We start from the raw sequence: 72,089 nt of genomic DNA, 5'->3' as shown, positions 1-72,089 counted from the left end.
ACAAGGCCTCCCGTTTGTCTCGATCCGGTCTGAAAGTGGGGAAACTCTTTTGTAAATCGTTGGTAAACATACATTTGTGCCTTTGCATGTTGTTGGCGTACTGACAGCCACGCTATCTATATTCTGATTAAGAACAGGGCTGCCCGCACTGGCACGGCTCAGGGGTGATGTCACACGCAGCGTCGTGCGCAGTGCCCTAGCGTCTGTAAATTTAATGCTCCAATGAAGGTAATTTTAAAAAACAGGACATTTCCTCACTTTCTAAAAAAAACCCGGGACGCCCAGGACAGGACGTGAAATACGAACATGTCCTGGGAAATACGGACGTTTGGTCACCCTAGTTTAAATCAAGAGGTGTCCAGGTCACAGCCAAAGCAAATAGCCCAAGAGCATGCACACACAGCTGCTTATATCACATGTTTTGTCAGAGTTCAGGATTTTATCTTTGACTGAACAGCAAGAAGCCCTTTGTGCATTTTTTAATGACAGAGATTATTGTATCTTTTTACCTATCAAATCTGGCAACAGTCTTATACAGGTGCTGGTCATAAAATTAGAATATCATGAAAAAGTAGATTGATTTCAGTAATTCCATTTAAAAAGTGAAACTTGTATATTATATTCATACATTACATACAAACTCATATATTTCAGATGTTTATTTTGTTTAATTTTGATGATTACAAATGACAACAAATGAAAATCTCAAATTCATCATATCAGAAAATTAGAATATTGTGAAAAGGTTCAAAATTGATGGCCCCTGGTGCCACACTCTAATCAGCTAATTAACTCAAACCACCTGCAAAAGCCTTTAAATGGTCTTTCAGTCTAGTTCTATAGGCTACACAATCATGGGGAAGACTGCTGACTTGACAGTTGTCCAAAAGACGACCATCGACACCTTGCACAAGGAGGGCAAGACACAAAAGGTCATCGCTAAAGAGGCTGGCTGTTCACAGAGCTCAGTGTCCAAGCACATTAATAGAGAGGCGAAGGGAAGGAAAAGATGTGGTCGAAAAAAGTGTACAAGCAAGAGAGATAACCGCACCCTGGAGAGGATTGTGAAACAAAACCCATTCAAAAATGTGGGGGAGATTCACAAAGAGTGGACTGCAGCTGGAGTGAGTGCTTCAAGAACCACCACACACAGACGTATGAAAGACATGGGTTTCTGCTGTCGCATTCCTTGTGTCAAGCCACTCTTGAACCACAGACAGCGTCAGAAGCGTCTTGCCTGGGCTAAAGAGAAACAGGACTGGACTGCTGGTGAGTGGTCCAAAGTCATGTTCTCTGATGAAAGTAAATTTTGCATTTCCTTTGGAAATCAAGGTCCCAGAGTCTGGAGGAAAAGAAGAGAGGCACTTCATCCACGTTGCTTGAAGTCCAGTGTAAAGTTTCCACAGTCAGTGATGGTTTGGGGTGCCATGTCATCTGCTGGTGTTGGTCCATTGTATTTTCTGAGGTCCAGGGTCAACGCAGCCACATACCAGGAAGTTTTAGAGCACTTCATGCTTCCTGCAGCTGACCAACTTTTTGGAGATGCAGATTTCATTTTCCAACAGGACTTGGCACCTGCACACAGTGCCAAAGCTACCAGTACCTGGTTGAAGGACCATGGTATCCCTGTTCTTAATTGGCCAGCAAACTCTCCTGACCTTAACCCCATAGAAAATCTATGGGGTATTGTGAAGAAGAAGATGCAATACACCAGACCCAACAATTCAGAAGAGCTAAAAGCCACTATTAGAGCAACCTGGGCTATCATAACACCTGAGCAGTGCCACAGACTGATCGACTCCATGCCACGCCGCATTGCTGCAGTAATACAGGCCAAAGGAGGCCCAACTAAATACTGAGTGCTGTACATGCTCATACTTTTCATGTTCATACTTTTCAGTTGGCCAACATTTCTATAAATCCTTTGTTTTTATTGGTCTTCAGTAATATTCTAATTTTCTGATATGATGAATTTGAGATTTTCATTTGTTGTCATTTGTAATCATCAAAATTAAACAAAATAAACATCTGAAATATATGAGTTTGTATGTAATGTATGAATATAATATACAAGTTTCACTTTTTAAATGGAATTACTGAAATCAATCTACTTTTTCATGATATTCTAATTTTATGACCAGCACCTGTATACCAACTACCTTTTATAAATTACTGTGTTCAGCTAAAAGCAGACTTTGCCACACTTGGTCGGCGCTTGGTGTTTCTTCTCCCTATCAGCTTGGAAAGTTTTGCCAAATGTCCCTCTATCTTACTGGGTACCATGGAAGCGAGCCAAGATCGATCCCCTCGAAACCTTTGATCTTCTAGTCTGGACTCCTGTTAACTTTTTTGACACCGGCAATGGGCTTTGTCTTCTGGATTCTCCTGCCTTCATTTGCCTATTTGTATCTGCTTGTCAGCTATTTTGGCAATCATCATATGTCAACTTCCGTCTCATTGTTTTTTGTTTTTTTTTCTAGTTCTTTCACTGCGCACCTGTTGCCACTCAGATCAGCATGGTAAGGCAGGCAGGGTAAAGCATACCTTAACAGGGTCGGGTTTTGCCCCCGGCTGGCTCCCTGCCACCATCTGCTGGTGGGTTTGAATACCCGGTCCGGTCAGTGACACCGCCCCCCCAACCCCCCCACCACCACCACCACTACCACCGAAAAAAGTTACCTCCCTTTCAGAAACCCAAATCCACCTTTTTATGGTAGAAGTTTAGAATTGTGAGATTTGCAGAGAAAGGAGGTGTTGATTGGGTTTGAACTTCTCTTTACCTCAATTTCACCCACTGAATTATTGGTATTCATCTATGACAATGTAAACTCGTTTCTGCATTCTATGACCCCTTTAAAAGTTCCAAGTGTTACTATCTCTATAAATTTAACAATGGAAAAGTCGAAAATGCACAGTCGCCATCCGCTAACCTCTGTGTCTACTTACATTTGTTAACTTAACATTCTGGCTTTGGACTTGGCCTTCAGTAAGTGACCAGAATACAGATGTCTCCAAGTGAATCTTTCGACCTCAGTTGTCATTACTGAAGCGGATGTCAGTCAGTTAAGATGTGGCATCACCATCAAACCTGTCCAATATTAATAATACATGCAATATGCAGGAGCACACAAGGCTAATCAGCTATGTTTTTCTGCCAGCCTCTTTAATGAAAACTCTAAGTCTGGTTGGCTGAGCTCATGGCCCCCCAAAGTGTTAGTCAGTTATTTCTGCATGTTCTCAATTTGGCTTAATTCAAAAGTCTCGTTTGAAGAGATGAGTGGTGCCCTGAAACCCATTGCCCTTCTACCACATCATTTGGCTCGCCACCAATCACATAAATTGCTCAGCAAAAAGTTTCATTTTGTCCTTGTGAAGTTAATCAACTCATTGGTGCACCCACAACCTAGGAAACAGCTCATTCATTGTCTCTGAAGGGAAGATTTTTCTTTCCATGGCCTCCATGGCAAATAGGCAGATTTGCACATTAGTTTCCCCACCCTTTAGTTGATGACCTGCTTTGTTGTGCTGTGGGTTGGAGCAAAGAGTGATTTAATAGCTGCCCAGGGAGAAGGCAATCTCACAATTCCAGTGTCTCACAACAGTGCAAGGAAGGATAGGAGCAACAGAAGAACTGTCAGAACAGTTTAGACTTACAGTGTTCATGTTTAATTGTTCACTATGAAAACCCTAAAAAGCAAGAGAGGAAAAAAAATCTGGATAAGATTTTTTTTTTTTTTTTCATTTTTTTTTTCCGGCCCTGACAGGCAAGTGCCAAATAATGTTTACAATTTCTTTTGTTTTTTAGTGCCCTGAATGGCAATTGAAAATCTTTCTTTTTTTCTCCCACTCTGAAAGGCAAGTGCAAAAAAAAATATTTTGTAATAATTTATTTTGCCACTGGAGGCAATGAAGTGAAATTACAGATCTTCATTGATTACTGTAATCTTAAAATGGATAGTCTGGGGCCTGGTTTCCAAGAATCAGTGTCCAAATCGCCACTAGTGATCCTGGATTTTTGTAGGTCAACATGAGTGCTCTTAGGATCAAGAACAAGACTCAATATGCATTCTTGTTGCATTCTCATGAGCCGACAGAGCTCAGAGTATTAAGTTAAAATTTAACTTTTCTGCTGTTGTTCTACAAAAGTATTTTTCAAAATCAATTGAGGCGAGAATATTATACTTTTAAGCTTCATTATGTGGCACATTTACTGATTTACTGCGTAATTAAAAACAAAGTTCAGATGTTGAGAGGACTATGGCAACCAGCGGAGCTCAGAGGATAACCGCAGCCAGGGCTAATGTTGCAGCAGCCCTCTCTCGGCATAGCCATGTCAAAACGTTCATTTGATTTGTGCTGATCATTATTCTCCCACTAAATGAAAAAAAAAGTTATAATTTATTATTATCTAGAGACTATTATATTGTCACAAGCACCTTTCTGTTCCAATTGAAATATATTTTTTGTGCATGCTCCCATTCTTCGGGAGTTCATACGTCCTGTGTTTTTGTCAAGAACATACTTGGCGAGAACATAGTCCATACTCTCATTCTTGTGTATTGGTAAACGGCACTAATTTCCCAAATAACCTGAAGCTTTCAGTCATTACATGCTTATCCTAGCATGTCACAATGTTTTAGATAAGGGTGTAAGTAATAAAGCTAGAGCAATTTAAATATGAATGCTCTAGTTACTATTATACAGTAGAAGCCATTTATAATTTCACCACTTTCCTTGATGGGTCCTTGGCTGGTTCGCTATAGTTCCTTTTTTAAAACATCAATTTTTGTACTAAAATATCCTTTCCTGCATGATTTATGGATATTAAGATTTAAAGAGAAGCAGTATCTCCTTGTCAAACCCCATTATTCAGTGAAAGGGTGGAGTCAGAGTAAAAAAAAATGGATACCCGGGAAAAGCAAATTATTGACTGATGATGTTCTTGTTTAACGGTTGGTGATGACTTTTGCTCAAAATTCACTTGGATAAAATATGGGCGATCCACTGGATATGTTGTCTGCCATAAAGTTAAATATGCAACTAAAGCCAGTCATGCAGAATATTTTATTTAATATTTTACATCTACGAAAGCATCAAAATCAATTGGTCTTAAAATATTTTAAGAAACCATGACGCGGTCCTGACCATGGCAACCTTTAAAACCCATTTAACACCATATTCATTGGTAAAGTGTTGAAGAGAGACTGATTTCTTGAACATTAAAGAAATCTATCTTAGCTTTTCATAATCTTACCATCTCTTCCATCTGGTCCCCTTGTGGGTTAGAGGCATGCTGTTTTCCCAGTGCTCCAGAGGCTCTCACCCTGCTCTGAAATCCATTTGAAAAAAGGGTTAGACATTTATATCAAGGCTGTTGGTGGAGAAAAAAAAGACTAAGGAATCTAAGCCAAGATGTTTTTTTGTAGTTGTTGTTTTTTCTGCATTGTATTAGTGAAGAGAAAAGGGATTAAGAAATGTAAACAATATATATCTTCTTTTACAGTTGCAGTTTATTTTAGATAATTTATTTAACAAGATTTTTCAGATTGTTTGGAAATAGGTTACTTTCCATGATATTCTATAACCTGCAATAGAAATATCTGTGTAAATATATACTGTAAGTTCAAACAGCCATAAATCATTACATAGGTAAAGAATAGTCGGATGGCCACTCCCTTTTAAATAACTATGTACTGCATATAACTCAGACTGAACATCTTGTGGATATGACTTAATATTAGTAAACCAATCACTTTATACTTGCCATGTCTTAAAAGACTTTGCATTGAAGGATATGTTACATCTAAGAAGTTCGACTCAGTAGATTGTAGAATGGTTATAAAATGTTCAGCTGAGAAACAGGTTAAAAATGTCAATGTGATTTCTTGTAAAATATGTAAAATTTCCTCAGCAGCAAAGAGTTGGAACCTTCAAAATGTATAGAGGATGCCTAAAAGGGGACACATTAACAAAACCCACATTATAAGCCCCTAAACAACATTTTGTTGAGTACTTGGTGTCTCTAAGAATGGATAAAATGTGATCTTAATCTCTCCAGTTTCTTTGTATAGTTGCATGAGCAACACAAAGGGTAGGATGTAGCATACTGCAGCTGGTTGATGGATTGAAGAGCAAAGAAATGGGCCTGGAGAGTTAAACTGAAAGACCAAAAGAGACAGGTGAGTGGAGCAAAGTTTCCAAGAGGAGCTACATAAGGAATAACTGTCAGCAAAGTAAACACTAATGCAGTGAAAGATAAAGAAATTTTCCCTGAGAATGTCTAACTTAGACTTAGCTCTAGACATGCAGAGCTGGGATGAAATGTCTTTTATGGAGGGAAGAGGAGCACCAATGACCTTTTCACTACTCTTTTCACCTTCTTCCAATCTGCATCCTCCACACCAAACAGAAAGTCGTGAGGATGGTTGGGGGCAGGTGGGCTCTCCTCATCCTCATTAGGAAGTACATGCGCTTTTATGCTCTTCTGAACAGTGACGTGGTGTTTTGTGTGTGGTTAGGCCGATTTTTCCTGAAGTCAACGATGATCTTTGTCTTCTCCACATTCAGGATCAGGCTGTTATCTGTGCACCAGTCCACCAGCTGCTCCACCTCCTCTCTATAGTCCTGGTCACTGTCGTCGCTGAAGAGGCCCACCACCGTAGTGTTGTCTGCAAACTTCATGATGTGATTGATGGTGAACCTGGGGACGCACTCATGTGTCATCAGGGTGAACAGCAGGGGGCTTAGGGCGCAGCCCTGAGGGAGCCTGTGCTTAGGGTGATGACATCAGAGGTGTTCTGTCAGACCCGGACTGACTGAGGTCTGTTTGTGTGTCAAGCAGCCAATTGTAGAGAGGTTTATTGAAGCCCAGCTGTTCCAGTTTTCCAATCAGATGCTGTGGGACTATGGTGTTGAAAGCTGAACTGCTGTCCAGGAAGTCTGGACTGATGAGCTGGACCAGACATTTAGCAGAGAAGGAGCAGAAAAACCACAGGCGCTTGCCTGTGTGGACTGGAGCCAGAAGGGAGATAAAATGGGAGTGTCATCCCTTAAAACATATGCAATCAAGAAAGAAAGAACAAAGAAATAAATGATGGGAAATACTGTGACACAAAGAAGGCACAGGCATAGATGAAAACACATAACTGATTGATTGCCATTATAATAAGTGAATTGGAAAAAGCCAAAGAAAATCTTGAATCTATTGTATTTAAAACACAAGTAGCATATTAGCTCAGGCTAATTTAACTGCCCACACCACCCAAACAGTGTTGGACAAATACTGACCAATGATTGTGACATTAAAAACAAAATGGAGATGAGAGCTGAGAGAAATGGGTGATAGTGAGAAGATTGGGTTGTAGTGAAAAAAGTAATCTGCCAGGTGTGTATGTGCATACTATATGGAAAATGGTTAATAAATTGATGTGAAGTTTAGAAACAGTACAGTCTTTTGTACTTGTTTCAGTTTACAAAGATTTTCTGAGGGACTGGGAGGGATACCTCCTTTTATTTTTAGACTGTGAATCTCTACTTTTAACCTTCCTGATGTACAATTGTGCAAAATGTTTAGAGATTCTGTTATGGAAATTTAGAACCCTGTTGCTCTTGTTAAATCTAATTGCCTGCAATGGCAACCATCCAGTGCCATCACTCATCCATTAGACGAACCACGGTCATAGTAAAAACATGCCTCCTGTCAAGAGCATCGATAGAATGGTACACAGAACTATTTTTGCAGCTATAAGTAAATAAAATGATGTCAAACTATAACGGCGGAGGACAAGAGCTTTGAATAATGTTGCTTCAAGTAGTAAGTTATGATAACTGACGTAAGAGGAGAAGCCAACAGTAAAGCTCTGTCAGACATGAGAGGGACATGGCCGTGCACAGTGAAACTTAAGTGCTCCTTCTTTTACCCAATAGTAAAACCGAACACTTTTTAAATACTATACTAAATACTACAATACTAAATACTCTCTCTTTTCGTCATCCCTCTGCTCCTCTTCCTTCTACTCCTCCTCCATCCTCCTTCTCCTCCTCTCTATTCTCCTCATCCTCCTGCTCTTCCTTACTGGTTATCTGTTGCTCCCCTGTCATCTCTTTCTCTGCTTCTGCTTTAATTCTCTTCTTAAAATAAGAAGAGATGTCTGTGGACTTTCTTTTCATGACTGAAAATTGACAAGCCATACACAATCACCAACTCTTCCAGTTAGCTACATAACTATGTCAAGAACACACTAAAAGCTGCTTTAACAGTATAATGTTACAGTTCACATATCCCCCTTTTCTTTCACAAACAAATTATTTGACTTATTTACTTACTGTTAGTTTTATAAGCTTTCTCACCATTAAAGCGGGCACGGGCTGAGCCGTAGTTCTCCGAGCGCACAAGCACCATCTGTACCGGTAGCTCATTTGCGCATGCGCAACAAATATCGGGTAGGGGAGGGGGAGAGCAGGAGGACTACAGTGTGCGAGAAGGACAGGGAGAGCGGCTGCTTTGTTGGGTGCATAATGGGGTGAAATGCTAAACCGATGCTACTACAATTTACACTGGCCAGTGGTGGGGCCGCCTCTTGACAAAGCCTCTGGTGGCGCCCTTGCCTGATGGATAATCACATCTGTTTCAACTGGACTGATCCCTAAAAATAACACCTCCTCAGGGAGTAAACAGCTCTTTCGTCCTTTTCAGGAGTCTAATGAAAATAAAATATGCTCTGTGCATGTCTGCTGAAATTAAATATACACACCTTTTGGGTTCTTTCAAGTTTTTTTGCTTGTTGTCTTCTTTTTTTTTTTGATAAATGGGTAATGTAATATGACCACATGAACACTGAATAAAATTCAGGCTTAAATTATTCACAATTCTATATTTTGAAAATAGAGCAATGTATAAGGAGTGAGAAAATTATTGCATTTTCATTTTATTAGAATAGCATGTTTTCTGACATTTCTGACCCCTCCACGATTTCTAAGTGGGATAACTTGCAAAATAGCAGGGTGTTCAAATACATCACTGTACCTCACTGTACCAATGAACTAAGAAAATATGAACATGATCTAGAATTGATAATACAGTGATTTACGTTATAGAGTTTTCTCAGATTTAATCTGGAAATATTTTTATCTTTCTTTAGGAAATTTTTTTTTTTGTCTATAAATCACAATAGTGGTACTTTCTCTTTTTAATCTGGGCTGACTGACGGCTGCTCAAAAGTTGACCAATGGAAAATGAGTGCTTAAAACGTTTATCTGATTGACCACTTTGATCTAATTTAACCCTTTTGATTAATAACTAACTGAGGTTATTTGGTTCCTATTGTTCTTAGATTTAAGCCAGCAACAAGCCGTTGACTGTTTAGAAACCCTTTAATCTCGTTTGAAATACATTCTTGCATAGAGATAAAGCTGGGACACATCTCCCCCATGGCTATTTCCATTGCTATGCCCTCTACAAATAAAGAAAGTTGCACCTTTTATTTCGAATAGACCTTTCATTTCCAAAGAAATGATTCGCAAGGGACACAAGTAAACTTACCTTTGGCTTCTGTTTATATAAAGGAGGGCATGGTGTGCTGTTTTTGTTGCCTTTGCCCTGAACTCAAAAGCTTGTTTTTCTTTGTAATCTGACCTACAGCTTTTAGAAAAAAAAAAAAAGTTATTTTTATCTAATACTGTATCTAACAGGTCACACTACTTAAACACATATATATCCCCTCAGATGTATGTCTTTAAGACTGGTGAAAACAATAAAACATCAGCATTCATAGCTTAGGTAGTTAAGAGATTCTGAACTACTGTTATAAAAGCACCTACTAGGTCAAATCATGTTTTACAGTTGTGTTTCAGCCACCCTAGTGAGTCAGATTAAACTGACCCTTTTCACTGACTGTGTGGGGCTGTATAACTTGTGTTAAAAAAAATAAGACAAAACAGCCATGTAAATAATTGCAAATTATGAAGACAAATAAAATAGGATAGGGAAATCAAACACTTTTTTTCTGCTCTGATCTAAAAAATTGCTACTTTACACTATCTATAGTCCCATTTACACTACGCTCTGAAAACTGATCTGTGCCGAGTTTGGACCAAGCTTGGATCAGTTAACCGTGCCGAGCTCAGTTCCTTACGTCCATTTACACATCATACTAGCAGGGTCCCTTGCCTCCTAGTGACGATCTACGGTACTACTGCTCTCCAGAGGGATACAAGCAAATCCACATGGTGGCACCTATAACATTCAGGAAGTTTGGTTATAATTGTGATATTTTATTGTTTGCGGAAGCGTCAGGTGAAGAAAGGAGCCTTTGGTCTAATCAGGGCTTACAGATGCAGGAAAAAACCAAACACATTGAGGTTCATCACACTGCTAAGCAAAATCATCACTGGAAATCATGTGGCATTGTAGGGAAGCCAATATTTTTATGAATGTCTGAAATTTGATGATTACGGAGGCTGACTGTAAGGACATGACGCCGTCTGCATGCGCTCTTTGTTATCTGAGAACCGACCCAGAGCTGAACCGCATCAAGCCCTACTGATGAACTAGTACCAGTTTAGCGCAGTTCGGGTGTGTCTTGCACAGTTCGGTTAAGTTTTGCATGCCATTTACACTCAATACTTATCGGTGGTCCGAGTGCAGACCGATCTCGGCACGGTTTCTGAACAGGTTGTGTAAATAGGGCTTATGAGAGTGTGCAGACTATAAACTCTACAGGTATATTTAAAAATTTTGAATTTCTATGCGACCTGAAGTAGATCATTTATTTAAAAAAGTGTTTACAAAAACATAAACCCTTTGTGCCCATTTAGTTATTAAAAACACAAAAATAAAGACACTTTAAAATTATTTTGTCAAATTAATATCTTTTTGCTTATTTGCCCCAGAGACAAAGAATAGAAAAAATAATTTGAATAAAACATAATTACAAGCTAACAGATGAAAAGGGTGCCTTAGCCTAGTGCCTGAGCAGGTGCTACAGCAGTAGAAACCCAGTCCTTTCAGTCCCATTTATACCTGTTATAGGACATGGCAACCTGAAATTTCCTCAAAGCAATTGTATCATTCCCTTTGAAGTTTTTGATCTTTTGATAAATAGTTAATTTGGGTGCAATCTTACTAGCATCAATATCCTTGCCTGTTCTTTTGATGCTAAACAACGATGGCAGCACTTATTTTGTTGAAGATAACCATACCTGAAAAAAAAAGAATGTCAACCACTACTCATTCTGCTCTTTTAATTCAAACAGATGGATTACTCCCAGCTGAATAATGAACTGTGATTAACTGAAAATCAAGAGAAGAGGAGAAAAAGTGTCACGTCTGAAAAGCACTCGAAGACCTAAGGCTGTGGGACTCCAGCAAAAAGTGAGAGTTGATTTTATGAAGAAAACCTGAAAGAGTGTGAACAACGTTGTAACATTGAGCACCTTTAAGGGTGTCACATGCTTGTCAGGAGGCCAAGCAGTCTTGGAGTTGGGACCCAAACTGGTTGAAAGAAGAACATGTTTTGAAGAGTTTTCAGCTGACAAAACTTTAATTTCTTCTTGTGCAGGACATCAACCAAACCACACCAACCAAGAACAATGGCAGACATGTTTCTTAAATAGGGAAGGAACTAAATTGGAAGAAACCATTTTTAAAAGGCTGTTAAGCTTCACAATAAGAAGAAAAGGAAAATTTGGTTTAAACAAACAATTACATAAGAAATACTTTTACCAATCAATCCAAACAAATACTCAAACTCAATAAAGAAAACACCATGCATCAGATCAACCTCCCCCCCTTCAATTATCCAATGGTGCAGTCCTGTACACACCTGCTTGGAGAGTGAAACAGCAGATGTGAGTATTTCACAATATTTTCACTCCTTAATCCATGAAATGTCTTTTTATGAATAGTTAAACAAAAACAAAATATTGTAAAGAGAAATAAATTTACCTTTTTACAAAAATGAAAACAAGATGTGGTCAACCAAAGAACCACAACCTAAACAAATCCACTTCACCCAAAACAACAAAAATAAACCAATGTAGAAAACCAGATGCTGTGTTTAGCTGCTACTTTGGCCAATATACGGGTAACAATGGGTATTTCACACTTCATCCTTGACAGGATACAGTTTGAGATATCAAAAAAAAAACTCAACCCCAAAAAAGAACATGTAACACGAGACATACATTTCAGCAGAGGGTCACATCAGTGGCTGGGGTCACATGAAGTCATACGAAACATAAGTTGTGTATGTATGTTTATCAACGAGCGGGGGAACAGTTCTTGTGTGCCTTTTCGCCATAAAATCCAGGGGAGATTTGATTGGGGGGGAGGCCGAATCTAGAATAACACTTGTTTTGAGAAAAGGCTACACAGGAATTTTCCGTCAGCCTTAAGTCTTTTCTTGCTGGCTCTACGTGGCGAACCCAACATTTCAAATTTGTTGGACTTTTCCGCCTTGAAGCGAGCATGCACATCCAAGATATTATCCCATCTCACCTTTGAGTTCAACCACCACAGCCAGCCTGCATTCACTTGCACCCAGCATACGGCTCATCTCCCAATCATGCTCGTTCACAGCCTCTGTGAGGGCATCAACCGCTGTTGGCAGCCTGATCAATGCCCAAATTGCCGCCAAAATCCTCTGTAATTGTACATACATCAGGTGTCCTCCAAATCCAAACAGGATAAATCCCAGTATTGTAAAACCAAAAAACAAACATCTTCGATATGCTCTACTGACAGCATTGTAAAACACACCATCCTCCAAGCCTTCCAGGTGTCCATGGTGTACCCCACTAAGTATGTCCCTGCAGGACAGGAAGGGGTTTCCTTTTCCCCGTCTTCCAGTTGAGAAAATGATCAATTGCATTGAGAAACCAGCTGACCAGATCCATTGTTTGAGTTCAGGTGATATGAAGAGAGAACTCAGAAAAGACAAGACACAGCAAAGCAGGGACAGATCAGGGAGTTGCAGAGGAGCAGGAAAATGCGACAGCCTCCTTAGAGAGGCAGAAAACCACCTTGACAAAACAATTTTAAGAATGAATGACAGACAGAAATCTTACTTTTGCAAATTTCACAGAAAATTTCAGTGTAATTGCCCTTCCCTCGGGTTCTGTAAACCAGACGTTTCTCATAGTGGACAATTATGTAGATTCTTATACATAAAATTATTGATGATCACATCAGAGATAAAAAAAATTTTTTAGCGTCAAATCACCCTGACAACGTTACAATGTTTTTGTTTGATAAAATATATTATTTTATATATTTATTAACTATGAAAAGAATTGCAATCCATCTGTTTAGGATAAAACCCCAAACTGAAATTTTCTGTGAAATCTGCAAAAGAAAGATTTCTGTCTGTCAGTCATTCTTAAAATTGTTTTGCCAAGGTGGTATATCAAATCCAATAAATTAGGATAGAAGCAAGTTTGCATGAATTACAGCTAAGGGGAAACTCATGGGTCATTTATTTGGGTATATATAAAAAGAAACTTAGCTCTCTGCATACCAGGAGCCAAAAATGATGGAGAACCTTTTAGTTTGTATGCTCCACTTATCTGGAATCGTCTTAGACAACTGTAAAAGAGCTGAAACCCTAAGTTTCTGTTAACCAAGGTTAGAAACCTATTTGTGTAGTGTATTCTTTGAGTGTCCTTTTCAAATATAAGTAGCTTTACCTTATAAAAACAGCATAAAACTAAAACTGACCATTATGTTGAATTATTTGGAGCCCTGAGGTTGTTTCTCCAAAACAAGCCGGTCTCATCTAGGCGTAACCAGATACAATGACACGAAGTATGCTACTGATGTCCAGTCTGCTCCGTAGCTTTGTTTTGGGTGCTCTAACCGCAGGAAATAGGATGCGGGTTAGAGTTATAGATAGGATGCGTCTTGACCTGAATTAACATGTGTCAAGAGGCACGCGCCGACTGATGTAATTGGGAGAGAATACCCCAATTTTTTTATATTTTTTAAAATAAAACATCACTCAGACTCTGATCATCAATAAATTATAGAAATATTTTTTTCTGTGCGGCCCGGTACCAAATGACTGAAAGACCGGTACTGATCCGCGGCCCCGTGGTTGGGTACCGCTGATGTAAAGCACTTTGAATTTTCTTGGTACTAAAATGTGCTATATAAATAAACTTGCCCTGCCTTACAGTAAAAACCAAAAAAACAAAAGCAAGAGGGTTCAACGGTTATGTGAGAGACTGTTGATTCTTTTCCTTTGAAGCAATGTTTGGGATTATCTTCTCAACTGTAAATAAAACAAGCGACTCATTGCGTCTAATCAACAACTCTATAATAAATATTGTCACTGTGTGCTATGGTTTAGTAAAATCAACAGAAAAAAAACCTTGGATGACCAATATGGCCTTTTATTTTATTTTGTTCAGAAAGAGATGAACAAAAGGGTCAACAACACGCATGTTGCTGCCCTTTGCATCTTCTTCAGCTTGCATATGTCATCCTTCAAGCTCTGGGATTGTTCACAAGAGCGGTAGTTCAAAATCTGACACTGAAAGCTGTTTCTCTTTCCTTCACCCCCTTTTATCTGTGTCCCCTTCAGAGAACAGCAGCAGCAGTAGTACATAATTCTTCAGTAGCAACACAAAACCACACAAATTCCTGCTGCTGGTGTGTTTAAACACTAATTCGCCCTCTGTGGAATCTCTTAGTCTGTGGCAGACATAAAGATGCAACTGAGCTGTTCAGAAAATTATAATTGTGCAATTGATCCTTTTTTTCTTATGAGATACAAGAAGGGATTTGCAGGACAACACAAGGCAAATATGCATATATAATTTCTATTATTTTTATTTGATAACTGGCTTATTTCTCAACTATACATACACTCTCTTTATTAGCTTTCCATACCAAAACGTAGACAGATGAGTACAAATACCAAACACATAATTATAATAATTAATTAATTTCCTAATTTTTCCCTGACTTATTTCCTTTTAAAACTTCAATACACATTGTACATAAGAATATTTTTTACAATATACAGAACCCCTAAAATCCCTTTATATTTCTAACAGTATGGGGATAATTATGATATTAGATTTCTAAGCATCAATCAAGTAATAAAAAGCAAAATTTTTACTCATCAGGTCAATTCTCTGAGTAACATTTATAAACCTAAAATGACATAAAAAATCTATAAAAAAAAATTGTGAAACTGTTGCTTTTCAAGCTAAAATAACCCCAGTGCCTTTTCTGGGCTGTATTTTTTTATTTATTTTAATTTTTTTTTTTGTCCTTAGACATTGTAATGCTGATGAAGGTTCTCAGTCATCCAGGTCATAGTCATTCCGTAAAAATTCAAAAAATATCCACTGGACTTGGTTTTCAAGATTTTAAGACGTTTCGCCACCTCTCCAGGAAGCTTTAAGAAAGCTTTAAGAAAGCTTCCTGGAGAGGTGGCGAAACGTCTTCAAATCTCTTCAAATCGTCTTCAAACCTTGAAAACCAAGTCCAGTGGTTATTTTTTGAATTTTTACGGGATAGACATTGTAATCAAACTTAATAAGCATCCAAACTTCAAAAAAGTATGACCGTTGTTATAATTCAGCTTCAAACTGCTGTTATGTGCTTCGGGCACATTAGGATTTTTGTCTATTTCTTTTCTTTGTTTTCTTACAGACTTTAGTTGAAGGATCTTTTGTTAATATATTTTGGGATTCTTTTAGCGAGTTAATTACGTTAATTTGTGGTGCTGTCGTCCGCCTATAAATAGGCTGGCTTTCAGCATGTTGGGCGTTCCTTTTCCAACTTCGTTTGGACGCCGCTTTCCACCTGCTTCCATTTGTTCCATCGTGCGCGGTGCGCACTTGTCTTGTCGCTGCGGCCTGCAGCGGACGTTCCAGCCTGCCATGCGGTATTTTTGTTAACTGTTTCTTACTTTTTTCTTGAGGTTTTTGGCCTGGCGGGACCGGTTGTCCTGTTTTCGATTTTTCTTTTGCTTAGGTTATTTTTGGCCTTTAGTCCGGTACCAGTAGGGGCTTCGACGGCCCTGTATAGGGTTGGCCCCCTGCTGTACCGTTTTATTCTGTTTAATCGGCCTGCCAGGTCCAACTTTCTGTTGTTACTTTGGGTTTCTATTTTTACCTTTTGGGGCACGGGATTTGAGGGCCTTTAACTCTTTTTCTCTTCGCAGAAAATCTGAAGAAGCCGAACCAAGAAAAACTAATCGAAGAGAATTGATAAATAAAATAACTTTTTTGAACCCTCACCTTTTGTCTCGTGTCCTCAAATATGTTGTGTCCTTGGTGGACGTAACATATTTATGGGGGCTTGTCTAAACAACGTTTGCCTTTAGTGTCCCCGAAAATGTTGTGTCCTTGGTGGACGTAACATATTTATGGGGGCTTGTTTAAACAAAGTGTGCTTTTGGAGACAGGTCGTGTCCTACGGTTGGTTCTTGTTTGTTGGCGGTTGTGCTGGGTTTGTGTGTGTTTTTGCGCAGCTGACGCGCGTTGCGCGGATTAGTTAGAGCATTCGGTTCTGGTGGTGCTGTAGCTTTGTTTGTGCAGAGGTGTTCCTGATTTGGTGTGGCTTGATTCCAGGGGTAGACATGGAGTTTGACCTGGATGAGTTTGTTCGAGGGCCCACGTTGGATACTTTGCGTAACTGCACAAAGGATCAGTTGCTGTTAATAGCCGAGCATTTCAAGGTTACCGTAGATAAACGCGTTAAGAGGGGAACAGTTGAAGCTGAGTTGTTAGAAGCGCTGGTGCAGATAGGAATTTTTCCTGCTACAGTTTTACCGAAAACTCCTGTTGGATCGCCATCGAAGGCTTCGTTGAAAGATGACCCGGTGCGTTTGAAGGAACTGGAAGTTGAATTGGGTCGGCTTGCTTTGAGAGAAAAGGAGCTGCATCTTGAACAGCGACGATTAGAGATACAAGCCGAACTGCGTTTGAAGGAACTCGAGCTTGGTGCTGAGTCTTCACAACCCAAATCGAATGATTTTGACGTGAGTAGAAATGTTCGCCTGGTTCCTCCATTTAATGAGCGGGATGTTGATAAATACTTTACCTTATTTGAAAGAGTAGCACTCACTCTCAAGTGGCCCAAAAATGTGTGGACTTTGTTGTTACAGTGTGCATTAAGTGGCAAAGCGCAGGAGGCATATGCGTCTCTTTCTGTGGCTGATAGCCTTGATTTTGAAAAAGTTAAAAGTGCTGTTTTGAGGGCATATGAACTAGTACCGGAGGCTTATCGTCAGAAATTTCGTAAGTTAAAAAAACGCTACAATTAAACTTATGTGGATTTTGTTAGAGATAAGGAAATTCTCTTTGATCGTTGGTGCGCTTCTAAGAAGGTTGCCGATTTTGTGCAGCTTAAGCAACTTATTTTGTTGGAAGACTTTAAAAATAATTTGCCTGAGAAAGTTACCACCTACTTGAATGAAAATAAAGTCTCAAATGTGTCAGAAGCTGCAGTGCTCGTTGATGAGTACATGTTAACGCACAAAAGTAATTTTGAGCGCTCACACATCTTTAGTAAGTTTGACCACTCTGAAAATAATGGGAAGGAGTGTGCCAAAACTGCCCCGCTTGTTGAAACAGATATATCTGCTGTGCTCGGTGGCGTTGAGGGCAAATCAGATAACCGGTTGGAATTAAAAACTAATGGTACGTGTTTTTATTGTAAAAAGAGAGGACACATTGTGGCCAATTGCCCGGTTTTGCAAAGAAAGAACACTAAGCCCGTCGCTCTAATTAAAACTGTGGAAGGCGATGCTCATTCACTTTCAACACAGCCTTGTGAGTATGCTGATTTTAAGCCTTTCATTATGGATGGGTTTGTTTCTTTGTCTCTAACTGGTGAAAAGATCCCTGTAAAAATATTACGAGACACTGCTGCCTCTCAATCTTTTATTATGGAGGGAATCTTGCCGTTGAATAACGACACTGCGATTGGTTCTGATGTTCCAGTGCGTGGCTTCGGCATGCAAGACATCTGCGTTCCTCTGCATAAAATCATGATCCAGTCTGAGCTGTGGTCTGGTGACGCTGTGGTTGGGGTGCGTCCTAGTTTTCCAATAACGGGCGTCTCCATGATCATGGGCAACGACTTGGCTGGGGGTCGGGTATTGGTTACCCTAGATGTTACACCTGTTCCGGTGTTGAGCGACTGTCCAGATGCGCTCGCCCGTAAATTCCCAGATGTTTTCACGTCATGCGCAGTTACGCGTGCAGCACTTAAACGTCATCAAGAAGAGAGTAAAGATGAGTTTGACTTGAGTGAAAGTTTTTTGTTCAACGCTGAATCCGAACATGTTCCATTGAAGCAAACTGTGGAGGATGACATGTTGGATGTGAATACACTATCATGGTCTAGGAAGCAGTTGATCGAGCTCCAAAAAAATGATAAAAGTTTGGAGTCATTGTTCGGCGATGCATTAACTGATAAGCCTGACTCCATTTCTACTGGCTATTTTTTGGATGATGGTCTTCTGATGCGTAAATGGACCCCTTTGAATGTGTCTCCTGTTGAAGAGTGGAGTGTGGTGAAGCAGATTGTTGTTCCATCTCCATATCGTTCAGAAATTTTGCGGTTGGCATATGATAATCCGTTAGCGGGTCACCTTGGCATCAGAAAGACCTATGATCGCATTTTGCGTCATTTCTTTTGGCCAGGATTGAAGAGCGATGTCGTGCGCTACTGTAATTTGTGTCACTTTTGTCAAGTATCTGGAAAGCCGAATCAGACGATTTCTCCTGCTCCTTTGTATCCCATCCCAGCCATCACTGAACCATTTGAGAGAGTATTGGTTGACTGTGTGGGTCCGTTGCCTCGAACCAAAGCGGGGAATAAGTTCTTAGTAACGGTGATGTGCACCTCTACTCGTTTTCCAGAGGTTTTTCCGGTGCGTAAAATAACTACGCCCGTAGTGGTTAAAGCATTGACAAAGTTTTTTTCATTGTTTGGTTTACCTCGGGTTGTGCAGACTGACCAGGGGTTTAATTTCATGTCTAGAGTTTTTGCACAGGTTTTACGTCAATTGGACATAAAGCACCGTCATTCCAGCGCTTATCACCCAGAGAGTCAGGGCGCACTCGAGCGTTTCCATCAAACTTTAAAAACAATGCTTTGCACCTACTGTTTGGAGTTTGAAAAAGACTGGGATGAAGGTGTACATTTACAAATGTTTGCCATTCGGGAGGTGGTTCAGGAGTCTCTGGGGTTTAGCCCGTCGGACTTGGTTTTTGCTCACACTGTTCGCGGCCCTTTAAGGCTGTTGAAAGAGAAGTGGTTGTGTGACAAATCTGACCAGAATTTGTTAGACTATGTTAGTAATTTCCGGCTGAAGTTGAGCCGTGCGTGTGAGATTGCTAAAGAGAATCTTAAAACTGCACAGGCTAAAATGAAGTCCCTGTTTGACAGAAGGGCAGTTTTGAGAGTTTTTCAGCCTGGGGAGAAAGTGTTAGCGTTACTTCCGGTTCCTGGTTCCAGCTTGCAAGCGCGCTATAGTGGGCCTTATACAATCACAAGAAAGGTTGGTGATCGTGACTATCTGATCTCTACTCCTGATCGGAGGCGGACTTCACGCTTATGTCATGTGAACATGCTGAAGCCGTACGTCGAACGTGTGCCCACTCTGCATAAATCTATTAGTTGTGTTTCCAGTGAACGAGATGACGCAGGTGTCGGGGCAGCTGCAGATGCACGGGAGGAGCTGTCCGGTGCTGAACCTGCAGGTGACATTTTCTCCCCGGCTGTTACTGAAGGGAGGGTTCCAAATTCAGCGGTTTTGGGGAACTTGCCTCTCTTGTTGTCCCACCTTGACTTTTCCAAACAGGCTGATGTAGTTCATTTGATCCAGTCTCATAGGTCTCTGTTTGCAGATATTCCCACTCAGACTCGTGTGCTCAGCCATGACATTGACGTTGGTGATTCCAAGCCAATTAAACAACACCCGTACAGAGTGAACCCAGACAAACGGCGCCGTTTGCAGACGCAGGTGGAGTACATGGTGGAACATGGACTTGCTGTTGCCAGCAGTAGTGCGTGGAGTTCACCATGCCTCCTGACTGTTAAAGCCAATGGGGAGGACCGTTTTTGTACGGACTTCCGGAAGGTAAATGGGGTGACTAGGCCGGATTGTTATCCACTCCCTCGTATGGAGGATTGTGTGGACCATGTGGGGGCTGCCCAGTTCGTTACGAAGCTGGATCTGCTAAAGGGGTACTGGAAGGTGCCCTTAACGGCGAGAGCCCAGGAAATTTCCGGTTTTATCACACCGGATGATTTCCTTCAGTACACCGTGATGGCTTTTGGGATGCGTAACGCCCCCACGACGTTTCAACGGCTAATGAATGTTGTTTTGTTGGGTTTATCATTCTGTGAGGCTTATTTGGATGACGTGGTGATTTGTTCTGCTACCTGGACTGAGCACGTTGACCATTTAAAAACTGTTTTTATGCGTCTGAGTGAGGCTAATTTGACGGTTAATCTTTCTAAATGCCAATTCGGCCACGCGACGGTGACCTATCTTGGAAAAAGGGTGGGGGGAGGTCAAGTGCGCCCCGTTGAGGCTAAAGTAGAGGCCATTCTTTCTGTCCCAGTACCCACCACTCGTACTGAGCTACGCCGCTATCTGGCGATGGTTGGCTACTACAGGGGGTTTTGTAAAAACTTTTCCTCTGTGGCTGCCCCGTTAACAGACCTACTTAGCCCTAAATTAGCTTTTATTTGGTCTGATCGGTGTCAATCTGCTTTTGAGCAAACTAAGCATTTGCTGGTTAATGCTCCTGTGTTGTCTGCCCCTCGTTTTGATGTACCGTTTAAGTTGGCTGGAGACGCTTGTGATTCTGGTGTCGGAGCTGTCCTGCTCCAGGATGGTACTGATGGGGTGGAACATCCGGTTTCTTATTTTTCTAAAAAACTGGATAAGTATCAGAGATGGTATTCCACCATTGAGAAGGAGGCATTAGCGTTGATCCTTGCTTTGGAACATTTTGAGGTGTATGTTGGAGGTTCTAGCGGATCTGTGGTTGTTTTTACGGACCATAATCCGTTAGTTTTTCTGGCTCGCATGCGTAATAAAAACCGCCGCTTGATGAACTGGTCTTTGCGACTCCAATCCTTTAACATCTCTATACAGCATGTTCGTGGTAAAGACAACGTAGTGGCCGACGCACTCTCGCGACTCTAGTCCCGTTTTTTCTCTGAATAGGTTGAGTTTTTTTTTTTACTTCAGACCCCATTCAGAGTCTTTGGGTGGGGGTGTTATGTGCTTCGGGCACATTAGGATTTTTGTCTATTTCTTTTCTTTGTTTTCTTACAGACTTTAGTTGAAGGATCTTTTGTTAATATATTTTGGGATTCTTTTAGCGAGTTAATTACGTTAATTTGTGGTGCTGTCGTCCGCCTATAAATAGGCTGGCTTTCAGCATGTTGGGCGTTCCTTTTCCAACTTCGTTTGGACGCCGCTTTCCACCTGCTTCCATTTGTTCCATCGTGCGCGGTGCGCACTTGTCTTGTCGCTGCGGCCTGCAGCGGACGTTCCAGCCTGCCATGCGGTATTTTTGTTAACTGTTTCTTACTTTTTTCTTGAGGTTTTTGGCCTGGCGGGACCGGTTGTCCTGTTTTCGATTTTTCTTTTGCTTAGGTTATTTTTGGCCTTTAGTCCGGTACCAGTAGGGGCTTCGACGGCCCTGTATAGGGTTGGCCCCCTGCTGTACCGTTTTATTCTGTTTGATCGGCCTGCCAGGTCCAACTTTCTGTTGTTACTTTGGGTTTCTATTTTTACCTTTTGGGGCACGGGATTTGAGGGCCTTTAACTCTTTTTCTCTTCGCAGAAAATCTGAAGAAGCCGAACCAAGAAAAACTAATCGAAGAGAATTGATAAATAAAATAACTTTTTTGAACCCTCACCTTTTGTCTCGTGTCCTCAAATATGTTGTGTCCTTGGTGGACGTAACACTGCACAAATTGATACACTCTCAGCTGTGTGTTTCGCTCATACGCAGGCTGGTAACACGCCTTAAGCCTTTTATAAAACCTTATTTAATTGGCTACAAAGCCAACAGCCCACGTGGTCTTAACCAATAACAGCAGGACTCTATGAAGCGTAATATCGCTCTGCTCGGTGTGCCATTGGCTAACAGGCAATAAGCACTTCAGCGACTGTTGTAGGTAAGAAGGCGATGTAAAAAAACATACCAAACATCAAGGGTTAAAATTGGAAAAAAGTATTAGGAAGCAAATATTAGCAAGATGCTAAGCATCAGCTATAACCAGCTAACTTTTCTGATGTCAAAAACCCAAAGTTATGAGGCAATTTTCTCTTCATGGAACATTTTTATTATGAATATTCTGGATTACTTATAATCTGTGGACCCTTATGGACAAATGGAATATAAAAAATTTATTGGATTTATAAAATGGCTTCAGGACGCCTTCAAAGGAATGTTGTTGTGGCTACTTTGTCATGTTTACATTTTGACATGCTTCTATATCTGTGTTAATTGTACTTCGGTTCTTGCTGTGTCCATAAAATGAACTTAGTGGTTGAATTGTGGGGAATCTAAGCTTTCCAACATGTCTATACTGGTAATAATTATACTGTTGTAATTTTCATGCACTCTGAGTTATCAGTTGTAAATGCTTTAAAACGGATTGCCTGTGACTGGGTGGATTTTGAGAGGATAAACAAAGTGTGTGATAAAAAGACAGCTCCTTTCTGGATGTAATTTCCTTTGTGTGAGCAGTAAGTAAAAAACACAGGAACGAAGGACAATAAACAGAGAAGAATCCCCACCCATTTATTTAAGCCTTTATCTTGGGGATTTATAGGAATTTTCGACTTGTAAAATTCTGGCTTGTTCAACAAGTTACTGGTATTCAGATGTCTGAAAAAGCAAAGATGGAACTTAACCAAGTTGTGTACATCCTGCTACATTTTGTAACCCACATGTATATGTGTGATACTGTTAGTAGTATTTTATTTCTGTAGGATTTTGTTTTGTTATTTAATGTTCCCAGCAATTCAGTTTATATTTTCATTTTGAGTTTTCTTGTCATACCAGAAACCACCAGCAGGTGGCTTGTGAGTTACACTCTGGTTTAGACAGCAGAAAATTATTAGAAGAAGAAGAAAACCGTAGCTGGTTGTAGCAGGTTGTGGGAATTACTGCATGCTATAAGATAAATTCTTGATCAATTCCGGTAACGGTTAAGAGAAAAGAAGATCCGTGACCTGATCCCTGGCAGTAAAACACATTTTTACTGTGATTTTCTCTGGTGAGTGTTGTAACGTGTTTTTGCAACCGAAATCAAGCTAATGCTAACTGGCGTCACAGGCATTACTGCTCATATATACCGACAAGGAAGAACAGAGAAACGTAAATAAAACCAATCAGAGAAATGTGTGAGATTAAAATGATGATTTTCACTGTATTGTATTTTTTGTTATGTACAAACTAAGAGGTCGGATACAGTGTGATACGTTTGTTTTGCAAGCTTGCCATTAGTTGAATATTATTTTTGTGATAAATGGAATTTATTGCTTCCTGCATACTTTTGAAACTTAATAGTTAATTAAGTTCTATATATATGCAGGTGGGTTTTTTTTAGAACCCCATTCAACTTTGAAGACTGTCCAGCTGCACATCATCGCAGTCCTGGATTGGATTGCTGAGCTCCAGGTTTCAACCCAAGACCTGGGACTGCTGGATCCGCTGCCTACTTTGCACTGGATAAGATAAGATTTTGAATCCAAAGAAACACATGGCCATTTAACAAAGACTTGACTGACTGACTTAAATTACTGAACTAAAAAAAAAAAGAAAAAACTTCCAAAGGACGAACTGAACTATAAGGAATCTTAACCAAAAGAAAATACACTGCCTGATATAAAAAAGGTGGACTCTTTATGTTGGGAAAAAGAACTGTACAGTAACATTCTGTTTCAAGTTGTATTAAATAATCTGTTCATTCTTGATAATATGGTTGTTTGTGCTTATTATCCTCCTTTTTGAACTTAGAAAGATAAACTAACTGTAACTTCAACATTGAAATCTAAGTTTCTCAACTTATCTATTCGTAAGTTACACTAGTGGTTACATAAGTGGCGAGCCAGCCAGGAGGATTTTGGGCTATAAACAACCAATATAAATAATTGATTAGTGATCAGTGTGTTATTTGATCACAGTGATCAAATAACAGCGTGATCAAATATTGTCTGATAATAACCAGACAAAATATGGCTTCTGTTGCTGACATTGGTAGCGAGCATGGTGTAAATGACAGAAAATCAATCCTTTTGAAGGGCATACTTGATGATGACACAGATGAAGACATTGTAGAGGCTGTATCATTATATGGTAGTGTCAGTAAAATAGTGAGACTCAAAGACTTTCAAGTGATCGTTGAGTTTGACTCAGAAGAGTCGCTAAAGCTCATCAGTTTCCCCTCTGTGATACAGTCTCCTAAGAACCCAGTCTCAAAATGGTGTTTGGACAGAGTTGAGGTTTTAACCACTCCCACACAATCACAGTCAGCCATTGATGAAAACCCTGAAGCCACATGTTCCTTTAAAACTGTGCAGAATGAACGGGGTAGCTCAGATAGTACTGGAAGTGAATCAGACAGCAGTGGATCATCTGTTATATTCAGTCCTCAAAAATCACAACCTCCACCCAGTAAGCCATTAAAATCTGTCTCCAAATCACAAGGTGGAACTGAGAAGCTTAAGAGGACAAGAAAGGGACAGGCAGTACGACCAAAAGAACAAGCCAAGGGCACTGCCACAACCCTAGACTCTGACATACTAAACCCACCAGATGTACAACGAATAATAGTGGAGCATGTCATTAAGAGTAAAGCTACGACAGCTCCAGGCTCCAAGAGACTGCGTTCCTTCTCAGGCAGAGTTCCTAAACCGCCTGGTGAAGTGGATTTTGAAACATGGTGTTTACATGTTGAACTTATGTTTCAGGATGGTTATACAATGGATGTGCAGCGACGACTGATTCTGGAGAGCTTACTGTCGCCCGCAGCAGACATTGTAAGACAACTAGGCTCTCAGTCACCTCCTCAAGACTATGTAAAACTCCTCCAGTCAGCCTATGGCCTTGTTGACGACGGGGAGGAGATCTTTGCCAGGTTCCTCAGTACTCATCAGGACGCAGGTGAGAAAGCATCTGAATACATTCAGAGACTGCAGACACTTCTCAGCACTGCGATCAGACGGGGTGGTGTAAGTGAGGCCAATGCTAATAGACAACTTTACAAACAGTTTGTGCGTGGTTGCTGGGACCAGACTTTACTGTTGACCCTGCAACAGAAACTGAGAAATGATCCTGCCCCAAATTTTTCAGAGCTTCTTCTTGAATTAAGAACTGAAGAAGAAAGAAGATCTCTAAAAGTAGACAGAATGCAACGTCACCTTGGAGGGTTTAAAGCAAAACCTCTTGCCCAGTTTCATGGCATTCCAGATCCCACCCCCACAACTAATCAAGACACAGATTTAATGCAGAAATATATAACAGAGACTGAGAACTTAAGGAAACAAGTGGCTGAACTTAAATTACAGCTAACTGAAAAAAGAGCCCAAAGACGGAAGAAACATGAACAGAAACATGCCAGTGCTTCAGAACCTCAACCACCACATTTTACAGAACTGCAAGCACATCAATCTGTACACAGATCGGCTCCAAAAGCGTGGTTTTGTTTTAAATGTGGTGAAAATAACCACATTGCCCGAGAATGCATCAATGTTCCAAACAAAGACCTTGTTGATAAAAAGAACAAAGAATTAAAGGCGAAACAGCAAGAGTGGCAAGCTAAATATGCCCCAGCTTTAAACTGGACAGGGTTTCAGTAGAGGGACGCACTGAGACCTTACCAGAGTTTAGTCCCAATTTGGAGCAAAGTCCAAAGCCAGCACAAGATAACCAAAAGAACAAAAGACTGAAACAAATAGATGACATTACCAACTCCTGTTCAGCATTATCGGAGGAGGCTCTTTTGAGTGCCCTGGTTGGGTCAAAACGTACTGCTAGCTTGACTATTGATGGGGTTCACAGCGTGTGTCTTCTAGATTCTGGCTCCCAGGTAACCACAGTATCAGAGACATTTCACAAACTACACCTACCTGCACGCCCGATTCAGTCTGTGGCCAAATTGCTTGACATAGAGGGCGCAGGGGGTCAGCAAGTACCCTACTTGGGTTACATAGAACTCAATTTGTGTTTTCCAAAAGAGGTTACTGGGAGACCTGAGGAAGTGAATACCCTAGCACTCACTGTACCAGACTGCAGATCAAACCAAGAGATTCCAGTTCTCATTGGGACAAATGTTTTAGATGTGCTTTATGAGACATTCACATCCTACAAAGAGTCAGACACAAGTGTCAGACATTGTGACAGCATTCCAGTGATCCAAACCATATTCAACAAAATCAAAGTTGATAAGAGAAGTGGTAAAACAGGAAAAGTTAAGCTGTTGAGCAGAAAATGTGTCGCAGTACCAGCTGGTGAAAAAGCTGTATTGACAGGCTATGCCAGACATGTTGATATAAACCCAGGTAGTCCTCTGCTAGTAGAATCCACAGCATCATGCTTGCCTGGGGGTTTCCTATTTTGCAACTACATTATGACAGCTCCCTCAAAGGCTTCCTTTAAGCTTACTATTCTGGTCAAGAACGAGAGTGCTCATACAATCAGAATCCCTGCTGGTCAAACAGTGGCTGAACTGTATGCCCCCTTGTCAGTGTGCTCTTTAGCTTCAGGCTTGAGTAGTAACGCAAGGACTAGCTCTCAGTCTCCAAAGTCTGTTGCCGAGTTTGATAACATCAAAACCACCACAGACAGCCCACTTAAGTTTGACTTAACTGATACTCCTCTCTCCGAAGAATGGAGGCAGAGAATTATGGAAAAGCTCAACTCAATGTCAGATGTTTTTGCCATGCATGATTTGGATTATGGACACACAACTGCTGTGAAGCATCACATTCGACTTTCGGATGCAACTCCATTCAAACAACGACCCAGACCTGGAGAGGATTGTGAAACAAAACCCATTCAAAAATGTGGGGGAGATTCACAAAGAGTGGACTGCAGCTGGAGTGAGTGCTTCAAGAACCACCACACACAGACGTATGAAAGACATGGGTTTCTGCTGTTGCATTCCTTGTGTCAAGCCACTCTTGAACCACAGACAGCGTCAGAAGCGTCTTGCCTGGGCTAAAGAGAAACAGGACTGGACTGCTGGTGAGTGGTCCAAAGTCATGTTCTCTGATGAAAGTAAATTTTGCATTTCCTTTGGAAATCAAGGTCCCAGAGTCTGGAGGAAAAGAAGAGAGGCACTTCATCCACGTTGCTTGAAGTCCAGTGTAAAGTTTCCACAGTCAGTGATGGTTTGGGGTGCCATGTCATCTGCTGGTGTTGGTCCATTGTGTTTTCTGAGGTCCAGGGTCAACGCAGCCACATACCAGGAAGTTTTAGAGCACTTCATGCTTCCTGCAGCTGACCAACTTTTTGGAGATGCAGATTTCATTTTCCAACAGGACTTGGCACCTGCACACAGTGCCAAAGCTACCAGTACCTGGTTGAAGGACCATGGTATCCCTGTTCTTAATTGGCCAGCAAACTCTCCTGACCTTAACCCCATAGAAAATCTATGGGGTATTGTGAAGAAGAAGATGCAATACACCAGACCCAACAATTCAGAAGAGCTAAAAGCCACTATTAGAGCAACCTGGGCTATCATAACACCTGAGCAGTGCCACAGACTGATCGACTCCATGCCACGCCGCATTGCTGCAGTAATACAGGCCAAAGGAGGCCCAACTAAATACTGAGTGCTGTACATGCTCATACTTTTCATGTTCATACTTTTCAGTTGGCCAACATTTCTATAAATCCTTTGTTTTTATTGGTCTTCAGTAATATTCTAATTTTCTGATATGATGAATTTGAGATTTTCATTTGTTGTCATTTGTAATCATCAAAATTAAACAAAATAAACATCTGAAATATATGAGTTTGTATGTAATGTATGAATATAATATACAAGTTTCACTTTTTAAATGGAATTACTGAAATCAATCTACTTTTTCATGATATTCTAATTTTATGACCAGCACCTGTAGTTCATGTTCCCATCCCTGGAGGCCAGTGGGTTGAGAGGGTTTTTCGTGTTTGGCTTGTCATCTGATCATGTGGACCGGAACTCCTGACCAGGCTGCGGATTCTTGGATTCCTGAACTGTCCTGTCTGATACTGTATGTCTTCCCTGACCTGCATCAGATTCCTGTCTGCTCACTGAGGTTGCTGCATCTGGGACACTTTGGGCGGCTCTGTGCCGCAGCTCATTTGGGAGTGCATTGGTTGGATCCTGCCTTCCTCGGGGAGGATAGACTGAACTGTTAACCAGCTAAGTGACACACACAGATAATCATCTCCCGTCAGATGTTCATGGTCACTTACCTGTGTTTCTCCCTACAGAGTGTCAGTGATTGGGCCCCGCCCCCCCACTGCAGCAGCAGCGGTCCCTCTGCCTGTTTCGCCTTGTATACTGGGTCCATTTGTCCCATTAATGACAGCCCTGTTGTGTGACGGTGCTTCTTTGGAAGCTATCTGAAGCTGGCCATGCTGTCTGGGATTTCCTGCTGCTGTTTGTAGTGGCTGGAGGTGAATATGAAGTATTTTCTTTTTTTTTTGTAATTAAAGCTCGAGTACCAGAATTATTTTTTATATATTTTTCATTGACAAGTTTTGTGATTTTAAATCCATTTAGGTATTTAGAAACTGTTCACTGAAAAAATATATTTGGGGATTAATAATGATCAGAGTGCTCTCTTGTAAAGAAAATTCATTCTGCTTGCGTTTTGGGTAAAACCAGTGGAGATTAAGCCCTTTTATAAATATTTTTGTTTTGTTTTTGTCTGACAACTCTGCAGAAGCAGTGTGTGTCTCGAAGACCTGCTATTCTGATTAGTTGACGCTAATCCAGCTGCAAAACTCAACTCCACAGCATTGGACACTGGAAGCTGGACAGGTCAAAACATGCTGCTACCAGCTCGATAAGAACTAGCAAAGCTGTTTGAAAAAGCAAGATTAAGGAAGAACTATCAATACTGTGATTTGTCTCACTGGTAGAATTTTCACTATTACAGCAGTACTAGTAAGGGACAGGGATTAAGTCCTGGTACAGTAACAGAGAACATATTTCCCTCATTCATTTTCTTCTAAAAGACGAATACGTGTATCAGCATTATGTCCAATAATGCAACAGAGTTTTTTTTTGTATTTTTTTTCTAGGGAGGATGGAGGGCTATAGTAAATGGGATGCCTTTATTTGATGTTTTCAAATACAACTACAGCTAGAGATGGGGTGAGATGGGGGGTGAGAATCATTTTTGCAACAAGAGGGATCGCCCTCTAATGTAGATGCTTAATATCCACCAATATTGAAATATATTTTATGGATTAAAGAATGTTTATTTTGAGATATGTCTTCTATGCAGACGTATCTCAAAATATATATATTTTAAGTGCATAAATTCCAGTTTAACAGGGTTTAATCTGTAACCACTCTGGCTATTTGTTCACTTTTCTTCAAACTCACTGATGTAACATTTTTCCTCAACACTTCAGTAAACTATAAATTAGTATAAATTATAATAATAAATTAAATCAGACTCGTCTAAAGAAATTTAAACTTAAATTTTGAATAAATGCATTTGTATGATCTAAAAAGCATTGTTTTTTTAATCTTTGGTGAGTGGTCCTCTTTTCCATGTTTTTACCCTTAATGTCACCAGCATATTAGAAATCAGTTATGTGGATTTAAAATCAATTTCACTAAGATACTGGTGAAGTTACTTGCAAAAACGAGGCATTTCGCCTCAGCCTCCATCATTTACATGGTATTAATATGAGTTAAACATGTAAAGTTGATGTACGTTATTCTTTATCTCACAAATAACAGTTACGTCATAATGAGAATCCTACTTAGTTCAGCAATAAATTAGAGAATAAGAGCATCTTTTTTTTTATCTCATTTGATTTAGTGTAAGAAGCCATTTTAACTCAGAGAAGCTTAAGATGCCATTTCAAAGTCAATGGCGTAGCTAATTATGTCATCAAGACACTGAAAGACTGGATAAGTCTCTGCCAATCTTCTTGGTGTCAGTGGTGTCATAATCAGAAAGCAGCCAGTTCTATCATTGTGTTGCCCTTTGATAAACTATTTCTTCTCTTGCTCGAGACCTGCTGTACTGTTCACTCAGGTATGTATATATCCTGTCTTTCCTCCTGGTTGCCTGTCACAGATGAAAAAACATATTGGTAGATGCACTTACTGGATTCTCCTCAAAGCCAATGTTGGATATCTACTCAAACAAGTCTGTGGATAAATCCTCATTAACCTATTATTCTGTTCAGTTGTCTGCTTTAAGGTTGACTTTCTGGTGACTTTGTGACAGCTTTATGCTCATCCGTTTAGTCAGCTTTGTTAAAAGAAAGTTGAACAAGTAATACATGTTTGATGGTTTGGGATTTGTAAGAATTTGGGATTTTGAAAATGTTTAAAATTGCAGAGAACTCCTTCAGAGTTATGAAGCCTAAATGTAGTTCTCATCTTTTTTTTTTCATCTTAAATATGAGGCTTTTAAACTCTCAAGATGACTGGTTTCTTTAGTGACTGGCATTCTAATTTACCTCAGTTTATTCAATAAGTATTGTTTTTGCTTGTGGAGCACTTTTAATAAGGACTCAAAATACAAACACTTAAGTAAAAATCTGATCTAACATCTGTGACTTTGATACTGAAAAATGTTCTGACCTTTATTGAAACAGTTTGGTTTTGCCAATTTTGCAACCACTGTTCATCACGTGGTGAGTAGTGGCTCTCTATTCAACATTTGTTTAGGACAAAAACAGTGCCGTGGGAGCTCGTCATGTGATATAGTCAGACAGAAAACAGCAGCAGTCGATACAGTCTCATTATAAAGAATTAAAACATTTCAGTTTTCAGGAAAAAAATATTATAATTTAGATCTTGTAAAAGGAGATAAGAAGCCCTCATCTTGTAAAATGGGGGCTGCAGGGTGGTACGGTTTTTAGCACTGTTGTTTTTAGCTGTAAACAGGTTTAGGGTTCAGAGTCCTTCATGGAGTTTTCCCTGTGTACCTATGGGTTCTCTTTGAGTATTTCGGCATCCTCCCTATTTATTAATTAATTTAACTTTATTAATCTCACATTGGAGAAACACAAATGCATTTTTTTAAAACAGGAATGTGGTTAAGCTCTATAGCTTGTCAAAGATTTTAACCTCTTTACCATGGGGAGAGAGCTGTGTAAGGTCATTGCTGGCCATAGGGATGAGACATTCATGCTGTTGAAATGTATAATTGTATTGTTACAACTCCCCATATCCCTAACACTATCTTCAAGAAAAGCTGGATTTCATTTTTAAGTTGTAAGGCTAATAAATACAATATTAACCCCTTGAACCCTACGGACCCACCGGCGGGTCCAGCTGCTACATGACCTCGTAATTTTACCAAACCCCCAGTATTGATGTAAAAAACATATTTGGCACAGTTTGGTGACATTTATGGATAAATGTGCCAAAATGGCCTCTCCGCCTAAGAAATGTCTCACTAATACCATTCTAAAATAAATATGATTCATCTGATTGAGTCCACATTTTGTATATTTTTACACAACATTTAGATTTGAAAGTCTGTACTACTTTTTTGTGCTATAAATAATATTTTGGTAGTGTTTTGCAATGTTTATTTCAAAGAAAATTTTGGCGAGGTTCAAAAAATGCAAAATATTTTGTATTTTGTCCCTAATATTTCAGGCAGGGTCAAAGCTACAATGGTGCTGACACCAGAAAACCATTCTATGACATCTTACCTTTACAGATTCTTAAATCTAATAGCTTTGAGGCTATAAGTTATTTACTTTTGTGTGTTTTTGTCAGGCAGAAATTTATTTATACCCCCTTAGGGTGTAAGAGGTTAAAGTTTTTTTTTTTTTAGTCAGACTCGCCGTTGTGTAATTTTGTACCAAACACTATAAAAATCTACTCTGGTTTCACATTCCAAATGGTTTTCTAAATGGGACTACAAAGTACTCTGTCTTGTACAAAATGTTTTCAATCAGCGCAACTATTTGCCAATAAAACCAGCAAATTTCCCTGAATTACCCCCTCAAATGAAGTGGTATATAATGACAGTTGTCGCCGAGAGCCCGTGGCTAGGAACACAGTGTGCATTTTTACAGATGTATAATAGTGTCTTATTCTCAGTGAGAGAGAACAGTAAAATAAAAGAATGCCAGCCATTAACACAGTGTTAGTTAACAGAACAACACTCCAGTTAGTCAACAGACTGGAAAAAGCCAAGTACCCCTTACCAAGCTGAATTACTTTATCACACACTCACAGCAGCTAAGTAGATTAATTTAGAACAGCACTAACATACAATGCAGAGAATAAGTCTTCACAAAAAAGCATGAATTAAAGGGATAGATTACTCACCGAGAAACAAATAATTTATATACTGCCACTCAGAATTCAAAAATACAGTGTCGTCCTGCTGTGTTGCTTCAGCCTTAAAACAAATAAACATGTTTCTCACCAAGTCAGTTAACAATATCACAGTGGTATGATTGTAGGGCAATTACAAAATTAAAGTACATTGTTAAAGAAAAATCTCCCAGTAAGTCGTGCTGATGTTTATTAGTCTCTATTCTCACTGTAAACAAATACCACAACATTTTCTAAACTGTGTTTAGAAGCACTAATGTTTGCAGTGTATTAACAGAACATTTTAAAGAAAAATAATTTATTTTTCATGAATTGAAAAAGGGTGACTTATTAGTACTTAAAGTTGTCAGGATCCCAGTTTTTGTGTTCGTCTGTTTGTCTTGTCTTTTGTGTTTCTCCCTTCCACCACAAAGAGGCGCCTGGCTCCGGTTCGCCTGCTCACACACCTGCAAGCTGTTGCCTCATCACCGGACTACTCTTAAGCTGCTGGTTGCCACTACTTCGACGCCAGAGTGTTTGCCAGTTTGGGGTACTCTAGCCAAGCCTTGTTTATGCTGAGTCTAATCTGAGTTTTTGCATTTTGAGTTTTGTTCTCTAGCCAAGCTGAGATCACATTGAGTTTTGCTGAGCGCTTGTTTCTCCCTGATTCTCAAATTTGTTTGTTCTTTGCCTTTCGGCAGGAAGCCTTCCTGCAAACTGGACCTTTTCGGACCGCCTTCTCCCAAGTGGGATCAACTGAGTCTTACATTGAGCAACGGATTCCAAACAGGAGGTTTGGATCCAGCCACATTTGAGCACGCTGAGATCTCTCTCTGAGAAAGGAAGTCATCTTCACCATGACCCATTCAAGTACCACAGGAAAACTGAGTTGCAACCAGTGGCTGCATATTCCACTCCGTCCGAGTTCTGGGTAAACCCTGTTCCGCCCTCCACCGAACCAATCAAACCCTGGAAGACCCACACAAAGACTGGAGTCTACGTGTCTCTTCTTCTCTGGAAACGTGAGTGGCAACAAATCCTCTCCTTCAAGATTGACAACTCCAATTTCCTACTGAGCCTGAACCTAACAGCCTCTCTCCCCTTCGTCTTCCAGTTTCTGGCTGAGCAGAATTCTGAGGAACTCTGCGCCAAACTCAATATACCCTTCAATAAAACCCGTTGAACTTTTATATTGTGTCTCTCTGGCTTCATTGCATGCGGATCTGAGCCTTAGAAAGAATCATGACAACAGTATGTTGACAAAAACAAACTCTCTTAAAATAAAAATAGCTGTTCAAAGAAAGAAAATTATTTGATTTTCTGGATGGGTAACAACTCCAATTTCATTGTCTGTAATCCATTATTTAACATATTTTACAAATCTGATTTTTAAATAGGTTAATATAAGTGTCACAGTTTGGTTGTGGTTTGAGGACCTGAATGCAGAGGCAGGGAGGCAGAGGTGAGTTTCTCTTGGATTTAATTAAAGGTAAACAGACAGCTGAGGCAGGAATCCAAATATCCAAAAAATCAAACATGAAAAAAGTCAAGCAAACCAGAAACCATGGAGACATCAGGGGGAAACAACCACAACGAGGAAGACACAGTGAGATGGAGTTGGAGGAAGTTAGATGAGGAACCAGCACTGAGGAACTGCACAAGGAGTGTATTTATGGGAGACTGAAACAAAGAGAGAACTAACGAGCAGGTTTGAACAGAGCAGACTGGAAAGGAGCTAGGGAAAAAGGAGAACACAAGATGGCAACAAATAAAAACCTGAAAACTGAAATATAACCAGAAAATACACCAAAATAAGAATTAAACCAGTAAAACTAGAAAACTTGGAGCAAAGTAAAACTGAATACTCAAAAGAAAACATAACATAACCAATACTGTGACAATTAGTATCATAAAACAGGACAGATGGACCCAGTATTCAAGATGCAACAGACAGTGGGAAAGTTCAAAGAGTTTATTAAAAACAAAATGTATCAGACGTGCAATTGTGGACCTGCGGACTGCAGCGTCTGTAGTGGGGGGGTTGGGAACCGCCCATCACTGACACTCTGGAGGGAGAAACATAGGTAAGTGACCACAGTCATCTGATGGGAGATGATTATCCGACTGTCCGATTATCCGACTGACTGTCTCTCCCTGAATACTGCGTCCTTCTATCCTCCCTTCATGACAGACAGAAATAAAAATGTATACAATAGTTAAAAAGGACAAGAGAACGGGGAAAATAATAAGCAGTGTAATGGGTAAGATTAAGAGGCTCCAACAAAGCGCAATAACAATCAGCAATCATTAAGACCAATGGAAGTGTGATGCTTGACCAGGAAGTAAGTCTATTACTCAGAGGATTGTGTGAAACAGCAGAGGCAGGTGTAAAAACAGGAAGACTTAGGGAAACAGACAAATAAAGATAAAAGTGATTGAACTAAGAAAAGAATAAGATATTTAACCAATGGGAAACTTAAAACAGAGATGTAATATAAGTAAATCCAAATGTGTAAAGAACAGAACACAAAAATAAACTTAGAAACTAAGCACATAGAAATGGCTAAGTAAACAACCTCTTGTTTTCCGTTTGGAACAGTAAAGTATTTTTTTAATGGATAAGAAGCAATAATGAACACACAGAAAAAACAATAGAAGGTAAGACCTGTACAACATAAAGAAGAAAATTATTTAAAAAAAAGATAAACAAAATAAGGACTGACCCCAAACACCTAAGTGTCATAGCATTTTGCATTTTAAAGGCGAATTTGCACTAAATCAAAAAGATTTATCATGTGGTTTGCATAGTGTTGGTCACTCCACATCCTGCTCTCTCTCCTAATCAACCTGTGCAGAAAGTGTGGACACCAATGTGACATTCTGCATAGCTTCTGTCAGCTTCTGAGACAGCTTTTGTCTCCATTCCTCTATTCGATCCATCCATCCATCCATCCATCCATCCATTTTCTTACACGCTTAACCCAAGTGGGGTCGCGAGGGGTGCTGGTGCCTATCTCCAGCTGTCTACGGGTGAGAGGTGGGGTACAAGACACTTTATAGCTCACCAGATCATACAGTCAAATTGATTCAAAGTTTTCTAACTAAGGAAAAGCAGTTGATTGCATCAACTTGCTGACTCTAAGGCAATCAATCACACTAGGCATGCTTGTAGAGGAAAATTTCCCTTTTAACAGGAAGAAACCTCCAACAGAACCAGGCTCAGTTTGAGCGGCCATCTGCCGAGGCCAGCTCTTCAACCTTTACACCTCTGACTTCACTTACAACATGAACAGCTGCCATCTACAGAAGTTCTCAGACCAATCGGCCATTGTAGGCTGTGTTTCTGAGGGGAACAAGCTGGAGTATTGATCGGTCATCATGAACTTGGTAGACTGGTGTGAGAAGAACCACCTGTGTCTTAACACCAGTAAGACCAAGGAGATGGTGATCAGCTTCAGGAGAAAACCCCTACAATACTCACCTGTGATCATCCAGGGGCAGGATATAGAAACTGTGGAGAGCTTCAAATACCTCAGTGTTTACGTCAACAATAAACTGGACTGGACTCATAACACTGACGCCCTGTATAAGAAGGGCTAGAGCCGCCTCCAGATCCTGAGGATGCTGAGGTCTTTTGGAGTGAGCAGTCCCCTGCTTAAAACCCTCTATGACTCTGTGGTGGCATTAGCCCTCCTCCTGTTGTCTGCTGGGCCCCTGGCAGCACAGAGCGGGACAGAAGAACACTGAACAAACTAGTGAGAAAGGCCGTTTCTGTCCCAGGCTGCGCTCTGGAATTAGTGGAAGAAGTGGCTGAGAGGAGGGTGCTGTCCAAGCTTACATCCATCATGGATAACACCTTTCACCCTCTAAAGCAGAATGTAGAGGAGCTGAGCAGCACCTTTAGTGAAAGACTTTCGCACCCTGTTTGTAAAAAGGAGCACTACTAAAGGAGCAGGCCATTCATCCCTGCTGCCACCAGACTCTACAATGCTGTTGCATTCTAGAGCGGCAATAAGTTGTGCAATGTATAATGTGCAATTACTATTTAATACCCTGTGCAATAACCTGTTTCTTTATATTTTAGTGCAATGTCTATATATATAAAAATATGTCTATATAAATACCCATGTAAATACCCTGTGCGATAACCCTGTATAATAATCCTGTAATAAAAAAAAAAGGTTTCACATGTGGACGTACTGTAAATACACTGCATATATATATCCCATGCAACTTTTTCTTCCTTTGGCACCTTCTTCTTCCCTTTTTGTCAATTTGAGCTGAATTAATGGGTAAATTTCTCCACTGTTAGATCAATAAAGTTAGTCATTCAATCAGTCAATCAATCGATCTTGCTTCACTTTGTTAACAAAAGGAGGATTGTCTATCCACTTGCCGGTTGATGTTGTCTTTACCCCTGAATGTGGCAGACCACAAATTTACTGAGGGAGTCATGGCGTTATATGCAATGTGCAAAATTATTTTAGCAGAAAATAATGTATATTGTGTGGAAAATTTTCCACATATCTACAGATCACTTATTGTTACTTAGTAACATTTACTGTGCTATAAAAATTCCACATTTTGCCACATAGTTTCAGTTATATCCTCTGAAAACCTCCAACCTATAGCTGCACCCATCCTTGTCTAACCCTGACAAGGGTTGCCTTTCCAAATTCTTTCAAAATCTCACTCCAAGGTTTAGTGAAAAGTTGGCAGGCATGTAGGAGGTTAAGGGGGCACTACCAAACACCCCCCCGGTGGCGGAGCCAGTGGGTTAGTTGGGGTGACAACTGCCACCCCAGAAGAAATCCTTGCCACCCCTGTTGCCACCCCACTGAAAAGATTACACTGTTTGAATATTAAGGGCATTTGCAAAGAAAACAGTCAAACTTCCTTGTCGACTTGAAGGCACCCTCACACAGCTTGCCTCTGCTCCAATTTTTATTGGCTAAGCTGACATGCAGTTCCTTCATGTTCAAAACGGCTCCAAAACAGAACGGCGCAGCAGCACACAGGATCCATGAAAAGCATTTTGTTTGCTGGTATGTACTTTAATTGCTATTACATTAAACAAAGTTCTGTCTTATAGAGAAGTAAGGGAGATGTTGCAACACAGTGCTTGTGCTTAGTATCATCTATGAGTATTACTCATATGAAGTAGCTGAAGTTCAAAAAGAAATGTACCCACATGAAAGCTTAGGAAACTTCAGCAACTTTCAGATGTTAGGTGGGCTTGCAGGTATGGCATGTAGAACTATGAGAGACAGGTTTCCAGCAATTTGAGTATCTGGCAAGACATTTCACCAGCTCAAATTGACCTACAGTTTAAAGGACTTCTGTTTACCTTTTGTAAAGTGTTATGACATGCTCCAATCCAGAAGTCTTGATCTGGTTAAAACACCAGATATGGTTGGTTTCCTTACAGACACGTTAAAAGCTAAAGAAGTGCTACGACATTTGGTGAATTATGGAAGGAGACTGAATAACTTGTGCACCACTGCAACATTGTCACTGAAGTGCAAAAGAAGACGACCAAACACCAAATTTCTGGACTCACTTGTAATGGGCACTGTTGGACAGAGGTACTGTGAGTTTGAAAATTCTGAAGAGTTCAATGAAATTATCTTCTATGAGGTATTTGATTGTCTTGAAGCAGAAGTAGATAGGTGATTTTCCAAAAAGAACTGTGAGAAAATGGAAGGAGTGTAGTCCCTTGACCCCATAAGCCCATAATTCCTAAAAGAGAAGCCTCTGCTTGCTATGGAGAAAACAGTCAAGTCAGACTTAGAAGACCTTAGGCATGAGCTTCATGAAAGAAGACTGCTTCTTTTAAGAAGGGAGAAAAGTGGAAAGAGAGCAGCTTCTCTACTTGAGTTTGTTGTGTTTTTGGTACATTACCGAGATATATTGGTACATTATAAGAGGTTTTCCATGAAGGATTTTTTGGATTAGTAAAATTTGGCTTTTGATTCCAGTTAGCACTGCATCCTCTGAAAGAAGTTTCTCTGCCCTTAGAGTAACGAAAACCCAACTTAGGACAACAATGCCCGATTAAGTCACCTGGGCATACTCAGTGTTGAGTCAAGGAGGGCATATTCCCTAAATATGGACAACTTTGTAAAACATTTTGCTTCATCTCACTAGAACCACAGAATTTTGCTGCTCTGATTGTTTTTGTGAACTTGTTGTCATATCACTGGGCAGTGATCAACTACAGTCAGTTTTTTTTTACTTTTTGTTTTGGTTGTTCTATTATTCTTCTTGTGATTCCAGAAAAGTTAAAAAAAAAAAACAATACACTGTACACTTGTTTCTGAGTTTGAAGATGTTTTGCTTCCCATCCAGGAAGCTTTTTCAATTTAAAATGTCAGAAATAGCGTTGAGTTCAAGGCTTTATAGAGTGGACCAAAGCAGAGCCTTACATGCAAATTGAACTGGCAAAAGAGGCGAGGTGCTCTTGTCTCAAGAAATGGGGTGGAAGTTGAGATAATAGCGGAAAGGAATCGCAACTCCTACCCCATTACAGGGGAACAGAGCACCTAACCTCTTCAGCCAGGTGAAGAATTCCGTTTAACGACCCCCCTTTCAGAAACATAGACAGGTTTTGTGTATTACAGGCTAAAAAAGAAACAAAACGACCCCCATGTCAAGGAGGTGGACCCGCTCGTCAAGTTCAATTTGCATGTGTCTAAGCCAAAACAAGGCTTTGCTTTGGTCCACTCTATAAAGCCTTGAACTCTTTCTGACATTTTGAATTAAAAAAACTACCTGGATGGGAAGCAAAAGGTCTTCAAACTTGGAAAAAAAAAAGTCCAGTGCATTGTTTTTTTTTTTTTTAGTTTTTGGGATAACTATGACCTGGATGACTGAGAATCTTTACCAGCTTATTCTTCTTGCGGCACACATTAAATTTGCACCGCTGCTTGTCCTGTCTTGTTTTGACTGTTTTGGAGGATTTGATTAGTCAAAGGAGCACTTCTATTTCAATTTTTGCTGTTTACTTAATTTATATTACATTGTACAGTACATAATTGTATACATTTTGCGGAAAACAATGAATGACTGAAATTGAACCCTTTATATATTGACCCCCCTAAATAATACCTCGCCACCCCTTTGTCACCCTTGTTTAACAGTCTAGTCTAGCCACTGCTCCCCCCTCCATTCAAAGCTCCATCCTCCTCTGTAAACTCGAATTTGCATCTTACAGCAGAACCCGGCAAAGCAGAGGAGAGCCGATTCAGCCATTTCTTTCAATACATTTTGGACTTCAACCTAACTATCTCATATCTTATTCACCTGCAAATAAACAATATTATTATTGTTTCTTTCAAAGGAGCATGCTATGTTGAGCAATACTAGCCATACAAGTTTTAGCACCTTAAATTTAACAATACTTATCTCACAAGTTTTGGAAACGATTGTTGTGAATAATTCCGGCAATGATGACCGTGCACACAGGGGAGGGACAGAGATGAATGCATCCATTTTCTTTCCATTTGGACGGAATGGCAGGGATTGATCAGAGGTTTGCAGCTCTCCAAGATGTCTGATTTTTTTGGTTACTTTTTTTTTATATGTAAGGTATTGACCACTCTCATGATGGAAGGACCATTTCACTCAATGTAACAAAAAGTGTCATAAGTGACATTAGAAAACAAAAGTATAACAAACTAGTTTATGGAAATAGCAGTTCATCTGTAATCTTAATTGGAGACTTGTAAAAGTTTTCTTAGTAAAGTGGAATGGGACAACTGAACTGGAAAGTAAGAAACAAAGCTGATAAAAGGGATGGCATTAGCGAGGTCTTCAGACTTTGGGGACATTTATTTATACAGTCTTAGGCAGTCATTATACTTGATCAATAGCCAGTAAATATCCTCATCCTGCTTCAGCCTACACATAGCCATCACACTTGCATTTACCAATAGAGAATCAACCCTGTTTCGACTTGATTATTGAATGACCCCTAAGGATCCCTGTTTGTCAATGTGAAATACACTGTTCTATGCCAGTGTGTGAACCATTGGAAAGGAAGACTCGTGTAAATGTGCTGAAGGTAGAAACTGTGATCTTGTGCTAATAAAGAAACTGACTCATGACACTACCATTCATCTGTAAGCTAGATCTTTGAAAGGCTTTGAGTTGACTCATCTTGCAGGATCTGGGGTTCAGATGGGTAGAAATAAAAAGTCAATAAAGAGCAGGAAGACGGTCCTGGTTGTGATCATTGTGTGTATCAGTAGTTTAAAGACAACATTTTAGTGTGGTAGTATGATAAACATTAACATCATCCACAACATTCATGGTTTTTAAACTTAGAACTATAGGGAGATTATAGGAGAGTAGGAAGAAAAAGATTAAAATATGACCCATAATAGAGATTCATAGGAACATTTTACTAATTTTTCTCTTTCAGGCAATTAAATGAAAAGCATGACACAGTATTACTCTAATTGATAATTAGTCCTATAGTAACGGAAACCTTTTATCATTTTTAAGAACATGATTTCAGTTTAGGAGAATAGCAAATGTAGTACACAGGACATTATTTATTATACTGGCCATACATCACCGTTTTGAAGATGCATGGGGGCCTTGACAAATTTCAAAAAGTTACAGTCGACCTCAAAGCAATTTTGGCAAACAGTCTGGCACCTCCAGAAGGGAAAGCAGTGCTTTGCATATACTGTTTTTAGTGAGAGTAGGGAGCAGCTAATCCGAGAACTTTGTCGTCAGGTGGAAGGAACACTTTGAGGATCTACCGTATCTGTATTTCAATGGTGGATGAAGACATTGGGTGCTCAGGGCTTATCACCCAGCTGAAGTCATTGAGGTGGTAAAAACACCGCATATTTTGGGACCAGCATATTTGGTCCCTGGTTTTTGCAGATGACGTCGTTTCTGCTGGCGACCTCCTACCAAGACCTATAGCATACACTGGGGCAATTCACAGGCATGTGTGAAGAAGATGGGATCAGAGTCAGCTTCTCCAAGTCCAAGTCCATGGTTTTCAACTGCCAAAGTTAACTTGTCCCCTTTAGGATGGAAGTGTTTTCTTGCCTCAAGTGAAGGAGTTCAAATATCTTGAGGAGTAAGGGGAGAAGCGGGGGATCGATAGATGGAACAGTCTGCGGGTGGCTGTTATATGGACACCGCACTGATGTGTTGTGGGGAAAGGAGAGATGAGTGAAAAGGCAAAATTCTCTATTACCCATCTATTTACATTTCTACCCTCAGATATATATATATATATATATATATATATATATATATATATATATATATATATATATATATATATAAATGTTTGTATATCTTGAGCGTAATTTCCCTCTGGGGTTATTAAAGTATGTCTGATTCTGAGTGACTATAGCCTCTCTTCCACCAACAACAGCGTTGAAGCAGGTCTGTTTTTCAAACATGGGTCAGCCTGCTTGCAGTCAGCATTTAGTCCCTTTCCCACTGGGAAAAAAAAAAAAGTTGGGTTTAACGCCAGGCAGTAAGTTGCATGTCTGTTGACACCATCACTCAGGGTTACCTTTAATGCCATCTGTAGTGTGACAGAAATCAGGTAATTGAACAATGGAGAGCAACATGTAAGAAGCCAATGTCTAATCAGTGTGCTTTATTGTTTTGCTTTTTTGTACCTCTGAATCCATCTCACCACACTGGAAAAAATCTAAATTTAGATAAGTAATTCTTTCTTAAAATAAGTGCATTTTATCTTGGATTAAGAAAGTAAAAGAAACATCTTTTAATGGAACAAGACAATTTACAACTCAAATAAGAAAACACAATTGCATTGTTTTAGTTCAAGTGCATATTATCTAATTATCTTATCTTAAGAGTAAAAATACTTATTTCATTGGCAAACAATTTCATTTACCTACTTAAATTAAAGATGATTTGTTGGGATCCGGAGGCTTGCCCACCAGAGGGCGCTGAGGATCCCTTCTTGAGGGCTTCTGCTGTCTGTTGGGATCCAGAGGCCTGCCCACCAGAGGGCGCCAAGGATCCCTTCCTAAGGGCTTGTGCTCACCTGCAACACCTGTTTTTCATCTCCTCATCAGCCTTGGGCCTACTTAAGGAGGAGGAGACTAACACTTCAGCGCCAGAGTGTTTGACAGTTACGGTTAGCAAGACCTGAGCCAACCTGCCTGTCTAAGTCTTCTGACTTTTATGATCCGAACCTGATCCTGTTTTCTCCTCTCTGCCTCATAGGTTTAACCTGCCTGTTAACCTGAAACTCTGGAGAGTTTCTCTGCCGGTGATCTGTCTACCTGCTCTCTGTTGAACTCTGGAGGGCTTCCTCTGTCAGCATCTGCCTGCCCGCCGTCAGAGGAAAATTAGGAGAGAGACTCTGTCTGTGATCTGCCTGCAAGCACACAGAAGGCCCTGCACTCTGACCGTCTCAACCCAGCTCTCAAGAGAGAGAGAGAGAACCAAACCAGGAGTCTGCCAGCCTGCACTCAGATCGTCTCAACCCAGCTCTCAGTAGAGAGAGAGAGAGCTCATCAGGAATCAGCCAACCTGCACTCAGACTGCCTCTGCCCAGCTCTCAGCTCTCCTCCAGCCTGCATGGTGTTCCCAACTTGGAACCTGCCCACCAGCACTCAGACTGCCTCAGCCTAGCTCTCAGCTCTCCTCCTGCCTGCACTGTGTTCCCAACCTGGAACCTGCCCGCCAGCACTCAGACTGCCTCTGCCCAGCTCTCAGCTCTCCTCCAGCCTGCACTGTGTTCCCAACCTGGAACCTGCCCGCCAGCACTCAGACTGCCTCTGCCCAGCTCTCAGCCCTCCTCCTGTCTGCACTCTGCTCTCAACCTGGAACCTGCCTGCCGGCACTCAGACCGCCTCTGCCAAGTTCTCTGTTCTCCTCCTGACTGCACTCAACTCTGCTAGCCCTCAGCCCTCGGCCTGTCAACTGCCTCTGGACCCACGAGGTTCCCCCCTCTCTGCATCTCTGCTCCTCTCCAGATCAGCGGTGAACCAATTCCTGACCAGTCTCCCCCGCCTTGGTCCTGTCTTTGTCAGTGCTGAGGTCCTGTCCTGTCAGTGCTTGATCTTTGTAAATAAATCTTTGAACTTTTTCTCTGCCTCCGAGTTGTTCTGCATATGGGCTAGATTCCATAACCCGTCATGACAGAACACTCTGGCCAACAAACTAGCCCCGCAGAATCGCTCAGGAAGATGTTGGAACAACACCCAGCCCACATTAAGAGCCATGACTCCACCCCCCGTGAATTAGACATCCGTCAAGCTAAGATCAACCGCACCCCGCAGGAAAATACCCAGCGCGCCACATCTGAGACAGAGCCCGTTCAACTTCCGGTACAAGATAATAATCCTCCACTCAGGTCAGAACCCAGCCCGTCATTTCCTGAATTCTGCCCTTCTCTGCCTGAAAGATTTTTCGGCAACCCAAGTAAGTGCAAAGGATTTTTGTTCCAGTGTCTGCTCAATTTTGAGTATTCCCAGTTAAGTTTTCCTGATGATAAGAGCAAAATAGCTTTTATTTTGTCACTACTGTCGGGAAAAGCCCTAGAATGGGCGGAAGCCAGATTTCCGTTAGATTCTAGTCTTAGTTGTACTTACAGGGAATTTATCCAGGAGTTTAAACAAGTCTTTATCAAGACACTGATAGGTCCTCTGAATCTCGCAGACTATTGGAATTAAAACAGGGAAAGAGAACGACTTCCGGGTGAAAGCTACTGCTTCCGGTTGGAACGAATCTGCGCTCAAAAGCGCTTATCTTCATGCCTTAGATGATACTATTACGAACGAACTCACCACTCTCGATGAGCCTACAACTCTAGAGGAACTAATAAAGTTCACAATCCGGATAGATAATAGGCTACAAGCCAGATCTAAAGCCGTTCAGCTTCTTGTTCAGGTCTCCGTTTCCCATCTGCACCAGGTCAGTCTTAGCCAACACCTTCGCGATCGACAATTAACACCTTCTACCAAGAAACTCAAAATAGGCCCACTAGTTTCACCCAAAACAGCCAGAGCTCCCCACATCCATGAGTCAGACCTTTGGAGTTTCAGCTCTCCGCCAGCCAGATCAGACATCAAAACCTGTTAGCCTCAAGCCTGAACCAGTTAGCGAACCTGTTAGCCCTGCTCCTAAGACCCCTCGTCGTAAGAGACGGCGTCGTCGTGGGCCTCCCCCCGCCCTTAGCCGTCCAGAGACCCCTGAGCCCGCTCTGAGCCATCTAGAGACCCCTGAGCCCGCTCTGTTCCGTCTAGAGACCCCTGAGCTAGCTCTGTGCGTTCCAGAGACCCCTGAGCCAGTTTCCAAGGAGGCTTCCGAGTCCGAAGAATCTGGAAGTATGCCTCCAAGAGTCCCAAAGAGGGAGTTCCAAGCACCCAGGAGCCCTCTGCAGGCGCTCCAAGCCCCCTCGGAGGCTGCACCTGTGCCGCTGTGGGCGGCTCCCTCCATGTTGGTTCCGGAGCCGCAGTCGGCAATCTCCTCTGTTCCTGATCCGGAGCCGCAGTCGGGGGCCTCCTCTGTTCCTGATCTGGAGCCGCAGTCGGCGGTCTCCTCTGTTCCTGTTCCAGAGCCGCAGTCGGCGGCCTCCTCTGTTCCTGATCTGGAGCCGCAGTCGGCGGTCTCCTCTGTTCCTGTTCCGGAGCTGCAGTCGGCGGTCTCCTCAGTTCCTGTTCCTGAGCCGCAGTCGGCGGCCCCTTCTGAACCTGTTCCTGAACCGCAGTCGGCGGTTACATCTGAGCCTATTCCTGAAACGCAGTCGGCGGTCACCTCTGAGCCTGTTCCTGAACCGCAGTCGGGGGCCTCCTCTGTTCCTGATCCGGAGCCGCAGTCGGTGGTCTCCTCTGTTCCTGATCCGGAGCCGCAGTCGGCGGCCTCCTCTGTTCCTGATCCGGAGCCGCAGTCGGCGGTCTCCTCTGTTCCTGTTCCGGAGCCGCAGTCGGCGGCCTCCTCTGTTCCTGTTCCGGAGCCGCAGTCGGCGGTTACCTCTGAGTCTGTTCCTGAACTGCAGTCGGCGGTCACCTCTGAACCTGTTCCTGAGCCGCAGTCGGCGGCCTCCTCTGAGCCGGTTCCTGAGCCGCAGTCGGCGGCTCCCTCTGAGCCTGTTCCTGAGTCGCAGTCGGCAACCCCTCCTGCTCCAGTTCCTGAGCCGCAGTCGGCGGCCTCCTCGGACCCTGTTCCAGAGCCGCAGTCCGCGGCCCCCTCTGAGACTGTTGCTGAGCCGCTGAAGCGGGGACGGTGTTCCCCTTGGGGCTACCTGCTGAAACTGGGGTGTCATCTTTGCATCTTTGTAAATAAATCTTTGAACTTTTTCTCTGCCTCCGAGTTGTTCTGCATATGGGCTAGATTCCATAACCCATCATGACATGAATAAACTGAATTTAAGCCATTTTTACTCATTTCTGGATCGTTTTCCCAGTGCAGAATGGATGAAATAAAGAAAGAAGACTAAATGCTGGATCTGAACCAGATGATGATTATTCTGTACAGTATCTTTAACCTTTGCACTCCCTCCAAATATATATTTTTTTCAGTTCAATTTAAAATAATTAATATTACATATATGAAAAATTATTTTTGCATTAATTTATAGCCTCCTCATTGGTTTAATTGGCAAAGAAAAATGTCTTATGTATTTTTGGACTGAGAATGTAGATATGATTATTATTATATTCCTGGGGACTGTAAGAAATTTTAGCTGCCCCGACCCCCTTCCTAAAAAAAGGCTGTCTCCTCAGTGACTGAATTTATTCTGACTCTTTGTCCAATATTTTATGAATCCCTTTAATTGAATCAGCAGGGTTTTCTGAAGCAAATTCTTCAGCATGCCTTAATAATGAGACAAGTTTTAAATTTGTGTGATCACTGTGGAAGTCTGCTCTTCACCTTATGTAAAATAAACTCATCTAACAGTTCTATTAGATGTGACTGTTTTATCAAAGCTAACACTTCAGCGCAGATGTCTCATGGTTCCCTTTAGGAAACAAAAATGGTGTGTTAACAGAAGAATTATTGTAATGTTATTAGTTTTTGTTTAATTTTAAGGGTTATCTTTTCTGTTTCAAGATTTTGTCAACATGGGGGGTGAGGTTGCTTGATGATCCAAATGCAGAGAAAAGTAATTGTAGGTTTAATGAGAAACAGGCAAACTGTCACGATTGTGTTGGCCTGTGGGGTCCATGATGTCTGGTTCCTATCTTTCTAATTGCAACTTATTCTTTATAAATTTCAATATCTGTAGGTTGAAACATCCTAAGACAGATTATATATGTACACGTGGAGCCAATATATGTATAAAAATATGTAGTGAAATAGTAAACACAGAAACATATATAATCCAATACACATGATAGATATTTTCATTTGATGCTTGGAGCACAACAATGCACTCAAGTTAATTGTAACATGTCAATCAGCAATTACTTTTCTTAATTTGAATTTGCCTGAAAAGCAAGTTAGCGATATACTAACCTTGCTGCCAATATTCTAGGTAAACCTGTGTGTACGGATATTTAAATGTGGAGCCTCACGCTAAGCATGTATATAGAGATAGTGGAAATGAAAATCTACCACAACCAACTAAGAGTCTGAGAAGCAAGCAGACACACCGAGGGTTGATTAATCAACATTTAATTAAGCAAGCCCCATTTAATTGTTTAAATTAAGTCAGGTCTGCTGCAATATATGTTCATCAATTTCACAGATTTTCTTTTGCTTTATTCTCCTCCTTTCAGTAGTATTAGTGTGTTCTAGTATTATCATTGAGCAGAAAAACTGCCTATAACAGGGTATTATTTATTTAAATAAATTTGTGCTTGTATTCAATGTGGTTGTCTGTGGTACTTTTATACCAGTGATCTTTTCTCTTTCAGGGCTAGTTCTAAATAACTACTTTTAAGTTAAATGCTTTATCATATAGACAGATTTATTGTGGTTTGATTGAGGACATTTGTACGGTGGCTGAGAAGTGCAAAACACATTTACAATTCAAAAACACATTAACAAATAAAAAACAAAATATAATTTGAAGAAACAAAATTATATTTTGTGAAACAAATGTATTTTTGAAAAAAAAGTTTAAATTTTTAAAAACAAATTTACATTTAAGCAAACAAATTTACATTAACAAATAAACAAAATAACATTTGAAGAAACAAAATTATATTTTATGAAACAAATGTATTTTTGAAAAAAAAAAGTTTAAATTTTTAAAAACACATTTACAATTCAAAAACACATTAACAAATAAAAAACAAAATAACATTTGAAGAAACAATTATATTTTATGAAACAATTTATTTTTGAAAAAAAAAGTTTCAATTTTTAAAAACACATTTACATTTAAGGAAACAAATTCACATTTTAAATAAGTTAGATTTTAGGTGAGAGAAAGTTTCATTTTAGAGAAAAAAAATACATTATAGGGAAACAAATTTACATCTAAAAAAAATTGACCGTTCAGAAACACTTGTACAAGTGCAAAGACAAAACTGCAAGTGGCAAAACACATTTACATAGCCAAAAACAAATTAACAAAAGACGGCTACACGGAAAGGGAAAGTCCCAGTGGCCGGATGTGACGTCACGATTACCCTGACTTGTAGTACAAACAGCTCAATCTGTAGTCCTCCTGCTTCACGTGAAAAGTCAGCGGCGATTTTAGATGGAAAGAATTGCACTGAAGCTGTTTTTCTTAAGTTTACGCTAACCGAACAATGTTTTCAGCCAATTTACACCATTTTGTTCTTCGTGCGGACGGTCTCTGGAACTTTTACGGGACACGGTACAAGGTGGCAGGACCAAGCAGCAGGGCCGGGCTCAATTCGTGACAGTGGCTGCGGCAGAGCCGGCCATCGGAGTGGCCGTTGTTGCCCGCTGCCGGCAGAGCCTGCCATCGGAGAGGCCGATGGTGGCCGCTGCCGGCAGAGCTTGCCATCGGAGAGGCCGATGGTGGCCGCTGTCGGCAGAGCTTGCCATCGGAGAGGCCGATGGTGGCCGCTGCCGGCAGAGCTTGCCATCGGAGAGGCCGATGGTGGCTGCTGCCGGCCGAGGCCACTTATTCGCAGATAAAGTACTCCGTTCCATCAAGTAAATGTGACATTATAAAAGTTTTAATGCAGTTTATTAAGCAATAACATCACAATAAAAAGAAACCCATAAAGAATACATTTTAATACAGGTTATTAAGCGATAACATCACAATATATAGCCTATATATATATATATATATATATATATATATATATATATATATATATATATATATATATATATATATATATATAAAACAATCTAGTTAGAAGTACTATAAATAAGGCATTTGCCGAAAAACGGCAGGAAAAATACCCAAAAAATAATTAAATACCAAAGAAAAGTAATTAAATAACTACATGACAAAATAATAGTGGCTCCGGCCAGTAATACGCCCGGCCCTGCTGCTTGGTCCTGCCACCTGGTCCGTGTCCCGTAAAAGTTCCAGAGACCGTCCGCACGAAGAACAAAATGGTGTAAATTGGCTGAAAACATTGTTCGGTTAGCGTAAACTTAAGAAAAACAGCTTCAGTGCAATTCTTTCCATCTAAAATCGCCGCTGACTTTTCACGTGAAGCAGGAGGACTACAGCTTGAGCTGTTTGTACTACAAGTCAGGGTAATCGTGACGTCACATCCGGCCACTGGGACATTCCCTTTCCGTGTAGCCGTCTTCTGTTAATTTGTTTTTGGCTATGTAAATGTGTTTTGCCACTTGCAGTTTTGTCTTTGCACTTGTACAAGTGTTTCCGAACGGTCAATTTTTTTTTAGATGTAAATTTGTTTCCCTATAATGTATTTTTTTTTCTCTAAAATGAAACTTTCTCTCACCTAAAATCTAACTTATTTAAAATGTGAATTTGTTTCCTAAAATGTAAATTTGTTTTTAAAAATTTAAACTTTTTCTTTCAAAAATACATTTGTTTCATAAAATATAATTTTGTTTCTTCAAAAGTTATTTTGTTTTTTATTTGTTAATGTGTTTTTGAATTGTAAATGTGTTTTTAAAAATTTAAACTTTTTTTTCAAAAATACATTTGTTTCATAAAATATAATTTTGTTTCTTCAAATTTTATTTTGTTTATTTGTTAATGTAAATTTGTTTGCTAAAATGTAAATTTGTTTTTAAAAATTTAAACTTTTTTTTCAAAAATACATTTGTTTCACAAAATATAATTTTGTTTCTTCAAATGTTATTTTGTTTTTTATTTGTTAATGTGTTTTTGAATTGTAAATGTGTTTTTAAAAATTAAATTTTTTTTTCAAAAATACATTTGTTTCATAAAATATAATTTTGTTTCTTCAAATTTTATTTTGTTTATTTGTTAATGTAAATTTGTTTGCTAAAATGTAAATTTGTTTTTAAAAATTTAAACTTTTTTTTCAAAAATACATTTGTTTCACAAAATATAATTTTGTTTCTTCAAATGTTATTTTGTTTTTTATTTGTTAATGTGTTTTTGAATTGTAAATGTGTTTTGCACTTCTCAGCCACCGTACATTTGGCTATCAATTATAATAATTAATTAAAATTGTCTACATTTACTAGTGGTTGATCCAAACCCAGGTTCACAACTACTTAAAATATCCACATTTACTGGTGAATTAAGTTAATAACTGTTGATTGATCATTTACATTGTTAAATATAACCATTAATGTCTGTTAACCATTAAGCACAATGTTCTAAAAGATCTTGTCACTGTTAGTTACTTTTTCAGTGTGATTGTAATTTTAGAACATCTATTATTAATTATCCTTCAATATCCCCCCGCAACTAATTAGAAAATAATTGAAATTATCAATTTTTATTTCAAATAATAATAATTTATAATATTCATAATAAAATAAGTCTAATTACACAACAGAAGTGTGACAATATTTTATCTTTCCTATCCTACAGAATAGGTATGCAACTGATTTGTTTAGCTCTGACGAGTTGACAAAAAATTTGGATAATAATTGTGTCAATAAACGTTTAAAGCTGTCATAGAACGATTATATAGGGTATTAGGTGCTGGCCCTTCAGGTCTCTGAATAGGGTGTGTAACATTGGTTGGACTGAAAATGACATATTTGTTGTTCAATGAGCCCTAATGAAGGCCTGGTTAAAAGCCCAAGAATGAAACCAAAGGTTTTCTTCCTTTTATGGTATGCTCATGAATATTTAGATGAGCCGTGCGCTGATTGGTTGGTTTACAATAAGCGAAGCTGCTGAGCAAAGACACATCATAGCAACAAGCAAACCCTCACTGAAACATCAAATTGTTGATATGGTAGGGTGACCAGGTGTCCTCTTTTTCCCAAATATGTCCTACATTTCATACCCAAAAAATTGTCTGTGGAGTATTTCTAAATCGTAATGGATTTTGGTCAACTACAGTGCAGCAGAACCGAGCTGTGAGCTCTGGGACTGGTCGGGGCTGGGGACGGACGGAGCGACTGAACCCGACCCGGTGACGGTAGGCAGACGGTGGGAAGCATACCTTCACCGGGTCGGGTTTGGTACCTCCGTCCCCGGGGTTCTCAGACCAGCCCTGGAGCTCCCGGCTCTGTTCAAATGCCCGGTCTGGTCCAGTCAGTGGTCCAGCAGTTTGAACTTCTCTGTAGGTCCATTTCACCCACTGAACTATCATTATTCATCTATGACAATGTAAACTCGGTTTTGCATTCTATGGCCCCTTTAAATTAAAAGAAAGGGGTCATTGCAAGCAATGAAGTTAAGAAAGGAGAAAGAAAAATACCTTGAATATTGACTAGGACTGGCAAGGTATGGGTTTCAGAACAAATTAGATATGTAAAGATAATAAGACATTCTACCTCTCCAATTCATACAAATGAAATGGAGAGGTAATCTAACTGAGGCCCAGAGGGAAGAATGACATAAGAAATACACCCAAAATAGACTCATATATTTCTTCATGTACACAAATACACTGCAAAAAATCTAAATCTAGATAAGTCATTTTTTCTTAAAATAAGTGCATTTGTTCTTGAATTGAGAAGGTAAAAGAGACATTTTGCCAATGGAACAAGAAATTTTACACTTAAAATAAGAAAACACAATTGCATTGTTATATTTCAAGTGCATATTATCTAATTATCTTATTTTAAGAGTAAAATTACTCATTCCATTGGCAAACTATCTCATTTACCTGCTCAAATTAAGGGTGAATGCACTTAATTTAAGAAATTTTAACTTATTTCTAGATCATTTTTGCAGTGTAGGAACATAGATGAAAGGATATTGAACATAAGTTGACCATAACGCATAATGCATAAATGAAGTCTAGGTTGATGGTGATGAATTCTATTATATAAACAGAATTAACTAAGGGGAAGGATTTGACCTATATATATAAATGCAAATTTTATGTGTAAAATTGTTGAGAAAAAGGCAAAAACTATGAACAACAATTAATTAATTCACAATTTAATACAATATGAAACTTGTTATGCTAGAAATCAACAAAACAGGCAAACATATTATCATCACTTGTGTATCACTTGGCTCTTTTGTAAAACGTTCGTATGCAGTAATTTTAACATATATCTAATTCTATGTACAGCACCTGCTGTTTGCAGTTATAACTACAAATGCTGGATTTAGATTTTGAGAACATCTTTGTCGATACTATGAATGATTCTAAATGTTATTAAGAAGGGATTTTAGTTTTTTCAACATTTAACAAAGAAGATACAAAATTAAAAGCCATATATTTTTTGATAGTTCAGATAGTTTCATATCTGAAGTATTTTATGGAAGTTTTGGGTAATGCTTATAAAATACTTATACAATCATTTAGATTATCTACAAAAGACAGTTCTTACAATATATAATCAGGCATTATCAAACAAATGCAAAATTTATGCAGTTAAATTTAACACATTGGGTAGAATATTTTGAAATTGATGTATTAAGCACATATGAAACTTCTATTAAACAACAAGCAATATCAATTTAAAGAGTTCTAATGTATTTATTTTTTCGTACCTAGAATCAGACTGGTGAGGATAAAGAGATTAATCTTAAAGGCGTCGGTTTATAGGGCAGTCTTGACTATAAGATATGTCGTTATTTAGGAAATACCATATGGACTTACACTATATTGCCAAAAGTATTTGCTCACCTGCCTTGACTCACATATGAGCTTAAGTGACATCCCGTTCCTAATCCATAGGGTTCAATATGACGTCGGTCCACCCTTTGCAGCTAGAACAGCTTCAACTCTTCTGGGAAGGCTGTCCACAAGGTTTAGGAGTGTGTTTATGGGAATTTTTGACCATTCTTCCAGAAGCGCATTTGTGAGGTCGCACACTGATGTTGGACGAGAAGGCCTGGCTCTCAGTCTCCGCTCTAATTCATCCCAAAGGTGTTCTATCTGGTTGAGGTCAGGACTCTGTGCAGGCCAGTCAAGTTCATCCACACCAGACTCTGTCATCCATGTCTTTATGGACCTTGCTTTGTGCACTGGTGCACAGTCATGTTGGAAGAGGAAGGGGCCAGCTCCAAACTGTTCCCACAAAGTTGGGAGCATGGAATTGTCCAAAATGTCTTGGTATGCTGAAGCATTCAGAGTTCCTTTCACTGGAACTAAGGGGCCAAGCCCAGCTCCTGAAAAACAACCCCACACCATAATCCCCCCTCCACCAAACTTTACACTTGGCACAATGCAGTCAGACAAGTACCGTTCTCCTGGCAACCGCCAAACCCAGACCCGTCCATCAGATTGCCAGATGGAGAAGCGCGATTCGTCACTCCAGAGAACGCGTCTCCACTGCTCTAGAGTCCAGTGGCGGCGTGCTTTACACCACCGCATCCGACGCTTTGCATTGCACTTGGTGATGTATGGCTTGGATGCAGCTGCTCGACCATGGAAACCCATTCCATGAAGCTCTCTGCGCACTGTTCTTGAGCTAATCTGAAGGCCACATGAAGTTTGGAGGTCTGTAGTGATTGACTCTGCAGAAAGTTGGCGACCTCTTCGCACTATGCGCGTCAGCATCCGCTGACCCCGCTCCGTCAGTTTACGTGGCCTACCACTTCGTGGCTGAGTTGCTGTCGTTCCCAAACACTTCCATTTTCTTATAATACAGCTGACAGTTGACTGTGGAATATTTAGGAGCGAGGAAATTTCACGACTGGATTTGTTGCACAGGTGGCATCCTATCACAGTTCCACGCTGGAATTCACTGAGCTCCTGAGAGCGACCCATTCTTTCACAAATGTTTGTAAAAACAGTCTGCATGCCTAGGTGCTTGAATTTATACACCTGTGGCCATGGAAGTGATTGGAACACCTGATTCCAATAATTTGGATGGGTGAGCAAATACTTTTGGCAATATAGTGTATGTAATGAAGCAATTTGTCATTAAGCTAAAGTTTTCTGGGGGGATTATTAGTGTATTTTTGTGTTTTTTTGTGTATTTGAAATAGGGGTCGTCATAATCTTGAGTTATTTAACTAAAACTTCTTTCATATGAATAGTGGACAAATTGTTATAAAAATACTTGTTTCTGTTCTTTTTATTCATAATCCCAAATGTAACATGTGGAATTTCTATCATTATTGAAAAAATACTTTTTCAAGGTACTGTATATTTTGTATACGCTGGCTATTTTTGTATGATATTGGTAGTTGTTATTTTTATTTATTTTTTCAGCAATTCAAGTATATCAGTAATGCGTCCAATCTTTAAAATGGTTTATTGCTGTTAAAGATTAGCAGGTTTTTTTGCTTTCCAAAATTGACTCACATGGATCAGACTTCAAGCCAATTTAAGAGAAGACTGTGGACTTCAGTGTTCAGGTCGATAGCTCTAGCTCCACAGAAAGTATTGCCCTACAATACCCAGGAGGGTTTTCCTGTGTCAACTTGGCAAGGTTTGTGTTCTGTAGCTTGAGCCATGGAGTAGTTGTGACATATTTGCTTCTCTGTACATCTGAGGTAGTTTCTCTTGGGAGATAGTGAAAACAACAATCAATAATCCCACAATCATGTGTCCATAATGGGATGCAAAACGTGCATACCGGTGACTTAACATAGCACTTGCATCCCTTTCTTTTCAGCCTTGTTTTAGCTCTTAGTGGTTTTCCTAATACAATTTAGTTCCTTTCACAAAACCTTTTCCTTCTGAGGCCCTTAGTAGCAGCTCATTGATTGCCTTCCTTGCTTATTTTTCCTGTTGACACCTACCTTTATGTTGCAAAGGTGTTTGTGAGAATACCCATCTTGACTATTCCTTTATTTTAAGAAAAGAACTACTGCAGTCAGAATTGAAGTTAACTGAAGTTAGGGTAGGGTTTGTAAAGGCAGGATAGGAGGCTTCAAAAGAAAAGACAGGGCCTTCAAACACAAGCCAGGAAATACAAATAGCTTTTAGACTTTAGTTAAAAAGAACTAAAGCTGGTTAAGACTTCAGAAATAAGGCAACTGAACATGCTAATATCATTTCCTAACATTACAGTACTAACCCTATACTGGAGTGTGATTCTGCTATCCCACACCTCACAAAAAGAGCAAAATCCAGTCTTCCCCTCTCTCAGCTTCTCATTTGAGGCTGGTGAGGATGTGTCAGTAAAGTATGAAAAAACAGAAAACTATAAAGGATTTAGGTCTCCCATTCGAACCCTGACAGAGAGCACTTGCTCAGTGGGTATTGAAGAAGATGCCTTGTGAATACCTAATGACCTCAATGAGGGAGGTTCAATCAGATTTTGAAAGAAAGAAAAACAGGAGGTAATTGTGGTGCCTTTAATCTAACCCCCCCCCCCCCCCCCCCCCCCCCCCCCTCCGATTCTCTTCTTACTATATATTTTTTCATTCTTTTCCCATTCTTTTCACCTGTTTATCTATCATCTTTGCTTGCAACCCCACACTCTGCCTCCTTCTGTGAATTCCCCTGTTACTCCATCATTCTCTGTCTTTTTTATCTCTTGCTTGTCACGATCCCGAGGGGGGCACTTTAGCTAAACAAGGGATTTGAAGATCAGAGGCCAATCTTCTGTGAGAGGTAAACACAGAAGACTTCAGCCGTCCTCAAAAAAGTCACAGTGCCTTAGGATGAGGGTATTGAGTGGGCATATTCAGGTAACTGCTTTTTCAAAGAGATTACTGCTGATATGAGTCATTGACAGCTCTTAATTGAAAACCAGCATGAGGGAAAATGGCAGGGTGACAGCTGCATGTGAATTCACATTTCTGTGTTCCTGCTTAATGTTTTTTGGCTTTACCTTTTCAAGTCTTCAATTTGAAGTCTTATAATTGAAAGCCAAATTATAGAGGAGGGGGAAATATAGGCCCCCAAGAATGATAGTACACATACTGTGCAATAGATAAAACTATTATTTGGAACAGGGAAAGTAAATGTAGAATTTATTAAAACTAATTTGCAAGAGATAATATGTGAAACATAATCTTTGTCCAAGATTGTTCTGCATTATAGTTGGGAATTAGATTTCCAACAGCACCATAATAAACAACAGCCTACAAATAGATAGGGTGAAAGTGTAAATGTGCATTCACACTGAACAAGGTGTATGTGGTGAGGGCGGTGGATTTACATAGCATCTTTTTAAAGATGCTATGCTAGATGCACGGAAGGGCAGCGAATGGACAATGGTAAATTCTGGTATGAGAGTGGTAACTTCTCCAGTCTCACTGCATGCTACTTGACGCACCTGAGGTGTTGTCAAACAACGGCACAAAACCGCGAGAGCAGAGTGATGACCACTGAAATTAAAAGATCTGAACTTTTACTGTGTAATCTATTTGCAGCAACTAATCAGGGACTTGTTGTAGCTGTGACATAGTTTGAACGAGTGCAGCTGTGAGGAAGCTTATTTCAGGCTGAATGAAAAATACAGAAAATAATGTCATAAATTTTTATGGATATTAAAGTCATCTCTTACAACTGTCGTGGCCTGCGCTTAGGGCAAAGCGCTGATGATAAAGCTCGCCGTTTGGTTGTTGATCAGATGATGCTGCGCTGTGACATCTTGTGCTTGCAAGAAACCTTTTTAGACAAACAGGATTTAGAAGGATTAAACTCTTTTAATGACAATTTTCTGGGCGCTGGAAAATGTTCTACTGACCTCAGTTTGGGAATTAAAAGAGGAAGGATACCAGGAGGAGTGGCTATAATATGGAAAAAAAGCCTTGACTCAGTGATAAATGTCATAAGATTAGATGTGGACTGGTGTATTGCAGTACAAGTAAAACAGCATGATAAAGAATTCATTATTTCAAATGTATATGCGCCATATGAATGTCATCATAATGAAGAAGAATACCTTAGTAAACTTGCTTATATTTGCTCTTTTGTGCAAAATGAGAGGTAAAAAAGTATTTATGTTTTGGGTGACATGAATGCAGACATCTCAGATGAAAATTCGCTGTTTGCTAAACACCTAAATCTTTTTTGTACAGATTATAATCTGATATTGTCAAGCAAAGAGCTTTTGCCAGCTACAAGTTACACTTATATAAGTGAAGCCTGGCATACTATGTCTTGGTTGGACCATTGTATCAGTACAGCAGATGCTCATACTGCTTTGGTATACCGGTATATTAATGTTTTATATAACGTGTCCACTCTCGATCACATCCGCTTTGAGATGTCAATTAGATTTGATTATATACCTGCTTTTGTAAATGTGAACAATAACCACAATCAGTCACGTATAGACTGGTCTTCTTTATCTACTGAACAATTAGCTTGGTACTACGCCCAAACTGATAATTTTTTATGTGCTATTAAATTACCAACAGAGGCAGTTGCTTGTACAGACTGTAACTGCTCTAATATTGGACATAGAACCAATATAACCGGATTATATTCCGACATAATTGTAGCGCTACTGGGAGCTAGTTTGCCTTTTAATAAAAGTAGTATACAGATTAAAAATAAACCAGGATGGAACACACATGTGTCGAAATATCACAGTGAAGCCCGAGAAGCTACTACTTTCTGGGCTCTCGCAGGTAAACCTAGGCAGGGCCCTATATTTGAACAGAAAAAGCGATCTAATTTAAAATTTAAATATGCGTTGCGCTTCATTAGAAAGAATGAGCAAACCATGCGGGCTGAATCCTTGTCAAAAAAGCTGATAGGTAAGGACTCAAAAGCCTTTTGGAAAGAGGCTAAAAATATCAGTAAAAGTAAATCCTCTCTTTCTTGCACTGTCCATGGTGTTTCTGGGGCGAACATGATTGTAGATTTTTGGCAACAATACTACAGAAAGTTATTCACCTGTGTTCACAGTGAACCCTTCCAGGTTGACAAGGTAAATATGGTAGAAACAATCAAAACAAACGAGACCTATCAAGCAATTAAAGATCTGTCAGCTAATAAATCTGTGGTAATGGATCTTATTGCAGCTGAACATCTTAAGTTTGCAAGCTCAAGGGTAGCCCCTCTTCTTGCCCTGTGCTTCACAGGTTTCATTATGCATGGTTTTATTCCTGATAACTTGATGAATGTTACTCTAGTTCCTGTGATCAAAAACAAAGCTGGAAAAATTGCCAGTTCTGACAATTATAGACCTATTGCCCTAGCAAGTACGCTGTCTAAGATCTTTGAACTAACTCTTTTGCCAAAATTTGCAAAGTTAGTAATGTCTACAGATAATCAATTTGGATTCAAGTCCAAACATGGCACAGATCTGTGTATATATAGCCTAAAAAAACTACTGTATAATTATAATAGCAAAAACTCTACGGTTTTTCTGTGTTTCTTAGACGCTACTAAGGCTTTTGATCGTGTAAACCATAGAAAACTGCTTTTAAAATTGTACCAAGCCGGTGTACCTAAATATATAGTAAGATGCTTGTCCTACTTGTATGCTAACCAAACTATGCAGGTCAAATGGGATAGCTGTGTGTCTGCATCCTTTTGTATCAGTAATGGAGTCAGACAAGGTAGCATTTTGACCCCTATACTGTTTAATTTCTATATGAATGACCTCTCTAAGTAGCTAAACTTGTGTAGAACTGGCTGCATGGTTGGAAATGTAATTATAAATCATTTAATGTATGCTGATGACCTAGTAATGCTTAGTCCAAGTTCAGCTGGTCTTCAGAAGCTGCTTAATGTCTTTTCAGTATATTGTGAACTTCATGACGTCAAATTCCATCCTTCAAAAAGCATCATTATGATCTGTCGCACTAAAGAGGACAAAAACATAATATTTCCAAATTTTAAACTATCTGGTATTTTATTGAACGTCTCAAATGAAGTCAAATATCTTGGTCATGTGTTGACAGACCATCTGTCTGATGATGAGGACATTTGCCGTCAGGTCCGAATGATATCCTTGTCCGGAAGTTTGGATTCTGTTCTGACGAAGTGAAACTGAACTTTTTCAGATCATATTGCACATCACTGTATACGGCACATTTGTGGTGCAACTTTAAAAAAGCCAGTCTTCATAAGTTGAAGGTGGCTTAGGCTATAATGATGCACTAAGACTTTTGTTAAATAAGCCCAGATGGACCAGTGCCAGTGAATTGTTTGTATCTGTTAGTGTAAGGACTTTTATGGCTGTTTTGAGAAAGCTTATATATAAATTTATTTGTCGTCTAAATGAGTCTGATAATAGAATTATTTTACTGATGACCAGTGTCAAATATAGTGCAGTTAAATATTCTTCTGTGCTTTGGAGACATTGGTATAATTGCCTCCTGAAGGGGTAGGCACCTGTTGTACTTTTATTCTTTTTTTATTCTTAGTGTATCTGTTTCTTTTAATGTATATTGGACCTTGAGTCTGTAATAAAATCAATCAATCAATCATATTATGTTATGCAATACCTTTATATTAGGAAAAGATTACAGCACTGACGTGTGCTGGGATGGGGATGTCATTGTCCGAAATTAGAAATTATTTTAAAAAACTAAAGAAGCTCAAACAGCACTTAATTCAGTTCAGTTCAATTATTTATATAGCACCAATTCACAACACATGTCATCTCAAGGCACATTTCAGAGACAATTCAAATAGGTCATACAGTCAAACTTATTCAGTTTTCTATAAAAGAAAAACCAGCTGATCGCATCAACTCAAAGACAATCCCTCACACAAGGAACTAAGCTACACCTCAACCTTAATGACGAAACTCCAGGGTTTAGTATTTAACAGCTCATGATATATGTTATATTTAGCACCATAGAGAATGAGCTGGCTAGATTTGTTAATCCGGAAGAGAAGTGGAATAGAAGAAGAAGATTACTTTTGTTTGCAATATACATGTGCAAGGTTGAGGTAAATCAGATTGTAGTTACTTGTAGCTCTACTTCAACAGCATATGTTCACAATAACCTCTCAATGTAATGGCTTAGAAAGTAGGTCCCAGAATTCAGAGAAGACAGACAGTGGTATACTTAAAAAGAGTTTATTTGAACAATAATGGAATGGATCTGCAGTGGTGGAGGCTGCAGCGGCTATCGGACAGAAGCACAGGTTAATGACTGTGATTATCTAACGGAGGATGATTATGAGTGTGTGAGTCACTAACCTGGTTTGACAATTCAGTCTGTGCCAATAGAACAAGGATGATTCCAGCTGGTGGGCTTACAAGACACAGTGGACGCTGCCAAAGAGTTCCAGACGTGGAAGCCTAGAAGACTTTCAGAGCTGACAGGAGATGAGATTCGAGCTGATGAAACAAGGCAGGATAATTTACAGGGCGAAGTCAAGAGGTATATCCAGGTTCAGTCCAAAGAAGAATCCAACAGAAGTCCATAGACAGGCCAGGTAAACAGATCAGACAGGAGCAGGCAGGCTCAAAGGTCCAAATACAGAAACGGATCATGATCAGGCAAACAGAATGCAAGAAAAATGCTAGAGAACTCTCAATACCAAAGGCTCAAGAATAATCTGGCACTGATGGCTGGTAAAAAGTTTAAATAAAAGCAGGTGGATCAGATGAGCAGTAATGAGGAACAACGCAGAGCTAGACAGGTGGATGAAATGAGCAATCAAGCCACCCACCAGCTCCAAAATCATGACACACAAGGGCCGAACTGAGTTTAAAAAATGTTTGATTCCAACCAACCAAATGATTCGTGATCAGAAGGGTGGGTGTAAGAGGTTAACTGACCCATGTTGCCCACTGTATACGATGCAATGCATGACAAACGATAAAGCTGAAAGCCAATTAAACAGACTGCAAGCGGAATCTGGGCCCCAACCCCCCTGCAACCCTGGGCTCCAACCCCCCTGCAAACCTTTTATTGTCCTGAGGCTTTCAGTGAAGAGGGGCTTATGATAGTTTCCAATCAATTTTGCCCTTCAATTCTGCATAATCAAATCTCATCCTTGATAAAAACATCATCTCCTTTTTTTAATTCTTTAAGCCTTTAAAATCTAAAAAAAGGCCTTTTTTCACATCATATCATTTCTCTTGTTTTTGCTAATTTCAGCATTCAAATCTAGAACATTTTTTGTTTTTGAAAATCTTGAACCAATGTGACTTGCTATGAGTCTTTGTTGTTTATCATGAAAACTGTGTATCTTGACGATCTTGATAAGAATATGTTAGGGATAAGAGAATTATTTTAAAGGTCATCAGGGAATTTACCTTGACTTAACATTCATTATCCAACATTTAGACGTAATGAAAGTTATGTCTGTAACCAGAGTTCTACTGTATCAATCCATGATGACTGCCAATGACAGTGCTTCATGCACTGAATGATCATCTTTGAGCATGTTAAAGGAATAGTACACCCAAAACATGATTAGCCTTCATTTTCTACTCACCCCCATGCTGAACAACACTCTGGAGTACTTTTTTGATATCTCAAATGCATCTGGAGATCTGGGAGGCTTCTTGCTGTCTGCTGACATTCAAATAATGGAGGTCTATGGCGCCCGAGACAGAAAGGTCCATAAAAGTCCACAAAAACGTGTCAATATTCCTCCATAATGCTCGTCCAATGTAATCCAAGTGTCCTGAGTGGGTAGCGTCCAGAATTTACTCGAAACTAAGTCATTTAGAACGTTTTAGAGCCTAAACAGTAGTGTATAGGATTTCCTAATAGCGCCCCCATGCGCGCTCACGATTCTACGGAAACCGCGGCAGACCAAACCGGAAGAAAGTGCGCATTCAGCGTCTGCTCTGCCGATAATGCAAGCGTAGAAGAAGAAGTTCCGCTTTTCACCTGTTTATTTTCTGCCCTGAGCCAGGTGAGCACGAGGTCAGTCTCTCTCAGAGTTTGAAAAAGTTGTTGATTAGTGATTTTAGTCGTGAAATTAAGAAGATGGTTCGAGTGTGTTCCTATCCTGGATGCTTCAATCAGATGAAGCGGCAGTGTGGAATAACCCATTCCGTAACTTTCCACAAATTACCTCTTCGGGACCCTGAAAGGCTAAAACTGTGGCTAATAGCTCTACGAAAAGATCTAAGGACAGCTAACGTGGATTCTCTCCGTGTCTGTAGTGAACACTTTTCAGCGGATGATTTCCGAACCTGTAAAGGAAGAGCTTTATTAAAGAGTACAGCTGTGCCGATGGTGTCACAACTAAGGACAGAGGTATGTACTTTATAAACCATTTATGTAACTTACACGTTTGTATATGATCTGTATTTTTACCGGTACTTTTTTAAAAAACGTTAAAATGTTAAAACACGCTAATATTACTTGAGTAAAAATGTTAACTTCCACATCAATTTGGACAATCATGGAATTTTTTACAAGTCATGTTATTTTAGTTGCTTTGTTATCATACGGATTTTTTTTACACTGTATGTATGTACAACCCACCTATTGACAAACACCCGCTCCACAGCTCAGTGTGACATTATATTAATTTTGTGATCAATCAATGTGATCATTGATGGCCTGCAAGTTGTTAGTGTTTAGGAGTTAATAAAAAATAAAAATCTGGATGATAATAACTCAACTTTTAGCACCCAGGGAAATACTAATGTGATCCATGATTTAAAATACATAAATAAATAAATAAATAAATAAATAAATAAATAATATTTATCTTTTTGTCTTTACAGCCCAGGCTTCTCCGCAAAATACAACACCTACAGCTTCATGGAGGACACAACAAATGAAATAATCCTTTTTCAGTTAGTGCAGGTAAGGGAAATTATTATTTCATATTTCATATTACAACATAATATGAGAACAATTGTCAATTGTGTGTTTACAAATTGACTGCACAAAGATACATATGCATATATTTTGTAGTTTTATTTGGATTTTGGTCATTCTAATTGGCAAATAATAATTGTGAAGCGGAAGACTGTGATCTATGTATATGTTTTTTTTTTTAGAGGGTGGGATTGAATTTGGTTTTGTACTTAATCCCACTCGTTTTCGTTCTTCAATTTGATAAATGTAGCCTACATTATTTTTTAAATTTCTATATTTATCTATTTTCAGTTTTCTTTTTTTATTGTATCTTTTTTTTTTAATATTATTATTATCTATTGTATTTATTATCAATTTTGGTGCATTTCTTATATTGTTTTTCTTCCTTTTTTTTGGGGTAATGTTTCTCATTTTCATCATGTGCGGAATGAAATTAAAGAAGTAAATAAATGTATGTGTAATATGTGGAACATATTACAAAATCAATGTTGCTATCGGATTATGACAAGCACTGTCCCATCAAAGATGTATGAAAATGATTTTAAACATTAAATTTTTGTTTTGTGGTACAGGTGACAGAGGCATCCAGCTCTGCTGCCATGGAGCCAGTGGGGTTCAGGAGAGGACTTGATTATCTCCTTGAGTAAGGTCTTGAAGTGGAGGTGGTAACCACTGACCGATCACCATCTATACGAAAAATTATGCGCGAAGAGTATCCGGAAATCCACCATGAGTTTGACATTGGGCATGTTGTCAAGGGTAAGCTGACAAATTGTAATTTGTAAATGTACAATGGTAAAGGAATTACTATAATGAGGAAAATGTTTTTACAATATACTTTGGATAGCCCTTGTACAGCCACATAAACTTTTACATAATTTACCCCTCCCTTGCCAAAGCGCTGGCACCTGCCTAGGTTATACACAGCCCCATTGTGATCCCACACTCCTCTATTACCTGCTCCCACCTTGTACTTCATACCCACCAAGACTATGTTGACGTCACCCATGTGCAGAAGTGCAGTCTGTTGGGACTGTACATCTCCAATCACCTACACTCTCTGAGCCCTGAGCTCCCCATTGTCGTTAAAATTAAATTAAATGAAAAATACTTTATTTATCCCAGAAGGTAAATTAAATATTTTAAAAAGCTCACACTCCTTTCTTTTTTTCGAAACAACAAAGCAATATTGTCTCTAACACCTGGTTCCCTTGATCCTTCCCAAACTCTTTGATCCACCTGTATGAACAACATGTCCTGTCTAACGTTTAGTGCCACCTCAGTGACGTTGCCACCATACACCTGGTGGATACATTTCTTGTACTCCCCAACCAGACTATTTTATAAAGGAATAAGTTTCTTGGATGAGAGACAAAACATCTTCTACTCACACGTTTACTCCAGTTGCCATATTTTATGCTTGCTTGAGACTCATTGACGATTGTTCTGTTTTTGGTAGGGCTAATGAAAAAATTGCTGTCAGCATCCAACAAAAAGGACAACCGAGACCTGCAACCATGGATAAAATCCATCTGCAATCACTTGTGGTACGCCTGTTCCACTTGTGGAGGTGACCCTGATGTGAGTAACATCACATTCTTCACATTTAGGCAACATAAAGTTATGATAATAATAACTGATCATGCATCATGTCATGCTTCTTTTTGTTTTCTTTTTCTTTTGTTTTCTTTTGTTTTTACTATGGACCTCTTTTGTGTCTGAAATAAAGATTGATTGATTGATTGATATTATGTTTTCTCAGGGAAGCTTGAAGTATTCCATGCATCTATGCTGAAATACACAGAGAAGAGACTGCACTTCCACTACTCAACAATGAAAGCTCGCACCCAGCTTGCCGTTATGGACCACAATGAAAATGTTCAGCGTGAACAGGCCTACACCAACACAGGTAACAAGAAAGTATCTTCAAAACAAAAAAACCTAACCTTGTGCGCTGTGCTCAGTGTCATATACTCATTTATGTCCTCAAAATGAGCTGTATTGAAAAAACAGCAAACATTACATTTAACCTTCAATGGGAACCGCACCTGTTTAGTGAGCTGCTGCACTAAGATCTGCATAACAAATATGGTACTTTATGGTCCTAATTCTCACCACCACAAAATTACAAGTACCAGATTCCTAATTATTTGGATACAATTTCTTGGTTCCTTTTTTGAAACCTAAAACCGAAACTTTTTGAATGCTTTATAATAGCTATGTTATTTCATTAATGTTTCCTCTGTCTTACATTTTCTTCTTTGTTTTTTAGGACAAGCACGGTTCAATGTGGTTTACCCAAGACAAACAAAAGAATGGGTCGCCAAAAAGATCTATGTTCCAACAACACAAACATTCCGGCAAAATCTGGTGGTGCAAGTTGTGCGGAGACGCCTGGACCCCAACATCAAGATCAAAGACCCCCAGTCATATGTTTCTATCCCTCCCATACCAGAAAACATTGCTCAGAAACCAAAACCTGCCAAAGAGGAAGCCATACAAAAACATACTTCCCGATACAGCAGTTAGTCTGAGTGGTGCAGTATTTTTACTCTTGCCTTTTTATATTTGTACTTATGCAAATAAAAAGTCTAGCTGGTGGCATGTAATTTTAACCTTTTTTTTTTTTCAAAATTCTGGGATACAGAGTCTGATAAGGGGTTTACTTAATATAGTTATGACATGACATTTTTAAATAAAATGGCATGTGTCTGTGGTTGGTTTGTCTGCATTTCACACTTAGGTCTAGAATAAATATTTAATCAAAGGAACAGAGTTACATCTTTCTTACCATCCAAAGTCATTTTGTTTATTTCCAAAACAACACAATAGTACAGGAAAGGTTACAGTTATCGGCTACATAAATTCTGAAATGTTATCTATAATGAGGCAGTATAGGTTTGTGATTTGGGAAAAAATATGAAATATAATGAAGTAGTACAAATTAATATGGAAGAGTCTCTTAGGATTTGTTTATAGTCTTTACAACTGTTCAAAAGCTGCCTCTGCCTCCTTGAAACCAGTATACACTCCATCTGGTGAAGGGTAGCTGGGATGGATGCTTGTAACAATACAGGCTGGTAAAACTCTTCTGCTGTCCTTGCCAAGTCTCTCGCCTTTCAGAATCCACTCGAGTACCACACGCTAGGCCACCAACCTGTACTGACTGGGGGAGGGGGGGGGGGGGTAAAATGGAGCCATTATTTTAGCAATACAAGTGAAAAAGAAAGCATCTCATCCAGGACACAAGCTGGGTAAGATGCTGAGTAAACAGACTTTAGTACTAGCATCACATACAAAAAACTGCACAGTGAGTACCATTAACATTATGTATCTATATATATATGATATATATATATATATATATATATCTATATATATATCATATATATATATATATATCATATATATATCATATATATATATATGATATATAGGGGGGGCGCTAGTGAGCAATGGAGGAGTAGGCAGCATTTCCTTGGAGCTCCTGCAAATTAGACATACACTATATTGCCAAAAGTATTTGCTCACCCATCCAAATTATTGGAATCAGGTGTTCCAATCACTTCCATGGCCACAGGTGTATAAATTCAAGCACCTAGGCATGCAGACTGTTTTTACAAACATTTGTGAAAGAATGGGTCGCTCTCAGGAGCTCAGTGAATTCCAGCGTGGAACTGTGATAGGATGCCACCTGTGCAACAAATCCAGTCGTGAAATTTCCTCGCTCCTAAATATTCCACAGTCAACTGTCAGCTGTATTATAAGAAAATGGAAGTGTTTGGGAACGACAGCAACTCAGCCACGAAGTGGTAGGCCACGTAAACTGACGGAGCGGGGTCAGCGGATGCTGACGCGCATAGTGCGAAGAGGTCGCCAACTTTCTGCAGAGTCAATCACTACAGACCTCCAAACTTCATGTGGCCTTCAGATTAGCTCAAGAACAGTGCGCAGAGAGCTTCATGGAATGGGTTTCCATGGTCGAGCAGCTGCATCCAAGCCATACATCACCAAGTGCAATGCAAAGCGTCGGATGCGGTGGTGTAAAGCACGCCGCCACTGGACTCTAGAGCAGTGGAGACGCGTTCTCTGGAGTGACGAATCGCGCTTCTCCATCTGGCAATCTGATGGACGGGTCTGGGTTTGGCGGTTGCCAGGAGAACGGTACTTGTCTGACTGCATTGTGCCAAGTGTAAAGTTTGGTGGAGGGGGGATTATGGTGTGGGGTTGTTTTTCAGGAGCTGGGCTTGGCCCCTTAGTTCCAGTGAAAGGAACTCTGAATGCTTCAGCATACCAAGACATTTTGGACAATTCCATGCTCCCAACTTTGTGGGAACAGTTTGGAGCTGGCCCCTTCCTCTTCCAACATGACTGTGCACCAGTGCACAAAGCAAGGTCCATAAAGACATGGATGACAGAGTCTGGTGTGGATGAACTTGACTGGCCTGCACAGAGTCCTGACCTCAACCCGATAGAACACCTTTGGGATGAATTAGAGCGGAGACTGAGAGCCAGGCCTTCTCGTCCAACATCAGTGTGCGACCTCACAAATGCGCTTCTGGAAGAATGGTCAAAAATTCCCATAAACACACTCCTAAACCTTGTGGACAGCCTTCCCAGAAGAGTTGAAGCTGTTCTAGCTGCAAAGGGTGGACCGACGTCATATTGAACCCTATGGATTAGGAACGGGATGTCACTTAAGCTCATATGTGAGTCAAGGCAGGTGAGCAAATACTTTTGGCAATATAGTGTATTTTTAGTACTAAATTGACATTTGGACAACAGTACTATAGGAGTAAGACAACTCTAGACTTCATTTAACTGCACCAGGACATGAGGAAAGCAAGTTTGAGGATGCAGACCTCCAACAAGGACAAGAAAGCGAAAGAACCGGGCTCAGCCACCCCGGACTCGCCTGAAGCTAGCTATCCGATGGCTAATGCTACCATTCTGGATGCTATAAACTCCCTCCGCACAGAACTACAAACCACCAAGTTTGAAATTTGTCAAACAATAGACACCCGCATCGAGGAGGTGTCCGCCACTATCAGAGGAGAACTCCTCGCCCTCAAGACCGAGACTCAAAATGCTATTCACGTCCTGAAAACGTCGAGCGACCAACATGGCACATCCATTGCTGATCTAGAACGAGCGGCCACACAGTCAGCAGACGCCATAACCACGCTAGAGTCGGAGATAAAACGTCTACGTGCAGAAACGAACCAGCTAACAGAGAAATACATGGATCTTGAAGGAAGGACCAGACGACAAAATATACGGATTGCAATGTTAAGAGAAGGAGCAGAGAAAGGCGCAGAACTGAACGGATTCGCTTCGCAGCTCCTAAAGGATGTACTGACTCTGGATGACTTACCACTGGTGGATCGCGCTCATAGAGCTCTAAGAAGGCGTCCAGACGACACGGGACCTCCTCGGACGTTGGTGGTGAGACTCCATTACTACCGCGACGTTACAATGATCCTCCGGAAGGCCGCGACTCTGAGGGACCTCACCTACCGCGGGCAGAAGATCCGCATCTTCCCCGACTTCACACCCGAGATTGCGCAACGCAGAGCTGCATTTAACGGTGCCAGAGCACTTCTTCGGGACAAGCCGGGAGTTCGGTATGGTCTTTTATATCCTGCAAAACTGAAAGTGACTTACAGAGGAACAGAAACAATGTTCACAGACGCGAAGGAAGCCCAGAAGTTCGCGGAACTCCACTTTGGTGCCGGTGGGGGCGGTGCGGGCGTCCCCGCGGCGGACAACTGATGCAGACGCGGAGTGGCTGGATTCTGGTAGTATTCAGTGTTGGACTGTCCTGGGATGTTTATCCAGCTAATTTTATATAAAGTTTAAATAATGTTTAGAATCTTCATCTTGGTAACATGATTACCTGTCTTAAGTTTTGTTGATAATTGAAATGGGCTGATATTTATAAATAGGCAGCTTATTTTTCATACCATTTCTTTTCAACCGTTCAGATGTTAGTTTGATGCTTAAATTTTATATTACTGCAGAGCCTCTTTTTACTTCTAGTTAGGAGTTAGTAAAAAGGGAAGTTGTTAGTAGAGTAGATGTGTCTTCTTTGTGTGAGTGTTACTCTTAAGTTATGTTTTTTGTTTATTTTTTTCTTTTTAACTTCCTCAGAGGGGTCGCGCCTTACTTCGCAGGTTCTTCTTAGTATAGGCAAGACAGTAAGTGTTTTGTTAGGGATGGGCTGGGACTTGTATATGATATATAATAATTTCTCTCACACTTATGAGGACCTCTATATTCCTTTTCATTCTAATCTGAGTTATGCAGGTTAATACAACACAGACAAAGAAGGGCGGACAAGTTACCTTGGTCACATGGAATGTTAAAGGGTTGAATAATCCTGTTAAGAGGGGTAAGGTATTAGCACACCTAAAGACATTGTCCAGTGATGTAATTTTCCTTCAGGAAACCCACCTTAATAAAAATGAGCACATAAAACTGAGATGTAGATGGACAGGGCAGGCTTATCACTCTACTTGTGCAGTGAGGGCTAGAGGTGTGGCAATATTATTCAAAAAAGGTACACCTTTCACCCTTGAGTCAACCATATCTGACAGGGAGGGCAGATATTTAATATTAGTTGGAAAACTGTACTCTGCTCCTATAACTCTGGTTAATATCTATGGCCCCAACAGAGACTCTCCACTTTTTTACAAACACGTTTTAGCCCAAATACCTAACATCTCGCAGACTAATCTGATTATCGGAGGGGACCTAAACCTTGTTTTAGATCCATACCTAGACCGCTCGTCAACACGTAGAGCTCCGGCCTCTAACGCTAGTACTTTCCTTAAGGAATACTTAAATAACTCTAATTTGTTTGATAGCTGGAGGATTTTCAACCCACAAGAGAGAGCCTATTCATTCCACTCAAATGTTCATAATGTGTACACACGAATTGATTATTTATTGATGGATGCAAAGTTACTGCCCTATACTAGCGAAGTAAAATATCACAATATATCAATTTCAGATCACGCCCCCCTTTCGCTAGATTTACATTTAGATCATTTGAACCAAACCGAAAGAATATGGAAATTAGACCCACAATTATTGAAAGAACCAGATTTCTGTAAGTTTGTCAAAGAGCAGATTATATTTTTCTTTGAAATGAATGACCTTCCGGGAACATCCCCTTCAATATTGTGGGAAACTATGAAAGCCTATTTAAGGGGAGGTATTATATCTTTTCGAGCAGCAAAGAGGAAAAGGAATCGTGCAGAGTTAGTGGATTTAGAGCAACAAATTAAGCGTCTGGACAAGGATAATGCTACACACCCTTCCACAGAAACCCATAAAAAAATTCTTTCACTGAGGTACAAATATAACCAATTATTGTCAGACCACATTACTAGAGCCTTCATTTTTACTCAACAGAAATATTTCGAATTTGGGGAGAAACCTAATAAATTATTGGCTAGACAATTAAGGAAAATGGAAAGTGACCGTACAATTAACAAAATTAAATCAGAAAATGGGGAAATTTTAATCTCACACAAAGACATTAATCATAGATTTAAGCAGTTCTATGAGTCATTGTATTCCTCCAACGCTGTGAAAGATGATTTAATTATACAGGAGTTTTTAGATAGTTGCAATCTCCAAACTTTAACAGAAGGAGACAAGAGCTCTCTTAACGCAAATCTCTCATGCATAGATATTCAGGTTGCTATCAAATCACTGAAAAGTGGGAAAACGGCTGGTCCTGATGGATATCCTGGGGAATTTTATAAAGAATTTAGTGACCTTTTATCACCTTATTTGCTAAAAATGTACACCCAAGCAAACTCAGATAATATCCTACCACCGACCATGAGAGAAGCCACTATAATACTAATACCAAAAAAGGATAAGGATCCTGAGGAAGTAGGTAATTACAGGCCGATTTCCCTATTAACCTATGATCAAAAGATACTGGCCAAAATACTAGCTAACAGGTTAACTCCATTAATGGATAAATTAATTCACCCTGATCAAACGGGTTTTATACCAAACAGACACTCTTTTTCTAATTTGCGACGTCTTTATAATGTGATCTACTCTCAGAAGGAGGAAGCTTCTGATTTAGCAGTTCTCTCCCTTGACGCGGAAAAGGCCTTTGACCAAATAGAATGGCCCTACCTTTTTGCAACCCTGAGAAGATATGATCTTGGGGAACATTTTGAAAAATGGTTAAAAATCCTTTACCATAAACCCTGTGCTAGAATTGTCACTAATAAGACACTATCTTCTGCATTTCAATTACATAGGGGCACCAGACAGGGCTGCTCGCTCTCACCCTTACTTTTTGCCTTAGCCCTAGAACCCCTTGCACAATCGATTCGTGCCAATCCCCTTATACAGGGATACGTTACTAAAGGGACTATAAATAAAATTTCCCTATATGCAGATGATATCCTACTGTTCATAACCAATCTTCAGTGTACTATACCAACGCTCCTAGACATGATTTCTCAGTTTGGCAGATTTTCGGGTTATAGGATCAACTGGTCTAAGAGTGAACTGTTGCCAGTTAAGCTCAAAGACTCTTCGATCTTGGAAAGTATGCCATTTAAAATTGCTAAGGATAAGTTCACTTATCTTGGAATAGAGATTACTAGGGACTTTAATTTACTCTATGAAGCTAATTTCCCCCCCCCTTGTGGTGAAGCTACAAAATAACATTCAATTTTGGAAATCTCTTCCTATTTCCCTGATGGGAAGAATCAATGCAATAAAAATGGTTTTTCTCCCTCAGATACTTTATCTGTTTCAAAATATCCCCATCTTTTTACCTAAGAAATTTTTTAAGAAACTCGATTCTATAATTGTTCCATTTTTGTGGGACTATAAAACGCACAGAATTAGTAAAGCTCACCTTTGCAAGGCTAAAGTGGAGGGTGGACTGGCCCTCCCAAATTTTTTATTTTACTATTACTCTTGTACGCTTCGCATCATTACAATTTGGTTAGACTGCAATTTTACACAATCTAACTGGATCACAATGGAAAAAGAAGACTGTAGCCCTCATGAAATTGGTGCTCTTGTTCTGTCACCCACAAACATAGACACATTGGCATACAAGAATAATTGCATCATCCACAGCACTATACGTATTTGGAAACAGATAAAATCCCAGTTTGGTATTGATTCTATATCCACCTTATTACCAATAGCAAAGAATCCCTCATTTGTCCCCTCCACTTTAGACTCAGGTTATACACAATGGAAAGATTTAGGTATCAGGACTATTGGTGACTTGCTGGTTGGAGGTAATTTTGCGTCTTTCTCTCAACTTCAGGGCAAATTTGGTCTCCATAAACACAATCATTTTAGATACCTGCAGGTCAGGGCATATGTCAAAAAACACATGCGCACTCTAGAGAATATATTACCTAACGAATTTGACGAACTCTTTAAGCTAGGTGG

General features: G+C 39.9%; 3 long non-coding RNA genes across 3 annotated transcripts; all 3 read left to right on the top strand.

Annotated features, from left to right (window-relative positions):
* Nucleotides 1–23,109: 23,109 nt before the first annotated feature.
* On the top strand, nt 23,110–23,835 carry LOC119793339. Its single transcript, XR_005282086.1, has 2 exons — nt 23,110–23,269; nt 23,588–23,835. It is a non-coding gene; the product is annotated as an uncharacterized LOC119793339 (long non-coding RNA).
* Nucleotides 23,836–61,603: 37,768 nt separating this feature from the next.
* Nucleotides 61,604–63,367, top strand: LOC119793332. Its single transcript, XR_005282085.1, has 3 exons — nt 61,604–62,069; nt 62,546–62,627; nt 63,215–63,367. It is a non-coding gene; the product is annotated as an uncharacterized LOC119793332 (long non-coding RNA).
* A 19-nt stretch (nt 63,368–63,386) lies between these two features.
* On the top strand, nt 63,387–65,251 carry LOC119793327. The gene is made up of 4 exons (XR_005282084.1): nt 63,387–63,401; nt 64,102–64,223; nt 64,405–64,551; nt 64,915–65,251. It is a non-coding gene; the product is annotated as an uncharacterized LOC119793327 (long non-coding RNA).
* Nucleotides 65,252–72,089: the final 6,838 nt, after the last annotated feature.

The sequence above is a fragment of the Cyprinodon tularosa genome, unplaced genomic scaffold (assembly GCF_016077235.1).
Source record: "Cyprinodon tularosa strain WSP-4 unplaced genomic scaffold, ASM1607723v1 ctg112, whole genome shotgun sequence".
In the NCBI taxonomy this organism is placed as follows: domain Eukaryota; kingdom Metazoa; phylum Chordata; class Actinopteri; order Cyprinodontiformes; family Cyprinodontidae; genus Cyprinodon; species Cyprinodon tularosa.
This window is presented reverse-complemented; position numbering and strand designations above follow the sequence as displayed.